Consider the following 72,089-nt stretch of genomic DNA (forward strand, 5'->3'; position numbering starts at 1 on the left):
CATCTCCCATTATGTGACGATGGTTATTGCTGGTGTTAAGGTAAAAAAAAACATTTATCTTTATCTTACAACTTTTAATTATTTTTATTTGCTCATGGTTATTAATGTTGTTTCTCTTATATTTGATTTCTCTATTATGTTTAAAGCTTCAACTTTCAATTTTTTAATAAATTTACAAGCGTAATGATTTTTATTTTATATATATATATTGACTCAGTGTTTGATATACCATAGATTTTATGAGAGGAGAGTGATTTATTGAGTTTACACTTTTAATTGTTATCTTGAGGATGTCATCATACAACTAGTGTTAGTGAGAGTGCACACTTTGAATAAATACATATAGCATAACCTCACAATCCATGTTATCCTAAGTTATTTTTGGCTCCAAATGAATTTCAAATAATACATGTTTTAGTATTGAAAGTTCATCCATCTATATACGATTCATGAACGTGTGTTAATCTATGTATGATTTTATTCATTTTATATAATGAAAGATAAACCCACGTCTTCCTTATGTCTCCTCTATAATATATTTGTATGTAGATTATATTCAACACAATCATGACAATAAATCAATGGAGTTTTTCTTGTGGAACTGAAGTACTAGAGACTTGTGCTTCACTTTATTTTAAGAGTTTTTTTTTACTATCGTTGATTTTGTGGTATGAGTAGTGATCCTTGGGCTTCAATAGTATCTTTTGAATGAGCTACTCTATTTAATAATTGTTTGTATTGTTCAAGATTTAGTGTTTTCACTTGTTTTATTTTTTAGCTTTCAAAGTTATGAGTTATAAAATTATTGTTATTATTTATAAAAAATAACATGTTTTAGAAACTTGAAAACTTAATGTGTGTTTACATTTTAATTTTAATTACTATCTCCATTCTTAATTATAAATTTTCATTTTCTTTTCTACAAATATTAAGAATACTATCTCCATCCTTATTTATAAGTTTTCGTTTTGTTTTCTATGAATATTAAGAAAAGTAGGTATTGAATATAAGATGTCAATTTTTTATGTTCATGTTTCTAAAATACCTTTTATTCATGAATATTTGAATTTGACTTTTTGTTTTCCAACATAAATTAATAGTATTAATAAGGGATGTTTATGAAATAAAATAAAATAAAATAAATACACCTATTAATTAGAAACTTTACATTAAATAAAATAAAAATAAAAGAAATACACCAATTACTTAGTATGTTGACAGATAAAAAATGTGTAAATGAAAACTTACATTTATATTTCACCTAAAACTTGTAACTTTTTTTCTTGATGACACGCTGATCGGTTTCTTTAAATAATTATGGGTATGTTACCACGACCGATTAAAATTAGTCATCCAAACTCTATTAACTATATCAAATTTAAATTTTAAAACAAAATGAATGGAATGTATGTGATTGATTTTCATTTGATTTGAATAACTTACCAACAATTTACTAGAAGCAGCCTAGAAATTTCCTTTATTAGTTAAAACACGCACTTGATTTGAAATTTCCTTTATTAGTTAAAACACGCACTTGATTTGTTAGGGTTGTTGCTAATTCAATTTGTATATGTTGGTATGATGTATGAGTTTGATTATTATTTCTTGTACTCATTTTTAATAATTTTTTTTACTTATAAAAAATTAATTGTTGATAACTCAAAGAATTTGATTAATACCATTTATAATATTAATATAAGAAGCACATTCTTATTAAAAACACTCAACGTAAAATATTAATTGCAAAGTTTTCGTGAATTGAATTTGACGATGGTGAGTTGATAATCTTTTGAGAAATTTTAATAGGATCTGGAAAAATATGGATAAAATACAAGAAAATGACCCATGTAGAAAATATTTTCTTTAGAGATTTTGACCTTCAACTTTATGCGGTTTTTATTCGTAGTCCTTGGTCTAATTTTGACTAAATTTAGCTAATGTTAATTTTGATTTACATAGCAACAATAAAAATAATCTAATTAATTTACATCTTTTTTCAACAAACATTATAGAAACAATAGAAAAGAAACATCTCCTTTTTTCTATATAATATTATATTGCATTAATCCATTTCCATGTCACTCGTTACAAAACCAGAAATAAATAAATAAATAAAAATTTGAAAAACTATAGAACCAAACACATTTCATTTTCCTCTCTCACCGTATTATCAGAACAAGTTGTATAATTGAGAAGAATTAAAATTGAGAAGCAAAGAGAAGAAAACATAATGTTCTGAAAAAGGAGATTGTTTGACTGCATTTGGAGAATGTTCTCTGTTTTACAAATTTATATCAGTTTAAGCACAAACTATCAAAACAAAATTATAACATTTTTAACTGCTTCTAAAGGTATTCTAACATCCCTAACTAACTACAAATTACTTTAATTACATTTAACATACCCCCTGTTTCAAAGTGATTCAATTGATGTTAAACCAAGATTATTCCTCATCTCTTGGAACTTCACTCTCTTCAAGCTTTTAGTTAGGATGTTAGCCTTTTGATCATTGGTACTGCAATGCTCTAGCTTTATCTTGCCTTTCATCACTTGATCTCTTAGGAAATGAAACCTTGTTTCTATGTGCTTACTTCTTCCATGAACACTTGGATGTCTTGCTAGATCATTTGTTGATTTGTAGTCTATATTCAACTTCACTACTTCATTAATTCTCAGTCCCAATTATGTCATTAATTCAGCCAACCATATAGTTTGGTAAGCTCCCATTGATGCAGCCACATATTCAGCTTCACATGTGAACAAGGCTACTATACTTTGCTTCTTTGAACACCATGAGATTGGTGAGTTATTGATCATGAACACATAGCTCGTGGTACTCTTTCTATCATCCTTATCTCCACACCAATCTGCATCAATAAAACCAACACGTTCAGCTTCATCTCCATTCGAATTTGTGGGATACAACAGGCCAAGCTCAATGGTTTCCTTGATGTATCTCAAAATCTTTTTTGCTGCCATGCAGTGTGATATTCTAGGCTTCTCCGTGTATCTACTAATCAGCCCAATACTATATGCAATATATGGCCTTGTGATACACAGTTACCTCAAGGATCCTACAATTTGCTTGAAGATTGTAAGGTCAATAATCTCCTTATTGCCCTCCTTGGACAATACCAGCCCTACTTCTACTGGGGTACTAGTTTCATTGCAATCTAACATTTTAAATCTCTTCAATACATTATTTGCATACTTTTTTTAATGCATAAAAATTCAATTTTCCTAGTTTCAAACTCAATGCCAAAGGAAATATGATAACATGCCTAGATCAGACATCTCAAACTCATTCTCCATTCTGATCTTGAACTTTTGAATTAGTTCTTCATCACTGACAGTCACTAGCAAATCCTCCATATAAAAGCATATCAATAATGTAGGTGTTGCTGCTACCTTTTTCATATACACTACATGATCACTCACACACTTTTCAAACTACTGCTTTATGATAAATATGTCAATCCTCTTGTTTCAAGCCCTAGGGGCTTGCTTTTGGCCATATAAAGCTTTCTTTATCTTGTACACATTGTTTCCTTTGTGTATTTTCACATATCCTGGTGGTTGCTTTACATACACTTCTTCTTTAGTGAGCCACTGAGGAATGTTGATTTGATATCTAACTGATGCATAGACCAACCTTTGCAACTGGCCATTGAGACTACCATAACCACTGTTTCAATTCTAGTTACTGGAGCAAACACCTCATCATAGTCTAGTCCATGTTTCTGCAAGAATCCCTTTGCTACAAGTTTGGCCATGTACCTAACGATCTCTTCATTAGACTTCAATTTTAGTTTATATACCCATTTCATCAATTGATCTGTTATTTACTATAACGATCATTATCTCCTAGGTTTGGTTCTTTTCTATTGCTTTGAGATCTTCCTCCATTGGTAATCTCCATCTAGGACCACTTAATCCCTCTTCATCACTCATTCGTTCTAATTCAGCCAACAAAGCAAAATGAATTCATTCTTCATCTGCATTGATGACTGAGTCAGATGTTACTTCATATGGTTGCAATTTGACTAAAGGCTTCCTAGATCTTTCAAACCTTCTCACAGACTCAAGAATTGGTTGTCTAGTTGTTCATGCAGGCTGGCCTTCATCAGGTTCCACTACTTATGCATTGTTGGTTGGAATGATGAGTTGGTTGCACTACTCGAGATGGCTTCACTCATCATCCACCAATATGTCACTAATTATTACCGCCTTGTTCTTATTTGATTCATACAACTTGTAAGCCCCAGTTGTATCATAACCTAGCAGAACCATTTGGTCAACCCTATCATCAAACTTCATCCTATTTATAGCTAGCACATGCTTGAAACCCAATGAGCCAAACACTCTCAAATGATTCACGAATAGCTTTCTTCCCATCCAAGCTTCTTCAAGTGTCCTAGTTCCCAGTATCTTGGTTGGACACCTATTCAAAATGAATATTGTTGTTGAAACTGTTTCTCCCTAGAATTTGTCAGGCATTTCTCTCCCTTTCAACATTTTTCTTACCATATTAAGAATGGTTATGTTCCTCGTTTCTTCAGCTCCATTATGTTGTGGTGTATATTGTGTAGTCACTTCATGAATCATTCTCTTTTTGTCACAGAATTCATGGGATTGATACTCACCACCTCCATCTGTCCTAATCACTTTATGATTGCAGCCACTTAGTTTATCTGCCATTAGCTTGAATCCTCTAAATACAGCCAACACTTCACTCTTCTTCTTGATTAGATAGATCCATGTTTTTTTTTTTGTAAAATCATCACTGAATCATACAAAGTAGTGATTACCTCCTATTGACACTTCTTCAAAAGAACCACAAACATCAGAAAAGATTACCTCCATCCTAGTTGGCAATTCTAATTTGAATAACTTCCTATGCTTGTGGGCTCGACAACACTCCTCCCATATCTTCATTGGTATTTGAATTTATGGAATTCCTAGCACCACTTTCTTATGTTGCAACACTTGAAGACTTTTGGAATTCAAATGTCCAAACCTCTAATGCCACAACCATTCTTCATTCAAATTTTAGCACCTAGGCACTTGTTCTCAATGATCTGAATATCAATTGCGAAGGTTTTGTTTTTGGATAGTGGTGCCATCAAGCTCTTGCATACTTTTTCATCTCTCGTTGTGCTATTATCTGCAAGTCTGATCTCTCTTCTTACCTTCTCATTGATGCTCACAAACAAGTCTTTATGGTCATTCATATGATCAGGGCAACTTGTGTCAAGATACCACTACTTTGGGCAGTCATCATCTATTTTTGTTGTAGTCATTAATAACACATCATTTGAACCTGGGTCCTCAGCTTCCATTTGAGCTTCATCATCCACCCTTTCTTGTTGAATTTCTTCTTGCTATTCGAATTATTGTCACTATTATCACTTATGTTCTAATTTCTTGAATTACCAGCCCCTTCATTAGAACATAATGTTGAGTTTGCTGCACTTGACCTTGGCTTCGGCCTGCAGGGCCTGCACTTGAGATGTTGAGTTTGCTGCACACATTTCTCTTACTCTCAGTTCACGAGCTTCAAGAAAGCCTTGCAAATCCTCCACCTTTATCTTATCAAGATCCTTTGATTCTTAAATGGCCACCACAATATGATCATACCTTTGTGTTAATGTTCTAAGGATATTTTCAATAACCACCACTTAATTAACGACTCACATTTTGTTCTCATTTGATTAACAACAACTTGCACACGATTGAAGTAATATGCCACAACTTCACCTTCTTCCATCTACAATAGTTTGCATTGCCTTCTTACCATTTGGAGCTTCACTTTCTTGTCCTTTTCCCTATCTGTGAAGTACTTGACCAAGATCTCTCATGCCTCCTTTGATTAGATGCCTTAAACATCCTCTCAAAGTTGTTTGAATCCATAATTTGCTGGATGAAAAACAATGTCTTGCAATCTTTGAAAGTTCTTTAATGTCTTTCCGTTGGATTTGCACCAAGTTATTTATAGCCATCTTGAACAATCTCAAACGCTTCTTGAGCTCCCAGCAACGATCTCATGGATGCAAACCACCTCTCTCAATTCTTCCCATCAAGGATCAGAAATTTGATGGAAATCCTTCTAAGACCCATAGTTTTAAATGCTAATTTATGTATTTTAGTGTATTTTGGTCTCAAACTCTGAGGCTTTTTAGCCAAGTTATTGATATTTTGTGAGCGTAATGCCCAAAAATATCTTTTGATGCCCTGATTAAAATTTTTCGTCGATAAATAAATTAGATTAATTACGGTGAATCTTTTGTTGAAGAATAATTTATTTATGTTACGAAGAATTTAATACCGGACAATTTTGTTAAAAATATCTCGGGTTGCTGAAAATTGTATCTGTCAATTGAGTTGCAACGACAATTGATATTTTTAACAAAAAGTGGTTTGGGAAGTGATGGAATGTCGCCATTGGAATTAAATGAGCTCAAAGGCCAAATTGAAGATTTGTTCGAGAAGAAATTTATTAGGCCAAGTGTATCACCATGGGGAGCTCCGATGTTGCTAGTTGAGAAGAAGGACAGAAGCACGCGCTTAGGTGTGGATTATAGACAGCTTAATAAGGCAACTATTAAGAATCGTTATCCTTTGCCACGCATTGATGATTTGATGGATCAGTTGAGATGAGTCGCGGTATTTTCGAAGATTGACTTGAAGTCGGGTTACATCATATTTGAGTTAGGGAAGAAGATATTCAAAAAACTGCTTTCAGAACCCGTTATGGACATTATGAATATCTATTATGTCGTTTGGAGTTTCCAATGCACCAACAATTTTTAGGGACTACATGAACAGAAATTTTAGTCCATTCCTTGATAAATTTGTTGTGGTGTTCATTGATGGTATATTAATTTATTCAAGAACTGAAGAAGAGCATGGAGAACATTTACGTCAAGTTCTTGAGATTTTGCACGAGAAGCAATTGTATGCCAATCTATCGAAGAGTGAGTTTTGGCTAGAATAAGTGAATTTCTTAGGACATGTGATAACCAAGGAAGGAATCTTTGTGGATCCGGCAAAGATTAAGACAGTTTTTGCTTGGAAATAGCCTCAGACTGTCACTGATATACGAAGTTTCGTAGGACTGGCAGGGTACTACAGGAGGTTTATTGAAGGTTTTGCTAAGATTGTAGCTCCATTGACACAACTTACTAGAAAGGATCAACCGTTCGCATTGACGGAGAAGTGTGAGGAAAATTTTCAATTACTAAAGAGAAAGTTGACAACCTCACCAGTATTGGTATTACCGCAATCAGAAGAACCATATGAAGTTTACTGTGATGCGTCTCACCAAGGTTTGAGATGTGTTATGATGCAACACAAGAAAGTTGTAGCTTACGCCTCAAGGCAATTGAAGATTCATGAAAGAAACTATCCTACTCATGACTTGGAGCTTGTTGTCGTAGTTTTTGCATTGAAGATCTGGAGGCACTATTTATATGGATGCACGTTCACAGTGTTCAGTGACCATAAAAATTTGAAATATTTGTTTGATTAGAAGAAATTAAACATGCGTCAGAGACGATGGATGGAGACTCTCAAGGATTTTGATTTCATACTACAGTACCACCTGGGAAAGGCCAATGTAGTGGCTGATGCATTGAGTAGAAGAAGTGTATCAGTGTCTTCAACAGTGATGGCTAGACAACAAGAGCTGTGGGAAGCTTTTAGAGACCTACACTGGAACGTAGAGTTTGCGCTAGGAATTTTGAAATTTGGAGTGATTAAGATTTCGAGTGGACTACTTGAAGACATTGCGAATTCTCAAGATGACGTCTTAGTTCAAGAGAAGAGGAATCTAATAATGCAAGAGAAGAAAATTGGGTTTAAGATCGGACCAAATAATATTTTGAGATGTAATGGTAGGATTTGTGTACCAGAAATTACAGATATGAGGAAAACAATTTTAGAGGAGGCTCATAAGAGTAAATTGAGTATTCATCCTGGAGCAACAAAGATGTATCAGGATTTGAGGCAGAATTATTGGTGGCCAGGAATGAAGAGACATGTAGTGGAGTATATATCAACTTGTTTGACTTGTTAGAAAGCGAAAGTGGAACATCAGCGACTTGCTGGAATGTTGCAACCTTTAGATATACCTGAATGGAAGTGGGAAAACATTTCCATGGATTTTATAACTGGATTGTCGAAAACAAGGAGAAAAAATGATTCTATTTGGGTGATAGTGGATCGATTAACTAAATCCGCACATTTTTTACCGATAAAGACCACATATAAGGTAGATAAGCTAACTAAGATCTACATTGATGAAATTGTGAGATTACGCGGAGTACCATCGACTATTGTATCAGACCATGATCCAAAATTCACATCACATTTTTTGGGAACATTGCATGAAGCGTTGGGAACAAAACTAAGATTGAGTTTAGCTTACCATCCATAAACGGACGGACAAACTTAGAGGACAAATCAGTCATTGGAAGATCTATTGAGAACATGTGTATTAGATGATAGAGGAGGTTGGGATGATGTACTTCCGTTGGTTGAGTTTACCTACAACAATAGTTTCCACGCAAGTATTGGAATGACACCATATGAGGCTTTATATGGATGCAAGTGTCAAACGCCTCTGTGTTGGTATAAGAACGGTGAAAGCACGATTGTAGGACCAGTGATGGTACAATAGACTACATATAAGGTCAAGAAAATAAAGGAGAAAACGAAGTCTTCACAAGATCGACAGAAGAGTTATATAGACAAGCGTCGCAGACTTCTAGAATTCAAACATGATGACCATGTATTTCTAAGAGTCACACCTACGACTGGAGTTAGTAGAGCCTTGGAATCGAAGAAATTGACTCTGAAATTCATTGGACCATATCAGATTTCTGCACGAATTGGACCTGTTGCTTATCGGATTGCATTGCCTCCGATATTGTCCAATATTCACGACGTTTTTCATGTGTCACAATTAAGAAAATACCTTGCAGATTCGTCTCATGTGATCAAACCAGACACAGTTCAACTGAAAGATAACTTGTCATTCGAAGTACCACCTGTAAGAATTGATGACAGGAAGATTTAGCGATTGAGGACCAAGGATGTTTCATTGGTCAAGGTAATTTGGAACCCAATTAATGGAGACTCGACTTGGGAACTGGAGAACAAGATAAGAGAACAACATCCTGAGTTGTTTATCAACGTGTAGTTTCGAGGACAAAACTAATTTTAAAGGGGTAGTAATGTAAGACCCATATTTTTAAATTCTAATTTATGTATTTTAGTGTATTTTGGTATTGAACTCTGAGGCTTTTTAGCCATGTTATTGATATTTTGTAAGTGTAATGCCCAAAAATATCTTTTGATGCCCTGATTAAAATTATTCGTCGATAAATAAATTAGATTAATTACGGTTAATCTTTTGTCGTAGAATAATTTATTTATGTTACGAAGAATTTAAAACCGGACAGTTTAGTTAAAAATATCTCAGGTTGCTGAAAATTGTATCTTTCAATTGAGTTGCGACGAGAGTTGATATTTTTAATAAAAAGTGGTTTGGGAAGTGATGGGTGAAATGGTAATTTTATGAAATATCTAGATATTTTTAGAAATTTGTTACATATATATATATAAAGGAATAAAGGAAAACTGAAAGAAAACCATCTCCTCCCAGCCTTCGCGAGAACTTCTTCTTCTCTTTGTTTCACGAAAAACCAAAACCACTCAAACACAAATCTTCACTTTTCTTCTAGATCTAAGCCTCGTTTCAAGAAGTGATAGAAGGGAAAGTTGTTCACCTCCACGCTACGGTGCTAGTGAACTAACTTTGGAAGCGACGTCACGAGCAGAGATTTTACCGGAATTAATCGTTGTACCGTAATCGCTCGTTAAAGCTAACGTTAAGGTAAGGGCTCCTTCCAAACTTATAGTTTGCATTTAGGGACTTATTTGTGGTTGGGTGGAAAATAAATGAGTTGGGTTTGAACTGTAGATTTGGGAAAAATGAATTAAATGCTTTTATGGGTGAAATTTTGGAGTTCGGTTTTGGAGATATTGATGAGTGTTTTTGTGGAAAAATAATTTCATTCATTTTATGTGTTGTTGAGGAAATGAAATTTGATGTGTTTGAGGTGTGTTTTGTGAAAATTAGTTTGGCATGAGTTATGTTTGAATTTTGTGGAAATTTGTGGTGATTGATGATTAAACTTGGTGTGGATTTTGAATTGATCAGGTTTAATGTAAATTGTGGATTAAATTTGATGTGCGTGGTGGAAAAACAAATGTTTGAGTATGCTCTGTGTGGAATTTGAAAATCATTAGTGTTAAATGAGTATTAAAAATAGGGAATCTTTTAATAGCTGCATTTACTTAATGAATGTTGTAGAAAGAGTCAGAGTATGCTCATACATTCATAGTACATGGCAACCGGATGGGCCACGACATGATTCCATGTGATTTGTTGGTTCATATTATCGTTGCGGCGATTATCGCGTCGCGTAAGGGTCACAATAGACTGCGCATTTTGTGGTGATTGATGATTAAACTTGGTGTGGATTTTGAATTGATCAGGTTTAATGTAAATTGTGGATTAAATTTGATGTGCGTGGTGGAAAAACAAATGTTTGAGTATGCTCTGTGTGGAATTTGAAAATCATTAGTGTTAAATGAGTATTAAAAATAGGGAATCTTTTAATAGCTGCATTTACTTAATGAATGTTGTAGAAAGAGTCAGAGTATGCTCATACATTCATAGTACATGGCAACCGGATGGGCCACGACATGATTCCATGTGATTTGTTGGTTCATATTATCGTTGCGGCGAGTATAGCGTCGTGTAAGGTTCACAATAGACTGCGCATTTTTGGTAAATCGTGCTGACCCGTGATAGGTGACACCTCAGTAAATAGTACTATTGGCATGTGATAGACAGTACATTTACGATTTACGTTTTTAGTAAATTGTGTTGACCCGTGATAGGTGGCACATCGGTAATTTAGTACTATTGGACTGTGATAGGCGGTACATTTATGATTTACGCCCCTTTGAGGAGAGTTTGGTTTGGAATTTCGAGTCCATGCATTTTGGCATATACACATTGCATTAGCGTGCTTGGCATGCGAGTCATGCTTGATTTAATGTTATGATTACGTGTGTAAACGCAAGTTGTTGTTGTGATTGTGCCCTAATTGGTAAGTGTGATTGTTTGGATTTGTGTGTAAGTGTTGGTTGATTGCGAAACCATTTTAAAAGTTGATTTATGTTGTTTTTGTTGTTTTCTCTTGTTTTGCTGATGTGTATTCGAATACAAGAGGCTTGTAGTCGAATACAGATGTCCTGATTTGGCTATTGACTTATGAAACAACAGTGTATTCGAATACAAGAGGTTTGTAGTCGAATACAGATGTCTTGTTTTCGCTATGGACTTTTGAAATAACACTGTATTCGAATATTGTATTCGAATACAACAGTGCAGTTTTGTTAAAAACTCTATTTTTCAACTTTGATTATGCATGTCTAGCATATGAAAACGCTTTCAAGGTGCATGCTAAGTTGAAAGGTTATTTTATGCATTTGAAATCTAAATGCTATATAATAAATAAGAGCATTAGTGGAAAAAAGTAATTAATGTTGTATTGGTATCGTAAAATGAAAAATAATTTGAGACAAAAATAAATGGCAAATGAGGTATTTAAAATGAGATTGAGGAAAGAATTGTTTCCTCGTAAACTTGACTTGTCAAATGGAATAACAATTTATAAATTTGTGACAACTCTAAAATATTTGGTTAAAACCTAATTTGTAACCTCCATCTGTTCATCGTTCATATGTCTCTTGTATCGGGTCTTTTTTTTAAAGTTATATGAGGCAAAAGCAACAAATATAGTGTCACTCATGATTCAATTATAATGCAAAAGAAAATATTGAAATTTGATTTGAAGAATGAAAATTTAAAAATACGGATTAGGGGTTCAAAATTATCCTATAGACATATATGTTGTCATTATTGTTCCTTAATTACTATGAGAACTTTAATATTTCAAGAATTGTGCTAACTTCAATCATTGTTCAATTGATTTATTGTGCTAAAAAAAATATTGTAACAATCAAATGATGGAAATTAGGAATTATCAAGACCTTATAGTTTAAAAAAAGAAGAGCAAATGGCCTAATAAGAAGTAACTGAAAAGAGGCCAAACTAACGATTTGTTGAATGGAACATCAATAATGGACATCGACATAAATTAAATAAACTAGACTTTTTTTATTGTTTATATTGTAAATGAAAGATAACATAAAAATTATGTCACTAAAAGTTATGAAACACACATTTTTTGTGGCTAGCAATCTCTTATGGAAGAAGAATATGGGAAAATATATCAAATTAAGTTACTCAAATGAATATAAACATCAGTTGCATTTCATCAAATACCACAAAAGCAATTTTGTTATACTCAAATTGGAGAGAAAGTTAGCATAAACAATGGTTCATGTCTTGAAGTTGTGGTATCGTGTCTCCTTGAATCTTGGTTCAACAAAAAAAATATATATATTTGGGACTTATATTAGAGATGGTTAAGGAATAAATTTACATTTAATAAATGATAAATAAATTTTCTTTTGGAAGTTATTTCTTTTTCTTTTTTTAAGTTTATTTGTTTACACTCAAATAAAATGATGTGACGCAAAATTGAATGAAATAGTGAGCAATGAAATGAAGAACATCTCTGTTCGGGGTCTCATATGTAAAAGGAAACCCTACCAACAAACCATACAGATACGACCTGAAGCGTCAGATGGTAATTCATCAGTATTCCAGCATAACGATGCAGAATCAACAAAAAGCACAAGAATGTTATGTTGCATTTGTTAACTCCCATAAACATTTAGTGTTTGCACGCTTAACTTAAGTGAGACCATTATATTAAGAATACAATACCAAAATTGATTGCTACCTCCAATAATGATGCACATACAATAGACAAACTCAGTGCAGTCAGGTAGATACATTTCGTTAGACAATAGAGAGCAGATTTAAGAGTGTTAACTGGAGCAACAAAATCACCTGAAATACATAATTTGGAAAGAAAAAAAAGAAGACATCAAAAATAAAGATGGCACAGTGAAACTCTTAAGCCTTAACCTCCTCAGCAGCTGTCTCAAAAGTCTCCCCTGGGACAAGATCTGGTACTGCATCATCATCGTCCTCTTGTGCTGTGGTAGCATCAGCTCCTGCTTCAGGAGTCTGCTTCTGAAATTGCTCAGCTAGCTTCTTCAGATTTTCCAAGTTATCTGGCCCTAATTTTTCCAGAAAATCAAAGATTAGTATTAGAAAAGAACACAAATAATCTAGCTTTGATAAGATGTAAATCACATACCTAATTGGTGGATGATGCTGGGGAGAATATCCTGCAACTCTGCAAAAAGACAAAAATTATTTCAAGTGAAATGTCAGTCTAGAGTGCAATCAGTTCAAAATCAAATGGAACACTACTGTCAAGTCTGACACTCGAAACGGGGAAAAATGTCACGGTACACTCAATTTTAACCAAAGTTGTCAGTTCAATATGATACATATTAAACAATGATGCTCTTGAAACCTACAATTTCTGAAGATACCCTTGCAGTGTTAAAAGATGTTGGCAGTAATTGATGATAAGGTTCGGTGTATCACACTAGAGTAAATAAATGGCACAAGCTAAGTTCAATAATGTGGCATAAAGATATGAAGAAAAAGATATAGATTCTTACTCTTTGTCTGAGGAGAACCACTAACAACCCAAGTATTGGCACCAATAGATGCTTGTACTGCAATGAATTCATGTTTAACAGTTAGTTAGTCAACTTAAGAACTTAAGATAAAATATATACTCCAAAAGAAACATCAATTAAAATCACCTTTGGGGTTTAAAAACTGAATAACGACATCATCCTTAAAGATGTTGACTTCCTCAATAGCAGGGATAGCATTAACCCCTATTCTCTTCAGGGTGCTTTGAAGTCTTTTGTCATCTGTAGTATTTGTCTTGTGAACAGCCTTCTTCTTTCTAAAATGGGCAGAAAACAAAACATCAATAAAAAAGAAACAGTTTAACAGATGCAATATTCCTATCAGTCAAAAATAATACAGCCACCTCACTCAAACAATAAACCATTATACAATAAAGGAGTCAATTAGTTACATCATAGAGTAATTATTTTTCAAAACAAAACTGAAATTTCCAAGATGAATGGATGGATAGCCAAAGTCATAAGGTTTCAGTTGATTGCATATCCTCCACCTCATTAAAATTTAAAGGGAAATAAATAATAAAATATTGTAGCATCAGAAGCAAAGATAAAGAATTGTAGGCAATATATGACTACTCACTACTAGTAGCACAATAATGTGCAGTTGAATGTAGTATCAAATCTTACTAAGAATATAATTTTCATATGGAAGGAGATTGTGTTTTGATATAATATACCTTCTCACAGTACCCTTTCCACCGGTTCGAACAGAACCGGCCATCTTCATCAACTTTTCTACATTCATCTGTATAGAAGTGAAGAATAAAAAAAATTAAGTTTCACCACAGAAAATAATTAGCTACGCCTTTGTAAAGATGAATAGATGAATGGTGACAATATTAAAGATTAAGACAAAAGGAAGACAATATAAGAAATTTTAATAAAAAGTTGCAGGAACAAAAATGATTTACCAAAATTAGTATAAAAAGGTTATGTTACATATTTCAAGGACACATCATCAAAATCTGTACAAGTAGTCATCAACTCACAAAAACAAAGCTAGAAACCACCAAAATTATAAATGAAATCAAATAACTCATTGACTTAAATTAGAAAGGAAAAACAAATACATATCATATTGACTGAAAGCAAAAATATTTCCTTTACTATGCCGACCTAAAATAGTCATGAGACGCAGGAAAAAAAGAAAAAGAAAGTTTTAAAAACAGGTATCAATATTCTAAAATAGATGTTTAAAAATTGATCCTTCTCATTCATATATATATATATATATATATACACATATATATATATATATAAGTTAAAACCAAACAACTAGAATTAAACCTTGTTTATAAAATCTAACAAAGAAAGAACTAAGTATCTCAGTGTAAACATACATTTCAGGAACTTTAAGCTTACACTCAATTAAAGTTCAACTCAATCGTATGAAAAGAGACACAACAGGCAACCTAGTGCTACAAATATCAATGAGCAAAAGTTTATTCCATCTTGTTACATTGTTACATCATGCATGTAGGAGTAATCATAAAACCAATCTAAATAGGATTAAATATGAAGCCAAACACAACACACATCAGAAATCAATACAGGATTACTTGCACATCATTTAAAAGCTACACAAGTTTCATTTTATAAGGACATTTTTAATTGAGTGAAACAATAATAAGGACATTTTCATTTAAAAGCATACAAAAAATAATAAGGACATTTTATACAGCCACCTCAGTTCAGGTGTCCAATTTTTCTCCGCGTGAAACAACTCAGCAGAACGAAAGTTATTATCATTTATCTCATCATAGAAAGCAATGCATAACAATAACAATACCCTTAAAATGCTAATGCTAAATTTCACACATAACAATTTCCCATTGGATTAGTTAAGTCCAAAATCTCCATTTAATAAATAAAAAATCAACATGCTCTATCTTCAATTATTTCAACTATATAATAAATAAATAATTAAATATCCAAATCTAAGAATCTATAATCAACAACAACAACAACCACAATAATAATAATAGCACTACTTGATGCTGGTAAAGGAAAATGAAAACATTTCCAAAATCCAAAAAAAAAAACGAAAAAATCAAATAAACAAAATAAAACGTGAAATCTAAAATACGAAATTGAAAACATCGAATAAATCGTAACTAGAGTTCAAACAAAGATCAAAATGAATCAAATAACAAATTGAAAACATCAAACACTGATTTGAAATTTGCGAAGAGATAAAATAAAACAGTACCTTTGTTTTAAGCTTAGGTCAAAAATTGAAACAGAATGCAAAGCTGAAGAAAGAAGAACGAAACGGTGCAAATTGATAAGGAATCTCTTTTATATGTAAGAAGAAGACAGTGTTACTTAAAACCCTATAATTTTTTTTGCTTTTTTGTTCATACATGTTTTTGGGTTCAGTGTTTAAGACCCATTAATAATAGCCCAATTTTCATTAGATTGATAAGGAATCTCTTTTATACACCCCACCTCTTGTTTTTACACTCCCTCTCCCTTTCTGTTTTTAAGTGTAAAGGTATCAAAAAGTAAATAAAATTTTATTTAATAAGAAGATCTCCGAAAAAGTGATATACTTAATTAAAATGTTTCATATTATAATATTTTTAAATATAAAAATGATAAAATTTTATTTAAAATTATTATTGTCGCAATAAATATTAAAATAATTAAATTAATTATAAATTAAAAAAATAAAACTTACAAATTTAAATATATTAATTTAATAAATTATTTTTTATTCTAAAGCGTTTAAAAGTAGTTTTTCATAAATATTTTAGTAATAATTTTACTAAAATACTATTATAAACTCTAAACGACTTTATATTAAAAAAATTATTTTGATTGGCTAGTTCCTTTTCCAATGGTTTCAAGGGGTGAGACATTAATTAAGTCTCTCATTGTGAACCCTCTTATTATGTATATGATAGTTATTTTAAAATCTTAATTAGTAGGAACTTGTCACATGTATGATAGTTCAATTTCACAAATGACAATTTATCACATGTATGATAGTTATTTTTAAATATTTATCTAAATATTTCAATTCTTGTTGTTTTTAGCTTGGTTGCGAGATAAACTAGGTTGCGCAATCCAAAAACTTTTAAAGACCCATGACTTATATCCCTATGTAACGTAGTCTACAAAATCCTATCAAAAGTTCTAGCGACTTATGTCTTTTCTTCAAAACTACATTACTCAAGTGTAGATAACTTTCGTTCTCAAACGCTCAATCTTAGGTAATGTTATTGCATCCTTTGAGATTACTCACACAATGAAGAACAAATTTGTTAGAACTAAAGGTAAGGTGGCCTTAAAGTTTGATATTAGCTAGGCCTTTGACATGATGGATTGGTCATATCTTTGATAAATAATGAAGAACATGGTTTTGAAGAGACTTGGATAAACTGGATCATGCTAGGTGTGACATTGGTATCTTACTTTGTCCGCTTAAATGGTGTGATGTTGTTGGGCTTATTATCCCTAAGCGAGGTTTGTGTCAATGCAACCATCTATCTCCATATCTTCATATCATATGCTCGCAAGGCTTATCATCTTTTATCAAAAGAGTTGAAACTATATGTCATATCCATGGCTCATGGGTATGTAGAGGAACACCTCTTATGAGCCACTTATTTTTTGCTAATGACTCTTTCTTGTTTTTCAGGGCTACTAAATCTGAAATAACAAAGGTGTTGGTTATTCTCTCATCATATGAAGCCTATTTGGGATGAATAATGAACCTTACGAAATCTAAAGTTGCCTTCAGTGGAAACGTGTTTCAACACACCTACACAAGTCTTGCACAAATGCTCGATGTCAGTCAACAATTAAGAGTTGATTCTTATATTGGCTTGCCTTCAATAATTTGTAGAAGCAAAAAGAGTGTGTTCTCCATCATCAAGAATAGAGTTTGGCGTTCAATCTTGGATTTCCAAGTCACTTTCAAAATCCAACAAAGAAGTCCTTATCAAAGTTGTGGCTCAAACAATTTATTTGCATTGTATGAGTGTTTTTATAATTCTACCACTCTTATCAGATGAAATAGAAAAAAATATGATGAACTCATATTGGTGGGAACCAAGAGGAACGGTAGAAGGTATTATTTTGCTATGATGGGAGAGAATGCCAATTCATAATGCAAAGGGTGGTCTAGAATTTTGTGATCTTCTTGGGAAGCAAGGATGAAATTTCATGTTCAACACATCTACTATCACTTACAAGATCCTCAAGGCTAAATATTTCTCGCGAGGGACTTCTTGGATGCGACTTTGGATCATAATCCAAGCTTCATTTGGCGTAATATCATGACTTCAAAGAAATTTTACATAAATGGTATAGATGTAGGTTAGGAGATGGATCCCTTACCAATGCATGGACTGAGCCTTGGATCCAAAAGTACCAAAATTCCAAGTTGTGCACACCTTTGATTGATAGGTATACCTCTCTAAAAGTTTGTGATCTCATTTCAACAAAAGCAAGACTTTGGAATAAAGCCATTCTCTTGGCGGTCTTTAATAGTCAAGACATTCAAGCCATCATGAGAACCTTCTATTACCATTCTCCCACCAAGATCAAGAATTTGAAATGGAAATTGTCAAGGTATGTACCCAGTCAAATTCGCGTATAATCTTTATATGAAGCACAAACATGTGGTTGCAGATTTGACAGTGGCCATGGAACAAAACCAACTATGGAACCTTCCCATTCCACCAAAAGTAAATAATTTTCTAGGGATATTTTGTCTCAATGTGCTACCAACGAGAAGTAGGCTCGCTCCCTACCTGCAGTGTCAATATCCCCTCACTTGTGTACGCTGCAACATGTTTGTTGAAACACCTTGGCATTTACTAGCTTCCTGCTCAACTTCTAGCATAATATGGCAGCTCCTCGATTGGTGGTCCTAAATTGAATTGTTGTTGCCTCAGTTTAGCTCGACATGTCTACTTTCCTTTGTCGTTCTGCAATATATGTCAACCGATAATCAATCCAGTTTTTCTATGAACTTGTGGAATTTATTATAACAACCCTACTCCATAAATAAATTGAATTTTTTTTTTTCTAATTAACTATTTCAATAACTTACTTGAAATATGTGTGTATTTTAAAAAAAATTCTTTGAACTATTTAAGAGGTTTAATTTAGTGAGTTATATTTAAAAGAGTAATAAAATTAGAATTTTAAGCAAAATTATCATTTAGACCAAATTCTACCTAACTCACTCACCTAAATTAGAAAGAAAGAAAGAAAGAAACACACACACACTTAAAACCAAGTCAGATTTTTCTCCATTTTCCTTTATTCCACTTACTCTTATAACACATAATCATCCATCACATTTGCTTCATCATACAACAAACTCATTCCTTATCTTCAGCATCATTCTCACTCCATTTCTCATCACATTTCAATCATTTTCACTCTTCAAAACATGAAATAATTTCACTTGTTATCATTCCTTCATCAAGACAACTCCAACATTCACCCAAACCACTTCACATTCCTACATAAAAATGCATGCAACATCTCAAGTGCAACCATCTTTTTGCAATTTTGATAATTTAGAGAGTAGAAGGAAGATTCCTTGAACTCTACCAAAATAGAGTTTTTTAAAGCAATCCAAAAATACTATACTTAAGAAAATTAGGGAGTTTTCATTTTCCCTTAATTTTTTGCATGCATGAGTGTTGGGTATTTTGGTTAGGAATAAGTTAAATGAATGAAATTTAGATTTTTGAAAAGATGTGTTAGAAACCTTTTTTCTTCGATGCGTCATGATAGATTAAATTGTGATTTGTTGATTGATTATGATTTCTATTATTCAACTTCCTATTAGTGTTTATATGCTTGAATTAATGCTTGCATGAGTGTTTTATTACTTGATACATGGATGATTTTGAGTTACTATGATTAATGATGGGTGCTTCAAGACTGATTGTGAAAATAGAGGGATAACTTCAGAATTTGTAGAAATTCGTTAAGCAAATTCAGCCTTGGGACCAACATGGTTGCTTCAAACTTGAATTCGCTAAGCAAATTTAACATATTTTGAAAAAATTAACCCATGTACTGGATTTAATGAGCCAATATCCAATTCGCTTAGTGAAATTGACATATTGTAAATTGTTGCTTTTAGTTTTTTTGATTGTTTAGTTTGTGGTATTTTTTAATATTGATTCGAATTGTATTGTTAATGGTTGATTAATTGATAAACTTCATGTTGCGATATGCATTGATTTAATTGAAAAAAATACTATACTTTTCTTATGTTCAAATTTTATTTCGCAATTATATGTTTTAAACTAAATGACCGAAAATGATACAGTGAAATATCATGATGTTTCTGTAACGAAATATTTATAAGGGAAAAACAATTGGAGTGCTTATTGCGACCATGGCCAAGACTTACCTTACAAAATAATCACAATTATCTTGGTGGCTCATATTGAGATAATTGAGATAGAGTGTCCATTTTATATTGAAAAATTGGCCAAAAAGAATAACAAGTTTCAAACGCAACTTTATCTTAAAGATTTTATATAAAATGAAATTTGTACTTTTTCTATTATTGATGTTTTACAAAGATACTTTTCTAACTATCCTTCCCTTTATTTTGGAACTCGCTAAGATTATTACGTTATCTTTATTTGTATGTAAATAGTGAAGAAGATTTGAGTTTTGGACTCATAGCAGGTATATGATGTCAATGTTTAGTAGTTATTGTATTCGTATTATGAAGTTTAGTTATTTTTTCAAGTTTTAGATTTGACTTATAACATTGTAATTTTAGAAACTTATGACTTATTTTGTGAAGTTAGACTGTAATGATATTAATTTGTGAAATACTACATTATATTTTAAATAAGTATAAATTTATGGAAGACAAAACATGAGTGCATATCGTAAGAATTAGTCAATTTATTCATTGAAACTATAAATTGTCAATCTTAGACTCTCAGTAGATGATTAGGTATCATATTACCCAGTTCTTCGATGTTGATAAATTATGTAATATATATATATATATATATATATATATATATTGAAACAATGTCAGTATTGTTAGTAGCTTGTTATTATTATGTTGAGTGTGGGGGTCGAATCATTGATCTCTTTGTCACTCCACTCCACACCAGTCATTTTTTTTTCTTTCAAAGTCTACTTTGTAACGCACTGACTTCCAAAGAAATAGGGCCCTAGTAATCTATAGTTTAGCCGAAAAGTAATAACTTTTTCTTAATTAAAGAAATTAAATGATAAAGATAACAAAGTAATAGTCTAATTTCCAAGAATATAATAGTAGCAGCAGCAACAACAACAAAATAAAATTTTTTAATTTAGGAAAAATTATAAACTTAATAGGAATAATAGCTAATACCTTTTTTGGTTTTCCATAAGTTTTCTACATTATAGGTAATCAATCTTATTCAAAGTGCATTAGGAACTAAATGTGTCACCTGTCTTACTTGGAGTTCAAACCTTAGTTCACCATGTTGGAGGACTCTAACCACTTGATTTAGTTATAATGAAAATAAATAAGCGAGAAATTAAATCTACCAATTTCTCGTATATTCCCTTTAAAACCCTAATTCTCTAAAATCTTTATGGTGCTATTTGTTCTTCCATTGTGTCATCGTAGATCTTACATTATTCATTGAAAACAATTCAACCAGAGGTCAAGTAATCATAAACTTCAATATTTTCCCCTTTCTTGCACCATCTTCTTCAATCTCTTATCCCAATATTTATCTGATCATTTGAATCATACAACCATTTGAATCATCTCTCAACCTTCTCAAGTAGCAAAAATGATCGGTAAGTACAATTTTTTTCCTTTGAAATCTAAGTTTATTGTCTACAATGTGCCTTTTATTACTAATTGACACAAAATACAACTAATTTTTAGTAGCTATTGTATCATCTCTGATACATATTATTAAGACATATTGAGATCCAAGTGTATAAAAAAAAATCTCAAAAAAGGTTCAAAGACTCTTCTACAATTTATAGTAAGAATTTATAAAGAAATATACGTATTCAAATTTTGTGAAACAGTGTAGAGATTTGATCTCAAAGTTTTTCATCTCTAACAATTCAAAATTGATATTAAAAAACTAAATTTATAAAACTAGATGTAATGCAATCAAAAACGTCTTTTAATTTTTTTTCATAATTTTCTTATTGTTAATTAGATTTTAGATTGGGTAAATTATGTGTATAAGGTTTAAGTGTGAATGATTAGTTATACATTACTACAATATTTATTAGCTAGTGCAACACCCTGAAGAGGAAAAAAAAACTTTGATCTCAAAGAATAACATACAATACTTTTTTATATTATGTTGACTTAACCAATATTAGAGATTTATCGATCACAATAAGTAAAAAGTGTTGCGTATAATTTTTAGTGTAATGACTCATTAAATTTTGTCACTATCTACTTAGAAATGTTCAGTAAACACATAAGTTGTTGAAATGGCTTAAATGCTTCGCGATCTTAAACGCTTTCTCACTGAAATGGTTTCACGATCAAACCTCTGCTATGATCATCACTTTCTGCGTTCAAACCTATTCTATGATCATCACTTTCTTTGATCTTCGCGTTCAAACCTCAGAATCGATTTTGCGATATTATGATATTTGCAACCTCAAAAATAATTTTGCAGTCTCTTCTCTTTCACCAATCTCTAGTATATCTTTGTCGCTCTTTTGACTTCTCTGTTTGCTAAATTGAAGGATTTTTCTAATCCTTTGATTATTTTGCTCGATTGAAGGAATTTTATCTTTGTTGAATTGAAATTCTCTTCACTAATTTTCGTTGAATTTTGCTCTTTTGAAATCTCTCACTTAGGGATTTTATATTCCAATATATGAATGTTGTAGTACCATGTTGCGTATTCATCATTCTTTCAATAGATTGACTTAATTTATGTCAAGTCTATCAAGTGATTTTATCCTTCAACCGATATTAGAGATTATAAATTGTGATCGACAAATCTTCTCCGTCTTCATCTTTTCGTAGTTGCTAAATTTGCATTTCATCAATTTATTTTTACAATCTACAATTGTTTGTTTACAATTTGATATTTTTTGATTTGATTTTATGTTTATATTAACATTGCTTACTTCTTACTAAAACAACAATTTTATGAATGATTTGCAATTTTACGAAGCATTTGTTGGAACGACATGTAGCTTCTTTCAGGTTTATTCATTATTTTTTATTTCATTGATCATTTGCAATTTGGTTTAAGAGGGTTATATCCTCTTTTTTTTTTTTTTTTTTTATTCCCCAAGTACCCTACTTTGAAACAATATTCATGGAATGCCCTACTTTTTCGTTCCTTCAGGAAGTCGTTCCCTGGGGAAGCGATCTCTTGAAGAGGAAATTTTTTAATGCTAACAGGGGGGTCGTTTCCTAGGGAAGCAACCTCCCACTGGGTTTGTTTTTTTTTTTTTTTGTTATAACTATTAAACTAACTTTAAAATATAACAAAAAAAAAAAACAAATCCAGTGGGAGGTCGCTTCCCCAGGAAACGACCCCCTGTTAGCATTAAAAAATTTCCTCTTCAAGAGGTCGCTTCCCCAGGGAACGACTTCCTGAAGGAATGAAAAAGTAGGGCATTCCGGGAATATTGTTTCAGAGTAGGGTATTTGGGGAATAAAAAAAAAAAAGAGGATATAACCATCTTTTTCCCTTCAATTGGATCACATATTTTCTAGTTCACTTTCGAATTTTTGGATTTGATGTTATGAATGTTTAGGATTTAAAGTTTCAAGTTTGATTTGATATTCTTTGTATTTGTTATCATTTCCAACATTTTGATTGTTGTTTTATCTTCAACTACCCTTTTGATCTATCTTTTATTATGTTGAATCAAGATTTTATGTTGTTGATTTGAATATTCTAGTGAGTATCAATGTATTTAACTTTTTTGTTTATATGTCTTATGTTTGATATCTTTTTAATTAATTCCTGCAACTAATTGATATGGTGGAAACCCAACATACAAATATTTGAGAACAAGTTGCTCAAATATAATGGTGATGGTGTATCTGCACTCAAGGAAAATCGTTTCAAACTCTAATTGTTTGAAACACTATTTCTCAACTATTTTACTCACACTATTTGCTCAAGCTTATTAAATTCATTTTATTTTTAAATTTCTTAGTGTGGAAGCGTTTAGAAATAAGTGAATTAGATTTGGTTGTATTATGTACTTTAGTATAATTTTAATGTGATGTAATTGTGAACCTATGTTTTTGTAATTTGTACAACACACCTACAACTGCTTAGTTACATAAAATATGACAAGTATAGGTAAACAGGTACATACCAGTAAATCATTGGTGCAATGCAGCAAATATTGATCCTATTGGTTACATAAAATATTAAAATGTCTATGAATTTGACAATGACTGAATAAGATTAAAAATATAAAACAAAGTTCCTGGTTCATTTCTATTTATGTTCTCCATCTTTTAGTTTCAAAAAGTTTTTCAAGTTCGTATTTTAATTTTATTTAATAATAATTAAATGTCAGAGACTCATAATGAACTAATTAAAATTTTAGATAACATTAAACAATAATTTTAATTAACGTTGTCATATTTCTTTGTACTTTGACATTTTATCACTTTCTTATTTTTATTTTTCTTTGTTTTTTTCTTGTGACTTTATGTCCCAAACATGCATGAATTCAAATGGCATTGACAAACACAAAAGGAACCACATTCCAACCAAAGATATTTGGACTAATTTATAATTTTACAACCACTGATTTATTAAAGTACATAGAAGAACTCTTCCAACTAAGTTGCACTTTAGACAATAAAGATAAATATAGTTCCAACTATTAGGGACTAGATTCCAAAATATCAAAGAAACCATGGTTTTAACTTGGTTGGTTATGCCACAGTGCACTACCAATGGACAACACTATTTCTGAACCTGTACCATCTTATTATTATACATTGTGTAATATGTGACACATTGCTTGAAGTGCTAGTAAATTATTTTGTTTTAATTTTTTGCACTCAATTATAAAACTTAGTTTTATTGTGATTGTTCTGCCTACTAGAGTATCAAGTTGATCAAAATGACACATTGAATCCTAGTTTCCTTCATTAATGATAGTTTTACCGACATGCTTATATTTATAATCTAATTTATAAAAAATACAACTTAATTAGTTTTTTCATTATGAACTTATAGTGCATTCTCAACAATATTTCCCTTTATTTGGAATATTGGGAACATGAATATACATGGTACAACAATAGGGCTTTATGGCATCGATTGATCCATGTAATTGAACCCACCTAGAGATAAAAGAGCAAATTTTTGTTGTTATTATTATTGTTGTATAACCATAGGATCTTGGATTGTAAAACAATCATGTAGTATCTTTTAATACCATTGTGGTAGTTGCAAAGTTTACTTGTGTTTCTCCTTGACTTTTCTTACATCTCTTGTGAATTGGTCATAATTACCTTCTAAAAACATAGAAATCTTTATCTTTTTTTTTTCTTCTTACACTTTGTATTTAATTTGATGTTTTCATTATTTGAGTCTTGGCACCAAGAACGTGATGAACTAGGTAAAAAGGTAGACTCTCTTAAGGATGAAGATTCTGCCCAAGCATAAATATTGATTAAGCTTTCTGAGGAGTGTTTGGAGCTCACCAATGAAAACATTTTTATTCATGTCCATCATTTTAACTCTCCTTATTTGTTCCATTTTATATTGTTTGTTCAACATGACTACTTGTTTGCTTTGGGAAAATATTTTTTATTTTCACTTTTAATTACAAAAATGTCATCTTGTTTTCTAATATTTGTATGAGAAACAATTAAATAAACTAAAAACCTTGTGATAATTTTGTAATTAAGAAATGAAGAAATGAAATTAGTAGTTAGGAGGTCAAGTGGAGTCCAAAATGGAAGATGAATCCCTTTAATTGTAAAAGACATAGAGAAATTCACAGTGCACTTAACACCATATACTATCTCAAAATCTTAAGGCAATTATTGAGTAGAACTCGCATGGTTACCCAATATTGTTGAATAGCGGATATGGTGGTACTATAGTGAATATAACTTAGCGAAAGTGGAACAAAATACTAGTATTGTATGATATGCTATTTCGTTTTAAAAATTGTCAAATAGTGACTATAACACTATTGCATAGTATAATTTGCTACCTCCATTTTGCTAACATGACTCACCTTTATGAATTATTTGTTTTATTGCTTGATTAATCTCCCTCTTCATATGAATTACGCAAAAGTCATTATGCTCCAATAACTTTTTGAGTTTTGATATTTTCAACAATTTTGAAATGTTTTTTAAGGCAGAAAATTAGAGAGCAACAACATCACATGGTAGAATTGACATCTCAACCATGTTGGCATCCAAAAATACCACTTATTCATATGCAACGCCCTAATAAGTTCATTGTATAAAATAAAAAATAAATAAATAAATTTGAGGGACTAAGTGCTGTGAAAAAGTGATTATGTACAAAAACACTTTTGAGAAAAAGGCATTTTGTAAAAAAAAAAATAAAGATGGAAAAGACGCCACCACACACACCTGATTTCATAAATGATCATCTTGTTAGATAATGTTATTATATATTAGTAGTAAGGGTATTTTAGATATTTCTATTCTTTTATATATATACTCATTGTAACCCTATTAACTTACGTTTGCTTCATTCTATGTTATGAAATTCTAGAGTGGTTGTCTCTCTTTTTTCTCTTTTCATTGTTAACATGGTATCAAAGAGCTTTGGTTGATTTTGGGATCTACTATAAAGAAGAGAGAGACTATTTTGATAGGAAAGACAACTACCAAAAGAGAAAAGAGAAGAGTAACCATATTCTCGATTTTGTTAAATCAGTCTCACAAAAACATCGATTGTGCATTCGTTAACCGTTGGATCGAACTGATTTTTGGATAGCAGGTTCATAACATCCAGGTCTTCGTCTTCAACAGTCGGATCGCCGAAACGACGTCTGGAGGGGGAGAAATCATGCTCGCACAACACCAGATTATCCCTAATTTATTTTGTCTTAGTGATTGTGTTTGTCGTATTTTCCTGTCATTATTTGTTATGGCTGGTGCTAAGGATGATTCTCTTCAAGCACATTGTCCGAAATTGGGGAGAGCACATAAGAAGAATTTTAAGGGGCCATCGTCCAATGTTGTTGCTTCTGCTCCTCCTACCATTGACTCTAGTTTTGGTTTTGTATACTCATCTAAGACTGCCTCTCAAATATCTGATATTGCAGAACAACTTCAAAAACTTCTTGCCACTCAATCACATGCCATGTTTTCCACCTCCTTTAAAGGTTTGAACTCCTCTGGTATGTCAGGTATATCTCTTTCCATATGGATTCTTGATTCGGGAGCATCTCATCATATGACATACGGTGATAAATTATTTGTGTCTGTGAAACCTGTCTCGTCTGTGTCGGTTATGACTGCTGATGGCACTCATATGCCACTAGCAGGCGTTGGCTCTGTCTCCACACCTAACATGTCTCTTTCTGATGTTTATTATATTCCTAATCTTACTTTGAGTCTTGCTTCTGTTAGTCAAATATGTGATCTCGGTTATTCGGTTATGTTTTCTTCCACTTCTTGTTGTGTGCAGGATCCACATTCTGGGAGGCTGATTGGGACAGGTCATAGACAAGGGGGGCTTTATGTTTTGGATGACATGCGACTCCCAAATAATGCAGCCTCAACAACTACTGCTGACTTATTATCTAGTATTCGCTTGAATTTCTTATCTTCTAGTTTTTATTTATTGCATTCTCGCCTTGGACATGTTTCTGCTTCTAGATTAAAATATTTGGCTTCTACTGGAGCCTTAGGAAAGTTACAAACCCGTGATATCTCAGATTGTTGTGGTTGTAAACTTGCTAAACTTCCAGTTTTACCGTTTAGTAAAAGTGTTTTCGTTTCATATGCGCCCTTTGATTTAGTTCACTCTGATGTTTGGGGTCCATCATCGATTCTCACCAAAGGTGGATCTAGATATTATGTTTCGTTTATTGATGATTACACTCGTTATTGTTGGGTTTATCTTATGAAAAATCGGTCTGAATTTTTTGACATTTATCATATGTTTCGTGCAATGGTCAAAACTCAACATAATTCTGTTATAAAGTGCTTTCGTTGTGATTTAGGTGGTGAATATACCTCTAATAAATTTTCTGAATTACTTGCTTATGATGGCACCCTCCACCAAACATCTTGTACTGATACTCCTCAGCAAAATGGAGTTGCTGAAAGGAAACATCGTCATATTATAGAGACTGCTTGTTCCCTTTTGTTGTCCGCTTCAGTTCCTAGTGAGTTTTGGGGAGAAACAGTTCTTACTGTTGTTCATGCTATTAATATAATTCCATCCTCTATCATATCAGGTTTGTCTCCCTTTGAAAAATTGTATGCTTCTACCCCTGATTACTATTCTTTGAAAGTTTTTGGTTCTACTTGTTTTGTTCTTCGCCCTTAAGTAGAGCGTAGTAAGTTGTCTTCTTGTTCAGCCATGTGAGTTTTTCTTGGTTATGGGGATGGTCAAAAGAGTTATCGTTGTTATGATCCTCATGCAAGAAAACTTTATGTATCGCGTAATTTTGTTTTTCTTGAGCACAACCATTTTTACTCTATTTCCTCTGATTCTTAGATTACTAAGAGTTCTGAACTAACCCATATTGATCCGTTTGGTTCTAATGATTATGCTTCTAGTGATTGTAATGTTGAGAATTGCATGACAAATACTAATACTCCACATGATGACAACCCTCTTGTTCCCCCGACGATCCAACCACCCCATGCGATTGTTGATCCTCCTCGTTACCCCTCTCGTCAACGTAAGTCTACTCAGTTACCTGATTTTGTCTATTTCACTTACTCAACTTCGTTTGTTTCTTTCTTAATCTCTATTCACAGTTTGTCGGAGCCCTCTTCCTATAAAGAGGTTGTTCTTGATCCTCTTTGGTAGCAGGCTATGGCGGAAGAACTATTTGCATTGCACAAAACCAATACTTGGGAATTAGTACCTCTTCCTCCTGGAAAACGTGCTATTGGGTCTCGTTGGGTATACAAGATCAAAACTAAGTCTGATGGGTCAGTTGAGCGCTACAAAACACGTCTTGTTGCTAAGGGTTTCTCTCAACAATATGGTATGGATTATGAAGAAACTTTTGCTCCTGTAGGCAAGATGGCCACTATTCGTACTCTTATTGTAGTTGCATCTATTCGTCAATGGCATATTTTCCAAATGGATGTCAAAAATGCTTTTTTAAATGGTGAGCTTCATGAAGAAGTCTATATGGTCCCTCCACAAGGAGTTTCTCATAATCAAGGGGAAATATGTAAGTTAAAAAAGACTCTATATGGTCTTAAACAGGCTCCTCGAGCTTGGTTTGAGAAATTCTCTACTGTGATCACTTCTCTTGGTTCCCGCTCTAGTGAACATGATTCTGCATTCTTTATAAGGTCAACCACTTGTGGTCACATTGTACTTTCTCTATATGTTGATGATATGATTATTACAGGTGATGATGTTAGTGGAATCAATGAGTTGAAATTGGAGTTAGCCATACAGTTTGAGATGAAGGACTTGAGAACTCTTCGCTATTTCTTTGGGATTGAAGTTGTCTACTCTCCTAGAGGCTACCTTCTTTCTCAATCCAAATACATTGCCAACATTCTTGATCAGACTCGTCTTTCTGATACTAGAGCAATAAATACTCCTTTTGAGTTGAATGTGAAATATGCTCCATTGGATGGTCTTCCTTTACTAGATTCCACTTTGTATCGTACTTTGGTTGACAGCTTAGTGTATCTTACGATTACCAGACCTGACATTGCTTATGTTGTTCATGTTGTTAGTCAGTTTGTTGTCTCTCCCACTACAGTACATTGGGCAACAGTTATTCAGATTCTTCGTTATCTTTGAGGAACTCAATTTTAAAGCCTTCTCTTTCCATCGTCATCCTCATTAGAGTTACGAGCTTATTCTGATGCTGATTGGGCTGATGACACCACAGATCGTAAGTCCACCACATGGTTTTGTATCTTTCTTGGAGACTCTCTTATTTCTAGGAAGAGTAAGAAACAAGACATTGTCTCTCGCTCCTCTATAGAAGCTGAGTATCGTGCTATGACATCCACTACCGCTGAAATAATTTGGTTGCGTTGGTTTTTGTCTGGTATGGGTATCTCTCTTTCTGAACCAACTCCGATGCACTGCGATAACAAGAGTGCTATTCAAATTGCTCACAACTCAGTCTTTCATGAATGCACCAAACACATTGAGATTGATTGTCATTTTACTCGTCATCATCTTCAACATGGAACTATTACTCTACCGTTTGTCTCTTCTTCTTTACAGATTGTTGATTTATTCACAAAGATGCATTCCATTAAACGTTTCTGTTTTTTAGTTGACAAACTCTCGATGTTCCATGTTAATGCTGAGTTTGAGGGGAGGTGTTAGATAATGTTATTATATATTAGTAGTAAGAGTATTTTAGACATTTCTATTCTTTTATATATATATATATATACTCATTGTAACCCTATTAACTTAAATTTGGTTCATTCTATGTTATGAAACCCTAGAGTGGTTGTCTCTCTTCTTTCTCTTTTCATTGTTAACACACCTGTAGACATCTTATTATAAAAAAGACACAACAAAAAAAGATTTTGAAAAAAGAATAGCATCATTTCAGATCTTTTTACTTCAACTAAGCTTCATACTTGTATGATGAAGAGCTTGGCAAACATCCTTAAAGGATAAAATTCCAGAATCAGTCAAATTCCAAACCATTTTGAAATATAAAATAAAATATATTAAATTAGCATAAATAATCGCAAGTCATCCGACTTATATTTATAATTGTTTTTAATAAAAAAAAGTCTAACATTTCTGTTTGGGGTTCTCATAGATTCCCTTTATTGGAAATAATTCTATTTGAGACGTGTCGAGTACTAAATATAGATATCTCTTTCAACAAAAATTCGAATTCAGATTCACTATACTGTAAAAGTCAAGTTCGTTTACTAAATCAAATCCTCGTAGATAAATATAGTATTTATTTATGAATTTTATATAATCTATACATATCTAAAACAAATCTATTTGACACTAATAACTTTCCATTCACTTTATTGTTAGTAGATAATTTAAATTTTAAATACTTCATTTTTTTCTTTTATTCCGCACTTAAAGATATCTATTCCAACTCTGTTCTGTAATTGATACCGTTAATAAAATTATAATTAATTTTAAAACTTTATATACATATATTTATTTATTTTATTTTATATTTTTTATTTGTTACAAATTTTAATTTGCTCTCTAAATATTTTGTTTAATCTAATAAATATATATAAATGGGTGGAGTAGGATAAGGGGAAACCCAACTCCAACTCAAGACAAAAATGAAAACCCAAAATGACAACACATTAAGGCCCCCATTATCTACTTTCAATGTAAATCTATGAATTCTAGTGAATGAAAATCTAAAAAAAAAAAAAAAAAAAAAAAAAAAATTGCATTAGTGTAATTTTCTTTTTTTTTTAATCACAATGTAAAAAACGTCACGTTTTAAAAATAGCCACATAGAATAGAATGTGGAAAAAACTGAACTATTATGCTCCACCAACAAACTGAAAAACAAGATAGAGAAAGAAAGTACACACAACCATGTCAACTACTATTAATGCTTCAACTCCTGCTCCTGCTAGAAGGTATTAATAATAATAATAATAATAATAATAATAATAATAATAATAATAATAATAATAATAATAATAATATTATTATTATTATTAATAGAATATTTTGTTCATAACATTACTTTGTTATGCATATTGCTTATTTTCAGAGTTTTGCATCTATTTCATACATGCAATTTCTTATTGTAATTTTTCTTGCTTATATACTCTTGAATCTGTATTTGGTTTTGGATATATGTTTTCTTTTTATGATTTTTTTTTGGTATAGTTTGAGCTACTGTTTATTTATTTATTTATTTTTAAATTATCTCATCTTATTTTTTGTCAGCTTTTGACTTCATAGCTGTGGGTTGACTAAGTTTGTTTGTAAATTATTAATGATTGTTTGATAATTTTGACAAATAAAAGACACAAAAGATGAGATCTGCTGAGGTTATTTGATTTTTCCCATGTTGTTGATTTTATGGTTATTGTTGTCTGATTGCAAATTATATGGATCTCGTTTGATGTTTTTTTTTGGAACAGCAATAAGTAGAACAAATATTGCTTTCACTCCTTTTATTACTTTTCACATAATTTATTTTTGTATTATTTTATAAAAAACCATTGGTAGATTTTTTTGGAGTAAATTAGCGTGTTTGAAATTGTAAGTGTCGATCATTTGCAAAATAACAATTTAGTCTCTTAAATTGAACAACAACAACGGATTTAGTCCTTTTTCCAAATTTAGTATCACAATCTTAAAACTTCAATATAAGTTTTATTTGTTTTGATGATTGTTTACAAAAGAGATGGTTGGTTTACCCTATATGTTCTTGGTTTTCTCTTTTTTCCCCGGAGTTTCTATTTCCTATGACTTTCAGATTTATCATTTATGAGCCAAACTTCAAATTCATCCTCAATGAGTTTAGTTATATAATTTGAGGATTTCTACCTGATTTCTCAACCAGGTTTGTTTGGACACTAAATTTATCAGTCCTTCAAATTTGCTAAATAGCAATTTAGTCCCTGAAACTGAATAATATCAATCAATTTAGTCATTTTTCAAATTTAGTACCACGATTTTAAAAGTTCTGTGCTTGCTTTGATGCAGTAAGAGACTATTCAAGTGAATATGTCTGTCTTTTATTGATATTGTAAGCATCGGCCAAAATACTAAAATACGTTACATGAACATCTCATATTCCACGTTCACCTCACTGGGAACTAATTTGCCAATGAAATTTAGATCCTCTTAGGGACAAATTTGTTAATAATTGCAATTGTGCAATGACTAATTAGTGACAAATTAGCACTTAAGAAACCTAAATTTCATAGACAAATTAGTCTCTAATGTGGGATCAAGGTGGAAGGGCTGCTTATTTAGTTATCGTGCCACGTCATAAATAATAGTTATCAGGAAAACTATTTTGATTGACACTTTATAATTTCAGGGATATATTTGCCAATTCACAAAAATCATAGACTACTTTGACTCATGCTTACAATTTCGAGGACCAATTTACTTATTCACTCATTTTCTAACATCCGTCCCCTAACTCCGATTAAATTGTGACAGGCCATCATCTTGGTCTAGGGTGGTTTATAAAAGTAAATAATATATTGTGGTGAATGTGTTGTTATTTTCTTTTTTTATATTCTTCTTGTATGATATAATGCTACCATTCATCCTTAGGATCTTGATGTCTTGGTCATAATAAAATTAGCCAATTTCTAATGTAGTTAGGTGTGCTGAATCTGCTGATCTTGCAACAAGGTATGTTTGAATGGTTAATGACAATGCAAGCTAAGAGTGATTAATCATTCTTATTCTTTTCATGTATGCTATGTTTATTTCATTTTATTATCAGTTGCACATTTCATTTTATTGCTTGCCCTATATATAAAAAGTTTATTTTGGTTATTAAGTAATGCGTTACTGATATATGGTTTTTAAAGGGCTCTGGTAATCCGATGTTCGACTGAGATTCAGTTATTTGACTTAAACTTCTCTATTATCTCATTTCCTCAGGTTATCAGGCAAAGTGGCAATGGTAACTGGTGGAGCCTCAGGAATCGGAGAAAGCATTGTTCGCCTATTCTACTCGCACGGCGCTAAAGTTTGTATAGCCGATATCCAGGACGACCTTGGACAAAACCTCTGCAATTCCTTTGGCGATCTGGAAAATGTTTATTTCATCCATTGTGATGTTGCGTTAGAGAATGATGTTTCCAACGCAGTATGCATCACAGTTGGTAAATTTGGCACTCTTGACATCATGGTCAACAATGCAGGAATATCTGGTTCGCCTTGTCCTGATATCCGCAATGTAGACATGGCCGAATTCGACAAAGTGTTTGACATAAATGTAAAGGGTGTTTTCCATGGAATGAAACATGCTGCTCAAATTTTGATCCCAAAGAAAAGTGGCTCAATAATTTCTATAGCAAGTGTAGCAAGTAACATAGGTGGTATTGGACCACATGCTTACACAGGTTCCAAACATGCTGTGTGGGGACTAACAAAGAATGTTGCAGCTGAATTAGGAAACTATGGAATAAGAGTTAACTGTGTTTCACCATATGGTGTTGCAACTCGTTTGTCTTTGGCTCATTTGCCTGAGGAGGAGAGAACCGAGGATGCGATGGAAGGTTTTCGGTCTTTTATTGGGAAAAATGCTAACTTGCAGGGTGTGGAGTTAACTGCTAATGATGTTGCTAATGCTGTGCTCTTTCTTGCTAGTGATGATGCAAAGTATATAAGTGGAGAGAATTTGATGGTTGATGGAGGGTTCACTAAATCAAATCACTCACTCAAAGTTTTTAGATGATTTTAGTGGTTTTCACTACTTGTTAATTTATTAAGCAGGCTTTATAACATTGCAAGCATAGATTATCTAATGACAGATTTTCAAATAACAAATTCCCTACAGCTTGTTCTGAAGTGATTAAGTAAGAATGTGAGTTTGTCTTTGAAGTGATTAAGAAAGTTTCTACCTTGAATTTTAGGTAAATTTAGATCAAGATGCATTTTAAATTTTAGTAAATTTTGGGTTGGAACGTTTTGGTAAATTTTGTGGCCATGAAGGGTTGGCCTAGTGGTTTGGATTGAAACATTGAACGTGTATTAAAAAGGAGGTCAGAAATCGGCAATCGCATTTTATTTCTGCTACTAACATTTCTTCTTCTCGAACAAACTAACCGCCAAATTTGTCTATAAAAAAATGAATTTTTGTCTCTAATGCAACCATGGCAGGAAGGGACCTAGATCCCTTAGTCCTTCTTTCTTGGTCAACTCTATTAGCTTAGGCTATTGCAAATTTACAGCACATGATTGTCCAACCTTATATGATTTAATCATGAAAAGGAGCACATATTCCAAATTTATTGTCACAATACTCTTCATTAATAAAATCCCACCCCCAACCTTGCAAACAACTCAATCGGTGAACTGAGAGACACCGAAGAATACTAACAAGAAGGTTTAACATTCAAACCCTAGATATAACATGATAATTTTATAACATATTACTACTTCATACATTTCACATATTTTATCTTCTCATTTTGTAGTCATATTCTAGCACTCTTTCAAAGAAGCAATCAATATCATTGAACCCATCATAACAAGAGAGTGTAAATGCAATATTTTTTGTCAGTCTAGATATATTAGAGAATGTAAAGGATTTTTTAAAATAACTTCATTAACTTCCTGCTCACAGTTGCTGTGACCTGCCTCCTTATGTTGATGTAGAGGCAAATAACACAAGAAAGGATGGTTGCACTGCTACTTATTTCTTTGACATTTCGTTGTTAACAACTAAAGTTTAATTTTTCACAAAAATGTTTAAGCGTGTGTTTGCATTCACGGTGGAATGTTGCATAACCATGCGTTTAGTAGAATTTACAGTTTCAAGTTCGTATAAATCATGGCTAGTATTTTGGAACATTGAGAAAAAATGTTCCACCGCCAAACCAAACATATGCTAAATAAATTGTATATGGTACTCTTCTCTTCACTTCACTTCACTTCACTTCAAAGACGTGCAAACATAGTTTCCTCTCACTGGTTAAAACACCAACAAAATATTCAAGGCATATATATTTCACTCCCATTGTAAAGCACCAATAAGATATGCCTTGCATTTATAGTTGTTACATATTTGTGCTCTAAAATATAACTGGTTCAATCTTCAGAATAACACTAAGACATGTCACATGGACCGAGGCCAAGTTTAAAAACTTAGGCCAAAATAAATATCAGCTTAAATGGTTTGTGAAGGAAAAATGTGTACAATATGTACGGTTGTTAATCGTCAATTGTAGAAAATAACAATTTGTTCAAATTCTACTACACAATAATATTATAACTCTACAATAGCCACTATTTGACAACAACGATGATATGTCAATGTACAAGCAAAAGACCATTTCATTTTCACACAGAAAATTACACACCAAAACAATTTGAATTTGAATGGCTATTTGTCCTGTAATTGGTTTGTGAACACAACAAGGAATAGTTTGTGCCATGTATGATTCAATTTCTCTAACCATAAAACAAATATAATTTTACAACAAAGCTAAAGGTTTTACAGATGAACAAAAACAAAACAATTGATGACGAGTAGATTTTACAACATTGAAGTGAATGAAGTAGAATCAACCGACTGGATTAGTTATCGCAGCATCGTCAACAGAAGCCAGTATCAGCTGCGGTTGAAGAGCTCTTCTTTCTTGTGCAGCTTTTTTGCGTTCACGCCTCATTCTGAAGTACTCTATCTTCCTTGCTCTATAGCTATCGGGGTTCTGAGGCTGTACTTCTTGCGGGTAAACACTGATCTGTAATATTATTACATTTTTAATAGCTCGTTAATTTGTACTATAGGATTACAGGACACATACATCAAGCTGCGAACTGTTACCTTTTTCTTGTCAGGTCCATATTTTTCAAATTTTACAACTCCATCAATCAGGGAGAAAATGGTATGGTCCTTACCGATTCCCACATTCTTTCCTGTATGAAACTTCATGTTTTGCAAAGAAAAATAATTAGAAATAAAATAAACAGTAAGTTTCATGATAGGACATAAGAACATCATGAGATGCACGTAGCCAACTTTATCAATTGCAAAAAAACTTTAGTTGTTACGTGTCAGGAAACAGCAAGCCAATATCGATTCGACAATCTCTAAAAAATTGGTTTGACAAGGCACTAATTGACTTTCATCGTGATTTTAAGTTGTGGTCCGCAGTACAACCTTAAACACAGGTTTTTGAACTCTCACCAACCACAGTGCAGCTACAATAATGGCAACAATAACCACATTTAATTTTATGCAACATCAAGGATCGCCACTAACTGTGACTGCAATTTAAAACATTGACCGCATTACTTCCATAGTAGTATACTAGCATTTATCACTCTCAATATAGAACAAACATGAAGAAATTCTTTCAGTCAATAAAGTATGCAATAAAAGTTGTGAAATAGCTTACAGCTTTATGATACTGATCAAGATTCAAAAGAATGGATATCAATGCTAGAATTGTCAATTACAGAATGCAACTCAACTATTCAAAAGACCTTATTTATTCTTAAGTTATCTTCGTATGGATTTCTAGCCTATACATTGCAAAAGTACACACACTACATCCGTTCTGATTGACCTAAATTTCTTACAAAACAATTATGAAAAAATAAACATTAAAATAATCATACGACAACTATGAGTTTTTTAAATAGCAATGCCCCATATAAGTTGAATTTAGCGAAGCTCTGTCGTTTAACTCGACTGAAACATCCATAAGCTTAAAAAAAGGTTGTCAGTGACAGAAGAGTTATAAACATATTTTAGTTGAAAAGTTACCATAATAAAAGCTAAACCAAATTGTTCTTAACCACAACAATAACAATTAAGCCTTATCTCACTAGGCGGCTCGACTACATGGATCCAAATTGTATCTAAGTTATGCCAATTTTTTATTCCCAGACAGTAGAATTGATTTAAAACAAGCTACACCAACCAATTCAGAGAACCTTAATCTGCGGCAATGTACAAATTGTGAAGCTCCATTCACCATTGAAAACTCATATCATAAGGCCACATTAAACCATAAACCTCCAATCTATAAGAGAAAATGTGCGCATCACTAAACTTCTCCACTACACCCGCACCGTTTCTCTCAATTTCCCCGCAACAGTTTCTCTAAAATTCATTTCTTCTCCATTATTTTTTCTTCCGTTTAACTTCCAATGGCTTCAAACTCTAATTATCTTTAATTTATAGAAGTATTTGAAATTTTGAAGGGTGATTTAAAGTTCTAATTATCTTACTCGTGCTGTTTTATATGCATATATATGAATTTATAAGCATATATATGAGTTTTATGAATATTGTATAATCTTACTATTCCCCTATTTGCGATTTTACTTCCCCTTTCTGATTATGCCTAAAATCTCGATTTTAACTATCTTGCTTATAACTGCATCATGAAATTGACGGTATAAAGTGGAAAAATAGTAGATTCTCTTTGGATGCCCTGCAAATGTCAGTGTAAAACTGCAAAATCTTGTTGTGCCGAAAGCGTACTTAAGGGCAAGTACACCTCCACAATATTAATAAAATTTAGAACCTAATATATGTCCCAAATATCGTACAGAAAGATTGCAGCAATAATTACTAGACTAATCGAGCTTCATTATTATTTATACAATCGAAATTATAATTGAGACTTTAGAAACCAGAGAGCAACTTAAGATTCAACTTTTGAAAATTGTAAAACATCCAATATGCCAATTACAAATGGAAAAAACTTAGGTGCATTTCTTAGGTGTTTCTCGTGCTATTCTTAACTTAAAATATGCATAACCACCCGTAATTTCCACAAATCTATACTTTTTTTAAAGTTTGTTACAACAACAAAAAATGTATTTTAAGTTAAAGAACAATACAAAAAACACCTCAAATACACCTAAGTTTAGTCCATTACAAGTATACTTCTAAATTAACCTATAATTTATGTTTTTGTATAATAATTGAACACAAACTACAAACATTTCTTTTTTCTTCCAATTCACCCCAAATATATGGCCATAATTTCACAAATCCATATAACACTTCATAATGATTAAATTGAATTAATTCAAATACCAAAACATTTTTCCCCTAAAATTCAAAATGGAAGAGAGAAGAGTGAGAGATTCACCTTAGTTCCACGCTGGCGAACGATAATGGAACCAGGTTTAGCGACTTGGTCGCCGTAAATTTTGACTCCAAGACGCTTTCCCGCAGAATCACGGCCGTTTTTGGTACTTCCGGCTCCCTTCTTATGAGCATTCCGGATAATGAGCGCTGATCTCTGAATCCGAGGGAGAGTTACTGACGTGGCAGGACGAAGAGAGGAAGAGCCTGTTAAAAAGGAAGAAGAAGTTGAAGATGAAGATGAAGAAGATAATGAAAGGGTTTTGAATGCTGTTGCTATGTTGAAACCCATGCACACAGCCATGGTAACTGTTTTGTTGGAGAAGTTCGTGAAATGAGAGATAAAGGCCACACGAGTGAGGATGTGAAGGAAAGTGATGATATGATATGATAACGAGGAGGAGAAGGATAAGGGGAAAAGAAAAATAAAATTGGAATAAATAAAATAATTCACTTAACTTATATTCAATAGTTTTTTGTCTGTGTGTGTAGAAATAATTGTTAATACTATCATAAACTCTCGTACAGAATTTGAGTTTGAACTCAAAATATGATAATATGTTAAATTTAGTAATTTCGATAATTATTAGTTAAATTATAATTTAAAAATAATTTATATTTGTCTGTAATATTTTTTTACACATGTTTTAATTAAATCAAAGTCAATATGCTTTTCATTTCTTCTCTTTATTAATATTCTTTTGAAATATTTTTGTACACTAAAAAATATTTGAGTTCACCAAATGTCACATTATTATCTGTTATACCTTTAAAACTTTGACAATAGTAAAACTGGGTGAGAAATGGAGAGGATTCAACTTATCAAATTATTTTAAGTAGGATTTTGTGGAGATATTTTATAAACTAAAATAAGAAAATGATAGTGTGGGGTGATTTTATTGAATGCATATTTTAAAAAAAAATTACATTGTTACTACATATAAATTCATCTTTAAGAGAATTTATATATTTTCAATATTTTTTATAGAATGGAGATTTGTTAGACTCTAGAAATAACTTCAACTTAAATTATTACATTTAATATTTCTTTGTAGATGTAATGGTATGAGCCTAAAAGACCCAACCCAAAGATAATATGGATCAACTATAGAGGAAGTCCAATACGAATGGAGCAAGCATGTCCAATATCGAGGTCCAATTAAACAGATTCGACGTGAGGACCTTGGCAATAAAAGATGGCACAACGTGGAAACCACCCATATTATCATCCTTAGAAGGTGCACGTGCCAAAAGAGAAATAATCTAAGAAGTAATGATATACTCCTAACGTCCCATGCGATACAAAGTGCACGTCTGATTAGATAAGCTCTAACACTTGTTATGTAGTAATACCATGCTAACAACAACTCCTTTATGACCTCAACAATCATCTTAATAATAGTTGCAACTGAACGAAAAAATTTAGAAGTTGCTCATAAGAATCAATCAAAACCAAACAAATTGTATTTCCCCCTATTTTCTCAACTCTTGCTCTCAATTGGAGAGTGTTGCTACTGTGATCCTTGCATCTTCATTTAGGAGAGTAGAAAGTGCAAGCCACCAAGGAAGAAAAAAGATTGTAGTTCTCTCACCCTATTTTAGGAGCACAAAATTATTTTGAGGTCAGGGGTAGTTGTTTCTCACCTAACGAGTTTAGACAAAAGAGGTGTCCCATGACCCATATGCCTCATGCATTAACACTGTTTTTTTTTTTTTTTTTTTTATATAAATTCTAGGAATTGAGTTTTGGAATAATACCAATTGCAGTTTGTTCGTACATGAGTTAAATATTTTCAATAAAAATATAAAAAATTGTAGAACATATTTGGCTGCCTCGTTCATATTGTTTTAAGAGATGTATCGAAAAATATGATCTTTGTCGATGTGCTGAAATTCGAATCTGTTTGAGTTTCTACAAATAAATTGGCATTTTGTTTGAATACGGGATCATTTTTCTGTTGTCTATAAGTATGTTAGAGTCTAGTCTATTTAATTTGATAAGTTTTAGCTGAGTTTTGAATTTTCAAATATGACAAACGCATCGCACAATGCATGTTGTATATCTTAGGAATGATGACCGAAATCAGTTTGTTTTCTTCCGATATATTTTTCATTTAGCTAAATACCACATGAGTTCTTTAACTTAATTTTAGTTAATGTTTTAGTCCTTTACCTTTTTTTTTTTTTTTTTTTTTTTTTTTCCGATTTGGTCATTTATTTTAATTTTAAGTGACAATTTGATCTTTTATGTTTTAAAATGTCAACAATGTTATCATTTTTATTGTGAAAATTAAAAAAATTCATTAAAATTTTCAACTAAAACCCATAAAACCAATTATATTCTTCAATATAATACAAATTTCATCAAATTCGTAACTCAAATATTCAAATAAATTCATATTTTCATTCTTTATTTGATGTTGTTAGAGTTGAAAATATGAATTTATTTAAAGATTTAGTTATGAATTTGATGAAATTTGCATTATTTGAGGATAATAATTAATTATATTGGTTTTGTTTGAAATTTTTGATGAATTTTTGCAAAAAAAAAAAAAAAAAGAAGGATAACATTGTTGATATTTTAAAACATAAAAGATCAAATTGTTACTTAAAATTAAAATAAACAAGCAAATCGAAAAAAAAAAAAAATAAAGGATTAAAACATTAACTAAAATTAAGTTAAAGAACCACGTGTGATATTTAACTTTTTCATTTTATTTGTTACGATATATGTTTCAAATAATTGCTTAGATGACTAATATTCACGAGTGCAATATTGGGGTGCTTGAATATATTTCTAAGTATTGTATACATAAAATATCATTGATAAGTGTGTTAATTTCTTCATTCAATGACTGAAGGCACTCATTGATGTTGTCACGACCCGAAAATCAAATGTCCTGACCGGCGCACAATCTATACTTCTAGCATGACAAGTCTAACAACTAACTTAACAATTAAACAACTAAATCGTTCTCTACCATATATATATATATATATTTTTCCTCGAAATTTCGACAGAGTATCCTCTGTAAATTCAACATTTTCAAATTTATAGAATCCTTATTTAACTTTCAATTCAGTCACAATTCAAATAACATAACCTAATTTCTTAATACACTTCCCAAAAAAATAGACTTTCTAGATTCCAAAATAGCTGCAATTTACATCAGACTCAACAAACGTTACAAAAAATGGTCCTCGATCAAAGAGGCCTACCAAAAAGAAATATGTTGACACTTTAATCTAATAACAAATTTCTACTTGCCTGCGAATCTGAAAAAAATAAACAATATAAAGGGGTAAGTCACAAAGACTTAGTGAGGAGACAACAACCACCATCAATTAGAAGGGAAACACAAAAATGCATGAATAACTGCTTTACAATCGGGCGACAATTATGTTAAACAATATTACTTAAAAATCTAGAAAATTCTAAATTTAAATATATACATATATAGTCATTAAACTTATCATTTAACCGTTCGAACAGAAATATTATAAATCCAGTTAATAATGAAGCGAAATCAAAATGAACAACATTAAAATCACCATAAAAAATCAAACAAGTAACAATACAAATTTTTTAGAACCAAGAAGCGGCTTCATCTCATTGATAGCTCTTTCCTCCTAAGGGTTGCCTTTCCCTTAGGGGTGGCTCCATCTAACGAATAACTCTCTCCTCTCAATCCCGCAGCGCATCATCACATATCAATTGGGGAGCTTACATCTCGTTGATAGCTCTCTCCTCCTACAAATGACATTTCTCATAGGAGCGGCTCCATCTAATTTGGGTGACTCTCCCTAATCAAAACGAGGTAACTAGGTGCACCTAACACAATTAACGATTTAATAATTATAACAACGATTTTTCAAAACACGTATTTAAAATCATTTCATCGTAATTCATAGAAAACATATTCAATCGCATAACAATTCAATATTTAAATACTTTAACTCATAAATAAATCAAACTAATAACATATTATATAACAACGACCATTAAATTAAATAATTGACGAAATCGAGATAAATTTCAAAGGTTGTGTTCCCCAAATTTTTCAATAAATACTTTAATATGGAAACAAGTAATATAATAATAATAGCATTATAAAAAAATATGACGATGATCGTCGTCAACTCACAACTATGAAGAATCGTCTAAGTTTGCTCTTCAACAACTCTCAGAGTAGCCGGCAGGGTCTCAGCTGACAAATCTGAGTATAAAAAATATTTCCAAGACTTTAGAAAAAATTATTCTAAAGTTTAGTTAACTCTAGGAAACCATAAAAATCATTTAAATATACTCTAAGCACAAAATAAGATTTTTAAACAAAACTACATTTTTCTATGAATTCATACTAGGATTAGAGTTGTGCATTATCCTGTCGAGAGGGAGAGAGAGAAGAGATGGAAAAAATGAATTAGAAAAAAAATGAGGTGAGGTGGAAAAGGAAGTTTGGTTTTTTATTTAATTATTATTTTTTTTTTTTATTAACACATGCGCGTCAATCTCCTCATGTTATAAAAATTCGTCCTCAAATTCATTTGACTTTTTATTTATTTAATAAATACTACTAACCTTGAGTTTCAACATAAGTGTGGGTACTTTGCACGGATGACTTCTTCGGGTTCCCAAGTAGTTTCTTCACCGGATGGACCACGCCAAAGGACTTTTACTGAAACGATATCTTTTGAGCGTAAACGTCTCAATTGGCGATCTAATATAGCTACTGGATGCTCAATGTATGATAGACTCTCATCTAATTGTACGTCTTCATGATTAATCACATGAGAAGGATCATGAAGATACTTCCAAAGCATCGAAATATGAAAAACTGGATGAACTCCCGAGAGATCCGGTGGAAGTGCCAAGCGATACACTACTGGTTCGACTCTTTCTAAAATTTCAAATGATCCAATGAATCTTGGACTTAGCTTCCCCTTCTTACCAAATCGCAAAACTCCTTTCATTGATGAGACTCGTAGGAATACATGTTCTCCCACTGAAAACTCTAAGGGACGACGTCTCTTATCATAATAAGATTTTTGTCTACTCTGAGCTGTCACTAAGCAATCCCGAATCAATTTAACTTTTTCACTAGCATCTTGAACCAATTCTGGACCGACTAGTTTAGCTTCACCAACTTCAAACCACCCTATCGGAGACCTACACCGTCTTCCGTAAAAAGCCTCAAACGGAGCCATATGAATACTAGATTTATAACTATTATTGTATGCAAATTCCATCAAGGGCAAATGTTGATCCCAACTACCCCAAGATCCAGAACACAAGCACGAAACATATCTTCCAATATTTGTATAGTCCTTTCAGACTGACCATCTGTTTGAGGATGAAAAGTTGTGCTAAGCTTAAAACGAGTTCCTAATGAAGTTTGGAACGACTTCCAAAATTGAGCAGTAAATTGAGCCCCACAGTCAGAAATAATAGACATCAGTACACCATGCAAAGAGACAATTTCATCCAAATAAATTTCATCGGTGTCGATTTGGTTAACTGATCTATAATCACTCACATTGACTCATAACCCTTTTGGGTTCGTTGTAATCCTGTGACAAAATCCATAGCGATGCCTTCCCATTTCCACCCAGGTATTTCATCAAGTTGAAGTAACCCCGCATGCTTTTGGTGCTCAGCTTTTACTTGTTGATACATTAAACACTTAGAGACAAAATCTACTACGTCTCTCTTCATCCCTTCCCACCAATACAATTCGTTCAAGTCTTGATACATCTTATTAGAACCTGAGTGAATATTATAAGAAGAATGATGAGCATCCTCTAAAATTTTCCTCCGAAAGCCACCAACATTTGGAACACACAACCAAGACTTCAACCTCAACACACCATCTTAATCAACTGAAAACCTAAAATTTTACCATTCTGAACATTATTTACCATATTCACTAAGTATGGGTCTTGACTTTGAGCTTCATTGATATCATCAACTATAGTTAGACGAATTTGTGTGTGCGCTAAAAATAACCTCGAATGACCAAGTTCAAATTGAATTCCACTTTCAACTACTTCTTGAAATTCTTTAACTATTGGTCTTTTTTACTTATGCTATATGAGAGAGACTGCCCATGAATTTCCTACTCAAAGCATCTGCAACAACATTTGCCTTCCTTGGATGGTATAAGATTATGCAATCATAATCTTTGAAGAGTTCCATCCATCTTCTTTGTCTTAAATTTAAGTCTCGCTGCTGAAAGATATACTTAAGCCTTTTATGGTCGGTATAAATCTCACAAGTTTCACCATATAGATAGTGCCTCCAAATCTTAAGAGAAAAAATAACTACAGCCATTTCCAAATCATGTGTGGGATATTTCACCTCATGCCTCTTGAGTTGTCTAGATGCATAGGCAATAACCTTACCTTGTTGCATAAGTACACAACCGAGACCAACTCTAAAAGCATCACAATAAACTGCATAACTTTCACCACCTATAGGTAATGCCAAAATAGGTGCTGACGTCAAGTTCTCCTTCAATTTTTGAAAGCTTTTCTCACATGCATCAGTCCATCGGAACTCAACTTTCTTCTGGGTCAACTTAGTCAACGAAGATGCAATCTTTGAGAAATCCTTCACAAAACATCGATAATAACCGACTAAACTAAGAAAACTCCGAATCTCCTTCACTGTGGTAGGTCTGGGCCAATTCTGGACTAATTCCACCTTATTTGGATCAGCACTTATTCCATTCTTAGACACAACATGACCTAAAAATGCCACACTATCCAGCCAAAACTGACTTTTTTAGAATTTGGCATATAATTTTTTATCTCTTAAGGTTTGCAAAACCAACCTTAAATGTCGCTCGTGTTATTCTTTACTCTTGGAATAACCAAGGATATCATCAATAAACACAATCACGAATTGATCCAAGAATGGTTTAAAAACGCGATTCATCAAATCCATAAAAGCTGCTGGGGCATTAGTAAGCCCAAATGACATAACCAGAAATTCATAATGCCCATAACGCGTATGGAAAGTTGTCTTCGTTATGTCTTCCTTTTTAATCTTTAATTGATGATACCCCGACCGTAAATCAATCTTTGAAAAACATTGAGCTCCTTGAAGTTGGTCAAACAACTCATCAATGCGTGGCAAAAGGTATTTATTCTTTAAATTTACTTTATTTAAGTTCCTATAGTCTACACACAACCGCATGGATCCATCTTTCTTCTTTACAAATAATACCGGTGCTCCCCAAGGAGAAGAACTTGGACGAATAAAACCCTTATCAAGAAGATCTTGAAGTTGCTCCCTTAACTCCTTAAGTTTTGTCGGGGCCATACGATAAGGAGGTATGGATATAGGATGAGTGTTTGGAACTAAGTCTATAGAGAATTAAATCTCCCTATCAAGTGGTAACCGAGGAAGTTCTTCAGGAAAAACATCTAGAAATTCACATGCTATTGGAATTTTTTCCAATTTCTCTTCAGTCACTTGTGTATCCCTTACCATGGCTAAGTAAGCTTGACAACCTCTTCTCATTAACTTGTTAGCTATCAAGGCTGAGATTTGGTTATGTGGTACCCAACAACGTGCTCCTTGAAACGAGAAGACTGATTGTCCTGGTATCTCAAATTTCACCACTTTTTTATGACAATCCAAAGTGGCATGATGCAAAGCCAACCAATCCATACCCAACATTACATCAAAATCTACCAAGTCAATAACTATTAAATCTATCGGCAACGCCTTGCCATCAATAGTTATATCACAAGAACGATACACCGACTTAGCAAGAAAATTCTCTCCAACAGGTGTATCTACAACTAAAGGCTCTTCTAAAGAAGATGGACATTTACCAAGTCGAGTAGCAAACCATGAGGATACAAAAGAATGTGTAGCTCCATGATAAAAAAAAAAATGAGCATCTCTAGAACAAATAGAAAGTATACTTGTAACTATTGCATTGGATGTCTGAGCATCCCGACGAGTCAAAGCAAACAAATGAGCATGACCTCGTCCTGCTGGTACCTGACCTCTACCACCAAATCCTCTACCTCCCTGCTGAGATGTTCCTGAACCTTTGACATAAGAATTTTCACTTTGACACACAGGTGTAGAATGAGCCTGAGAAGATGCCAAAGCTATTGGTGCTAATGCATAACTAGAGGATGGACGTGTCGTGTCTACAGGACAATTCCTCATGATGTGACCTACTTGGCCACATTGATAGCACATCTTAGCATTACCATATTTGGAGAAATTCTCAAAGTGAAACCTACCACAAATAGAACATCGTGTAGTTGAAACACAAGAATGTCTCTAAGGGAAAGCGGATTGTGACGCTGCTCCAGAATCTGATCTACGACTCTGCACTGTCCCAGAAGACTGCCCACTATGACCACCTCTTTGAGACATGAGTTTTTGTTGCCCCTGATAACCAAACATAGATCCACCACCGCGATTGAATAGTGACTATAAGATCCTTCAACCATTTGTTTTTTGTGTGAATCTTGTCTATTGCCTCCTTTTTCCTTTTGTCGTTGCTCGATCTGAAGGGCCAAACTCAACACCTCAGCAAAAGTAGAACAATTAGACCCAACCACAGATCTAAATAAGTAATCCTTCAATCCTCTGATGAACCTCTTAACACGCATCTCCTTAGTGATAGGATAAGGAGCATATCTAGAGAGTTGTGTAAAATGAGCACTATACTCTGAAACTGTCATACCATCCATTTGCTCCAATCACTCAAATTCATGAGCTAATCCATCTCTAACACTCTTCAGAAGAAAATGAGCCATGAACAACTGAGAGAACTCTCTCCATGCTAACGGAGGTGACCCCACTTGTCTACCACGTGACACTATATCAAACCAATCACTCACGTGCCACACCTATTAGCTGAAATGATGTCAATTCTACTCCTCTTACATCAGAACAACCCAATGCTCTCCAAAACCGATCTTGACTCTCAATGAATTGTTGTGGATCCCCAGTTTCACTAGAGCCAGAAAAAGTAGGGGGTTTAAGCTTCATGAAGTCTGGTAAAGTAACCTCAATACCCCTCATTGCAACAGTCGTCTGATGCTGAACTTGTCTAACCTCTTGTTGACCATTGACATTTTCATGCCTTTGATCATCCTCCTGTTGTTATCAGATGACAACCCCAACAAGTTGTTGCACAACCTGTTGTAATCCCTGCAGACCAGCATCAAACTCTTCCATCGCTGGATTTCCGTGCCTCCTCCTAGGTACCTCAACATCAACATTCAAACCACGTCCGCCAACATTGGCTCTACGCCTATTTCGAGCATGAACTGAAACACGACCTCGTTGACGAGCGCCTTGAGCTTGGGCAATTGACTCATCAACAATTTCCCTTATAGTAGGATTCCTAGTCTTAGGTGGCATTCTCACCTATTCAAAGAACATTGATCCAAAAATTGAATAAGACGACAAGAAATTGTGGAGAGGTAGTGATGATGAAATTAAACATAGATTCAGACATCAGATGAGACTCTCACAGAGTGCTAATAGCCCTTACAAGTAAGTTGTGCCCGGGTACACAATTTAGTGACAAGAATGTATTATCACCCTATGTTTGCAGCTATTAGAACCTACCACCGGACACTGATACCAACTTTTTCACGACCTGAAAATTAAATGTCGTGACCGGCGCACAAGCTATACTCCTAGCCTGACAAGCCTAACAAGTAACTTAACAATTAAACAACTAAATCGTTCTCTACAATTAAAAACATATATATCATCTCCCTAAATCGTTCTCTCCTTACGAACCATCATCTCCCTAATGCGAACCATCCTTTACTGTGCGTCCTCTTCTCGCTGTTCCCTGTCATTTCTATTGGGGGAAGTCGTAAACTTAGTGGAGTGATTGTTGTCTCAGGTACTATATTTATTAATTTGTTGTTGTCACTAAAACTGATAAATTGTTACCGGATAAATTATATAAAATGTTACCTGATAGTAGATGGCATGCCAATAAATATGTTATGTTTTGAAATCAGACTTCAATAGAATGTAATAAGACTTGTATGCATAACCTTGGACCTTGGTTTTCATTTTCTAATATTAGATTATATATACTATAGATTAGTATAATATTATCAGTAGCTTATCATTTGTGTAACACTACATTCATATTGGTCATATAAAATGGACTGAAAATGAATGTATGCCAATCAGTTGTCAAAAGAGTATGAAAATGGAGTGAAGGAGTTTGTTGAGTTTGCAGTAAAGAATGCAAAAGACCCAAATCAAATCATTTGTCCTTGTTTAAAATGTTGTGTTGGAAAAGGCGTTAGAGCAGATCAATTGAAAGGACATTTAGTATGACATGATATTGATCAAAGCTATACATGTTGGATAAGACATGGTGAGAAAAAAAAGGAACACTAATTTCTAGAATAGTGCGACATATGCTTCAAATGATTTCGAAATAGATACATATGAGCGGGACCGAGTTGAGCATATTGCAAAAGCAGTTGAAGAAGATCTTCAGGATTGTCCTAAATTTTTTGAGAGTTTGTTGAGTGATGCAAAGAAACCATTATATAATAGTTGTAATAAATTCAAAAAACTGTCGACGATATTAAAGTTGTACAACTTAAAAGCGATTAATGGATGGTTTGATAAAAGATTCACATAATTATTAACACTCCTAAAAGATATGTTGCCAAATGATAATGAACTTCACAGTCAAACCTATGAGGCTAAACGAATTTTGAGCTCTATTGGCATGAGTTACGAAATGATTCATGTGTGTCCTAACGATTGCATTTTATTTCGAAACGAATATGAATAATAAAGGTGTGTCCAAAATGCAATGTCTCTCTATATAAGAAGAAATAATTTACTCTAGCGAAAGTCGTGTGGTATTTTCCTATAACACCAAGACTTAGGCGCATCTATCGCAATGAAGAAGATTCAAAATATTTGACATGACATGCATATGAAAGAATTAGAGATGTAAAGTTTCGACGCCCTGCAGATTCTCCACAATGAGCAAAAATTGATCACGAGTATCCTGATTTTGGGAGAGAGTCAAGAAATCTACGAATTGCACTTTCTACTAATAGAATGAATACACATGGTCATCAAAACATCTCAAACAACACGTGGCCTATGATTTTGTAGATTTATAACCTATCTCCATGGTTATGTATGAAGCGTAAGTTTATGATGTTGTCTTTGTTAATTTCTGAACCCGAACAACCAGGGAATGATATCGACGTATACTTGACTCCTTTAATTGAGGATTTAAAAAATACGTGGGAGACATGTGTGGAAGTTTATGATGGGTATAAGAAAGAATGTTTCAATTTGAAGGCTATGTTGTTCGGCACAATTAATAATTTTCCAACATATGGTAATTTATAAAGATATAGCATTAAAGGTCAGTGTACATGTCCTATATGTGAAGAGAGTACAAATTGGATGCAATTGAAACATTGTAAGAAGAACATATTTCTTGAATATCGTAGATTTTTACCTTTTAGTCATCAGTATCGTGGATGGAGAAATGCATTCAATGAAAAATCAGAGGAAGGCACTGCTCCTTTAGCACCGACTGGATAGCAAATATTTGAAAAAGTACAAGGTTTGACCAATAAATTTGACAAACCTTTTGTGGGAGAGCTTGTCAAATCTAGGTGGAAGAAAAAGTCAATTTTCTTTGAATTGCCATATTGGAAGTCATCTATACAATATAATAAAGCAAACATATATTTTGGCAAGTTTACACGTGTGAGTTAAATAGACTGTTGAAAAAAAAAATTAAACTTTCGTTATTTGACGTGAAGGAGTTCGTTGAGAATTTAGTGGCCAATTAAAAAAAATAAGAATAATGAATTAAAAATAAAATACAATCAACTACACTCAGATAGTTTTTTTTTTTTTAAGTAATGGTTAATAGAATAACCACCTCATTGTTCAGTTTTCTTTAAAAGAAAAAAATAAATCTTCCATTACATCACGATTTGACATGTCCGTTGAGAATTTAGTGGCTAATTAAAAAAAAAAAAAAAGAATGAATGCAACCACCGCTTTAAATTAATTTAATTAAAAAATCTATACAATATAATAAAACAAACATAATACTTTGGCAAATTTAACACGTGTCAGTGAAATAAAGTGTTAGATAAATATAAAATTTCTATTAATAGAAATAACCATCATTGTGTAAATTTTTTTAAAAGAAAAATTAAAACTCCCATTACAACACGATTTTGATATGATGCGTTCGTTGAGAATTTAGTGGCCAATTAAAAAATAAAAAGAATGAATTAAAAGTAAAATACAATCAATTACATTTGAGAAATTTTTTTTGAAAGTAATGGTTAATAGAAATAACCACATCATCGTGCATATTTTATTTTTAAGAAAAAAATAAAACTTTTATTCCATCACAATTTGAGTCCGTTGAGAATTGAGTGGGCCAATTAAAAAATAAGACGAATGAATTAAAAATAAAATATAATCAATTACACGACTTGACAGTATTTTTCGTAAGTAATGGTTTAAACACTATTTTAGTAACCATCCCTTCAAATTAATTTAATTAAAAAATTTATTTTAGGTTACGGGAATTATTTTAGTGTATTCAGATTTTTTTTCTTCATAATTCGGCTTCCTATCGTCTCTCTTCAATAATCTCCTATTTTTGGTGTCTTCTTATAAATATCATTCATATTATCATGTATACACAGTTCTCTTTTCAGTTTTTTATACCAAACATTCTTTATTCATCTATGTGTTTATATTTCTCCGATCGATGTATGAAAAAAAACTAGATTTTGCTGTTTCAATTTCTCCAAAGAAGGAGTCATGGAAGTTAGTTGTTAGAACTGTGGGACTAATAAAATTCGTGAGGGAGCTGTGTACAATTTCATTCTCTTGGTGTTGCGTCTAACTCTTGAGTATATGGAATGGAGATGTGTACAATTTCGTTTGCATACAATACACATGAAGTATTTGATTTAATTCCCAAACATACAATACACATGAAGTATTTGATTGATCTAATGATTTGAATTGAGAAACATTTCAGGCAAACAAGTAAACACTATACACTTGGAACAAAAGCTTGGAACTCAAGGAATCAACCAAATTTGGAGGATGTGCTTGAGAAAGATGCAAATATGTATAGTGTGATTAGTTGTCATAGTAGTTATTTTAGTAGACTAATCACTATGATTTCATACTTAAGTATTTGCCAAAGAAAGTAAATCAATCAACTGATAAGTCAATTGATGAATCAATTGGGCAATCGATTGTCTGACTCAGAACAAAAGTTTTCACTAAGTAAATCGATTGGGAAATCAATTACTTAAAGGCTTTTTAGTGAAACCTGAGTTCTGGGCTTAATCCAATCAATTGGACAATCGATTGGGACATCAATTGAGTAATCGATTTTGTGATTCACAGAACCAACCACTTACTGAATCAATCGATTGGCAAATCGATTGTGAATTTTTTTTTTCATCAGGAATAAGTTATGTGATCAACCAAATCGATTGGACAATCAACTGAATTAAGTTTCTTAAACAATAAGTTTTGTGACAATCGATTAGGTAATCGATTGAAGTTAATCATTTATCAGAAAAAACATTGAATAATCGATTGACACATTGATTTTGACCAAATAGCTGAGGTTCTGTAACAAGCACAATCGATTGGCAAATCGATTGAAGTAAATGTCTGAGTCACTGTGACCAGCACAATCGGTTGACGAATCTATTGAAGCTAAATGTTTGAGTTACAAGAAGAATTCAGCTCATTGCCAAATCGATTAGGACTATGAATATACGTCGATATTGAAGCTAAATGTTTGAGTTACAGGAAGAATTCAACTCATTGCCAAATCGATTAGGACTATGAACATACACCGACAGAGCAATCGATTGTTTTGATCTCGTTGTTTGAACAAAACACCTTTAATCGATTACTCAATCGATTCTGATATATTCTTAGTATCAGTTTCTGATTTATGCATTAAAAGAATCGATTGGCAAATCGATTCATGCTTATATTTTCAAGATTCAAGAAAAACAAGAATGCGATAATCGATTGGGCAATCGATTAAGCTAGTTTTAAACCATTATAAAATCGATTGAGCAATCGATTGACCTGATGTTTTTTTGAATATATATAAGTTGATTCAATCACTTTTTATAATAATTGTTACACATTTTCTAACAACCAATACACTACACTTGAAACAATTATTTTCATCACACAAAATACTCATTTGGCAAATTCTTTTGTGTGAAATTCATATTGTGATTGAGTCATCATCATTTGTCCGCTTTTATTCTTTTCTGTAAAAACAATCTGTAAAGAAAGTTCTGGAAATCCAGTGGTGTAAACTGGTGACTATCTTGGTTGGTGCGTGTGTTCATCAAGAAGAAGTCTCATCTTGATCTCGTGAGAGTTTGGCGAGTAACTCCAGGGATGAGGTGGCATTGTAATCGAAGCGAGTGAGTTGGATAAATAGGCCATGTGTGAGCTGGACAATCTGTAAAACGTACTCAAGTCAATTCTATTGGAAAGGCTGAAATCTGGTTTAGATTTCAGGACTGGATGTAGGCTATCAAACTTATAGCCGAACCAGTATAAATCTTGGTGGACGTTTTTCTTATCCTTTCTCTTTATTTTGATATTGCTTGAATGCTTATTCCTGAATGTTTGTATTGGTGAATTTCTGTCATGATTAATATTCTGAATAAGCATTGTATCTGTACTCTTATATTGATAATTCGTGCAACTGTGAATCTTTGTTCCTGAACAAATTCCGCAACTGATTATTGTTAATCTGATTAGTAATCTTGTAAGATTAGTAAATACATTTCTCATATATTTTTTTTTAACAAATAGAGGCCATAATTTTCCAACAACATACTATGTTGAATAATAAAAATAAGAATTAATTATTAAGTTACTTACTCATCTTTACATTTACTAATTTACTTAATTTATATATGTCAATGTTCATTAATAAATTTTTTTGAAAGAAAAAAGATTATTTGGAGAATTAAAAAATAAGGCATCATCGTTAAGATTAAAGAGCGAGTCATGCTTTTGATCAGTGACATTGACAATGTAAAAAAGGATTTTTTTTTTTAATTTAGTTTACGATTAGATTTTTATTTTTTATTTTTTATATATTTAATGTCAATGTCAATAAAATTTATGAGAATTGATATATATATATGTAAATTAATATAACTATTTATTTATCAGGATCGTAAGTTATTTCCGTGCGACGCATGTGTTACACACTAGTTATATATAAGACATTTTCTCGATGTGATGCATATTGAAAAAAAAAGTATTTGATAGTGTTATTGATATGTTACTCAATGTTCCAGGAAAGTCTAAGGATGACATCAATGCAAGATTGGACTTGGTCGATATGGTAATAAGAAATGAATTTGGTCCCGTAAAGAAAGGAAATCGCACATCCAGCCGCTCATACTCTATCTAGAAAGGAAAAAAATATTTTATGTAAATTTCTACACGAAGTTAAAGTTCTAGAAGGATATTCTTCAAACATTAAAAATTTAGTTTGTATGAAAGACCTCAAATTAAAAGGTTTGAAGACTCATGATTGCCATGTTCAAATGGAGCATTTGCTACCAATAAGTATATGTTCTTGATGACTCTTCATCATATGCATATTTTTCATTGTTTTTAGTCTTATTTATCTTTTATTCATTAGTTATTTTAAGGAGTTATTTGATATGTTTTGTTAATTTTATTTCTTTTCTTTAATGAAATATATATGTTCTTATTTCCTTGATTAAGTAGAGATTTTTCGGAGTTTTGCGTTGTTACTTTGTTTTATTGCAATGCTGATTTTTGGTGAGAAATCAACATGACCTATGTAGAGTATTTCAGCCATATCTGAAGTTTTAGATATCCAATTGGAGTTAAACCAAATGAAAATGACAGCTATAATCCATAGCTACAACTTTCATGAAGACACCAAAACCAAATTCAGACTCAAAAGAGGAGAAACATGCACTAAACTCCAGATAGAAGATAATGCACACTCCAAGCGCGCCCCAAGCGCATTTCACGCTGATGTTACTGTCGATCCGCGCCACGGGTGCGCCCAAAGCGCATTTTGCACTGATGTTACTGTCCATTTGTGCCTCAAGTGTGCCTCAAGCGCGCAACACGCATCATAACACATTAAAACTCATTTTTCTCACTTTTTAGGGATCTTTTTGACTAATGGGAAGTGGGGAGACTTGTGCCCTAGCACAAAAACTCAAAGACGACCGTTTCTAACACCATTGGAGCAATTTTATCAAGAATCATTCATGAATAATTCTTGTAATTCTTCTTTAATCCTTATCTTTTGTATCTCTGTAATGAGTAACTAAACCCTATTTGTTAGGGATGAGTGTAACAAGATGAAACCCTTATTTTTCTAATTTGATTTCTAGTTATATGAATGAGTTTATTGAATTATTTTTCTCATCTCTGTGCTTAATGCTTTTTATTGTTTGATCAACATTAAAATGTTCTACGATTTGTATTTTGAAATGGAAGTGGACTTTACGAATGCTTGAGATGAGAAATTCATGAATTTGTAGTCTAGGGATATATACAAGTCATGAAACCAATTAAATTAGTTGCAAAGGCAATAGTTTAACAAGAGAATTCCTATACGATAATGCTTAATTCTAATCTTAAATCTACTAAGGAATTAGGGGTTATATTTGAATTAAAGGTTCTGTCACTAAGACATTAGGGAGGTTCTGTCACTAAGACATTAGGACAAGAATAGTAAAGAGAATTCGGTAATAATTCAATAAATGAATTCAATAACTAGGATCAAATTAGACACCAAGGTTGGATTCGAAGTGAAACTCATCCCTAACATTTTCCTCGTTATAAAGGATCAAATTTATCACTGTTGTTAGTTTTAAATATTATTTTAATCAACTTGAGAACCTTTTGTTCAATTGTAGTAATTAAATATAATTCAATAGTAAAACGCAATCCTTGAGTTCGACACTCGGTACTACCATTTTATTATTACTTGCAACGATTCAGTACACTTGCTGAAACAATATCAGTTCCATTTTACCTAAAAAAGTTCTACAAGCCACAAGTTAATTATGCTTCTTCTTTAGGGAAATTTGTAGTAAATTGATCGATTCTCAGAAATTACCGATTTTGCAAAGGGAAATTGTTGTTAGTTTCGGTGAGCTTGAAATGTATTTCCCACCCTCGTGTTTTAATATAATGGTTCACCTTACTGTTCATCTTGTTAAGGAGACACAACTTTATGGGACAACTTATATGAGATGGATGTATCGGATAAAACGATATATGAAAATATTAAAAGGGTACATAAAAAGTAGAAGTCGACCAAAAGGTTGTATTGCTGAACTGTACATTGTCGATGAAGCTGCTGAATTCTGTATTGAATATCTATCCAATGTTGAATCCATAGGGCTTCCCATGTCTCACCATTCGGGAAGAATAATAGAAGAAATGATAATTAGAAAGAGAGTAATGACTATATCAAGGATAAAATGGGAGCATGCACAATTGTATGTTCTACACAATGATGACAAGGTTCAACCGTATGTTACAATACACATGGATCAGTTATCTAGTTTGAACATGAATAGGATGAAAAATTGGATAACACGATAGCACAATCGAAGTTTTATAACATGGCTAAAAAATTACATTAACTCAAAGTTTGATATAGACCCCGCTTCAATTTCAGAGAGATTGAGGTGGCTAGCAAATGACACGAGTTTACATGTATTTTCTTACACCGGTTATGTAATTAATGTCTACACATTATATACCATAAAACAAGATGATCAAACCACTATGCAAAATAGCAGAGTCACTCTCGTAGCTGAAGCGATGCATATCTCAAGTGCAAAAGACAAAAACCCAATATATGCAAATCTGTCATATTTTGGGGTTATCGAGCACATATGGGAGTTAGTTTACACAATGTTTCGTGTTCCCATCTTCTATTGCAAGTGGGTCGATAATAATAACGACGTTCAGATTGATTAGTAAGAGTTCTTGTTTATCGATTTTAATAGGGTGGGATACAAAGATGATGAGCCTTTTATTTTAGCGTCGCAAGCTCAACAAGTATTTTATGTCACTGATCCTGCTGATGATAAACGGTCCATTGTTATATCGACCAATAAAATAAGTGATGATAACAATAACGATGAAGATGTTGGTAATAATATTTTCTTTTCGATATCACAACCACGTGAAATTGATTCAACTAATGATGGTTTATATCTTAGAGATGATCATGATGAGGGAATTTGGATTAATCCATTGTTTTGTATCGTTAAGGGACACACAAATATGAATCCACTAGGAAAAGAAGAAGTGAATCATAAGGTGTTTAAGTGTTTTATACAAGCCATGCAATTTAAACTCATCATATAATTTATACAAAGTTCATGTAACTTGAACTGTCAGAACTAGGTTTATGTAATTTATACTTATCAATCTGTTTGACCTGCCAAAAATAAGCATTTAGCATTTAGCTTGAACTGTACTTAATTTTCTGCTTATACTGATTTTCTGCCATAACTAAGTCTTGAATTGATTATACTGATTTTCTGCCAGAACTAAGTCCATGTAATTTATACTTATATTGAACTTGAACTGTACTTGATTTTCTGCTTGTAACGATCTTATGATTGATTGAGAATTTAGCATTTAACTTGAACTGAACTTGAACTTGAACTGAATTTGTATAAGCCATGTTTGGCTGAGCATTTTCCTTGAACTTGAACTGATCCCAATCTAAACAGATCATGTAATTTAGCATTTAACTTGAATTGAATTTGAAATTTAGCATTTAACATTTAGTGTTTAACTTGAACTTATCATGTAAAATTGATATATATGTATTTAACTAATCATTTGAAAAAAATACAAATATAGGTATTTAACTATTTATTTATCATTTAACTTGAACTAATCATGTAAAATTGATACATAGGTATTTAAATTATTTGGAGAGAAAAAAAATCCGTATCAATTTACAGCGCTTTTTCAATAAGCGATGTAAAAGGTTTTTAAAAACTAAATTACAAAACATTTACATCGCTTTTTTTATAAGCGCTGTAAAATACTCATATAGCGCTTTTTATACAGTCTTTCTATAAACGCTGTAAAAGGATCATATGACACTTTTTATATAGTCTTTTAAAGCGCTTTTTGAAAAAGAGTTGTAAAAGAGTCTTTTTAAACTATTAAGTAAACTGATAGTGCAAAACCTCTTCATTACCATCTTCACTACGTACTCTCCATACGAACTGGCAGTGCAAAACCTCTTCATTACTCTCTATACAAACCCTACAGACCCTTTTCTCCATAGTGCCAACCCTCTTCAGTACTCTCCTTATGAACCCTTATCTCCCTAGTGCGAACCTTCCTCTACTGTGTGCCATTTTCTCATTGTTCCCTGTCATTTCTACTGGGCGAAGTCGTAACGTTAGTACAATGATTGTTGTCTCAAGTACTGTATTTATTAATTTGTTGTTGTCACTAAACTCTTGGATTTAATTTTCGATAATGCAAGACTTCAATAGGATGCAATACTAGTAGCGATTGTTTTGTTGAAATTTGATGTTATAATGCTACTTAGACTTGTCATCTATTAAAGCGCCATAACTAACTTCCAGAACTGTCGGAACTAAGCATTCAACATTTAACATTTAACTTGAACTGTACTTGATTTGAACTTATACTGAACTGAACTTATACTTGATTTTTTGCTGGTAATGATCTTATGAATTTGCCTTTATAGTTATATTGTGTGAAATGTGTAGATAAATGGATTTCAATGATGATTGTGCTCTTCAAAATGAGGAAGTTGTCTCTAATCATAGTTATGAAAATGAAGTTAAGCATGGGGCGACTATTATGCAAAAGATGATCAAAGCAAGAAGTAATGAAATTAAATTTGAGGTATAATATACTTTGTTTAGAATTTATTTTTTATCTTTTTTGAAAGCATGCACTTACTCTATGAGTTTATTAGGTAGGATGGAATCAAAGTGGACAGTTTCATGATGGTAAGTTATATTGGTGCAGTTGTTCGTCAGAATATCCCAATTACAATTGATGGTTGAAGAGATAAAGCTTTGAAGAATGCTAAAATGTCATGCGAAATGATATACAAGTAACTTTTTTACTCCACTTTTTTGTTACTTAGAATTTTTTTCATTGAAATACTTTTACTCAAACTCTTTCTTTATTTGGTTTACAATCAGCTTTTAACATTGATGATGTGCAGAAAAATTATGTACTTAGAGTTGCTGGAAAATTACATAGAAGGTTTAGATCTCACTTGTCAAATTGCAACTTAAGAGATGATGATGGAAATTTGAATGTTGAAGCTCCGAAAATATACAAACACTTCATATCAAATGAAGAGTGGAGCGCTTTTGTAACTAAATGTGCATACCCCACTTAGCATGTGTGTTTTACTCATATTCATAGCTTAATTTTTTACACGACCGTTATTTTTTTTATACAGGGTATAAGTACGGCAAATCGTGAGAGAGCATTAAATCCCTTGCATCCATACAAAAATCGCGTATGGGGTATGCACGTTTAGAGCAAAAAACTGGAAGTAGACATCACTTTTATACAATGTGGTAGATTATCAACTATAGTTTCTAACTAATATTTTGTTTATGTCTTAACGAATAGCTTCAAGAGACAAAATCATATCAATCATTAGGTCGCCATATTTTGTGGAAGGAGGCTCGTTTGAATAAGGATGGACTAGTTGATAATGAAAATGTTCAACAAGTGATAGAATAATATGTAAGTATATTATCACTTTAATTTTTTTTATTATTATTGTCTTTTAAAAATGATAATGACTTATCTTTTTAATACTACATGTATTTTAGGAGAATCTAGAACAATGTTCATCTCAAGAGGAGATTCAACAACTTAGTTGTAGGGACACACTTGGTAAGGTTTTTAATGTTCCTGAATATTCTGGCTGTGTGAGAGGTAAAGGATTTGGTGTAACTCCAAAAAGCTATGTTTCTTATGATAAGAGCTCAAATCCATCTAATGAGCAAGTACTAGATGCGTTGAAAATCCTAATAGAGCAAGTTGCATATTTCGTAAAAGCGATAAGGAAAAGCAACTTTCAGAGTGTCAAAATTATATACAACTAGAGAGTGAAAGTGCTAGTTGTAACATTGATCGTAAATGTCTTCAAGAGGTAATTAATTACTTAATGAAATAAGAAATTCATTCAATCTAATTGTTTCACATACTTATGTATTAGCCATTGATTTAGGGTGTCTCGTCTTGTGTGCTATATTTATCCTCTCATACTTATCGCATGGTTCAAAAAGGAACATTGTACAATACTTTGGGAGAAATATTACACCATAATCTGATCTCTGTCGGCTATGTTAAAGTTTCACCCGTGATTGCTTTAGAACCAATTGCACCATTGCCTATACCTGACAACGATGGAGATATGAATTTGTTGGGAGAAGCAATAGGTAGTTACGTGGCATGGCCCAAAAATCTTGTTGGCATAGATACAATATGTTTAATTGCTATATATGTTTAATTGTATGATTATGATTGATTGATTTTCTGCTGGTTAAGTATTACAATTTAAATGAATGCTGATTTTTCTGCTGTTAACTTTAATTTCATATTTATTTAGATTCTTACAAATTCTAAAGGGAATGATAAGAAGATTCCTCACAACGAGTCAATTACTTCACCAGAAAAGGTTTGACATATACATATGTATACGAAATGATTAGCTCACTATAATAACTAACAAACTGATCAACCTCATTTTTTCAGATTCAAGCAAAACCTACATAAAAGGTTAAGAAAGTTGAGTCAAAAAATAAATCTGCTGCACCCCAAATGCAGGTTCGTGGTAAAATATTTATTTAATCACTAATTTAGATTCCTACAAATTCTAACAAATTGAACTACATTTTTTCAAATTCAAGATAAAGCTAAAAATAAATCTGTCAAAAATAAAAAATTGGTTCGTGGAAAATCAGCTGCTTCTCCTAAAATTAGTCATCCACGTCTTTCTCGATTTAGGTCGTGTCTGGACATAACAGCAAAAATGCATATGTAGAGCACTGATGCACATATCATACAAATGGAGAATTGTATTTTTGGAGAAGATTATGAAGAATTACTTAATATAGAGCACATATATGCACTTCTGGATCATGATGAGCTGGGTGCTACTGTCATCAGCATATACATTAGGTAATGTAAAATACTTTATTTAAGATAAAAATTTCTTTTAATTGCATCACTGTCACATTTATTGGTAGCTAATCTAATTTTATATTTTCATTGAAGGTATTTGTATGAAAAGTTGGTGTGCATGCGCCAATTGACAGATAAATTTTCATTCTTATCTCCCCATAAGCTATCCATGTTTCAACTTGATCCAGTTTGAGTAAAAAAATATGTTGTTGCTCTACTTTTGGAAAATACAGAAAACGATAAGTTGTTCCTTGTACCATATAATTCAGGGTAATTAGATATTCTTTATCGATATCTTGTTTAATTTGTGTTACTTTATCAATTGTAAACAAATTTGCCAACCAAATTTTCGTTGTTGTAGGCAACATTGGATGTAGTTTGCCATCAATGCCACCTCTAAAATTATATACTATTTACATTTACTATACGATCATTATAATAATCACTCAGATATAACGAATATCTTCGATACATAAGTAATATTCATTTATTTCTTATCAATAATATATTTGGTCATTGAATAATAATCACATTTTATTTGATAGTGCTTTACCAGTTTTCCGCACTCAAAACAGTGTTACAATGTCGAAGCGTAAGTCAAACAACATCACATGGATTCCAATAAAGGTTTAAATTTTTTGTTATAGAACTTAATTAATGCATAACTATATATTGGCGTACATGTTTTATTTTATAGTGCTCTCGCCATACTAAAAATATAGACTGCATATACTATATATTGTGATTCATGAAGGAGATTGTTGATATGAATCAAAATATAATATCAGAAATGGTGCGTTATTTTCATTATATTTTGATTTTCATGTATAAACTATCTATATATTTGATTCTAACTTATTTATGTTCAAAATTATACCACATAATACTTTGACAACTCCAAGTCAACTTACTCTGAAAGTGATCTAACTGAAATAAAGGAAGACTGATGTCAGTATGTGCTCGGACTAAGAGTTATATAATTTTTTAATAGGTGAGTTTCACATTGTAAACTATTATTTTATATTTTTGTGTGAACTGATCATTATTCTAATTAATTAATTTTATTTTTTGTTACAATAGGGTAGAGTAAGAAATTGCTGGAAAATGGCATGATGTTGCTGGAAATTGCAACTGTCAATATGTACTTGATATTGTGAATATATAGTACTTGATGTTGCTGTCAATATGTTGCTATTGGCATGATATTGTTGCTGTGAATTTATAGTACTTGATGTTGATAATATATAGTACTTGATGTTGTTGTGAATATATAGTACTTGATATTGGCATAATATTGTTGATCATCTTGAAAAAACAAAATGTATAGTAGATGTTGATGTCAATATATAATATAGCGTTTGAATGAAAAAATTGGAATTGTGTCAATATGTGCTTGATGTGCATGATTTTGGAAATTTTTTTTTGAAAGACTGTGCTTTTTGAAAAAAAAATGCTATTAAAGACCTGCTTTCAGCCTTATAAAGTGCTTTTTTAAAGTTTTACAACACTTTTTTAAGCCTTTTACAACATTTTTTACAATTCAGCATTTTACATTGCTTTTTTAGAATAGGTGTACAATGTTTTTTTTCTTTCGAAAAAGCGCTACAAAAGATCTACCTATGACAACACTTCTTTAAAAAAGCGCTATAAAAATAGTCTAAGAAGCGTTGGTCTCTCTATAAAACAGCTATTTGAGGTTATACGTTGATCTTTGTTCCTTTACTGTATGCACTATTTGAGGTTATGATGACTAACCCTTTATGTGGCTATGCATATTCCATTGAGTATGTATAAATGACGAGATTGTAGGTGTGGATTACTTGGGTGCCGACGAGTGAACGTGATAACTCGTTGCTTTAGATAGGAGATTTATTTTACATAAATAAGTTTTCATTACATTTTGACGTAATCATTTAAAGAGAAGCTCTGATTTATTGGGACATTAGAGAACGTTTCGTTTACATCTTTTTGTTGTTTTGTCTTATTTTTTACTTTTGATTTCTACAAGTTGAGTGTGGCGACTATATTCTCCATTTAGATAAAATTTATTTGGACTAAATTTTACTTTGTGTTATTTTCTTATTTATTTACCTTGTTCAAATGCCAAACGAGGAAGAGAGTATCACAATTGACACCCTCAATAAGGCATTTGTAAAACTTTCATTGGCCTCAAGAATCCCATAACATAGAGGTTACTAAAAGTAGAGCTTCTTCAAAGCTATCCTTGGGAGAAACAAGTTAGCACATCAACACTTCAAACATCCATAATGGTGGTCTAAGACATCAAATGTCTCTATCTCGAAGACATCTTAATCGGGACATAACTTGCCCCCACATGCGTTCTTTATCACCTCATTAGAGAAACATAGAAAGACTTATACATTGTGACCCCTCACTGTCATGATACCCCTTCTGAAACGATCAAATAATGGAGGAGACCATGAACGAAATAAAAACCTAGATTAGAGCACTCAAGATGAAGGCGACATTGATAGAAGAAGATCAAAAGCGACCTCGCACCTCATCATTGGAGGATAAAAGCTACAACAAAGGTGCTAACTCAGATGCAAGAAGTGATGTTGCCTCATAGGGAGCACCTGAAAGACTAAACCTAAAGAAGACGTTACCCAACTCCTTTTCACGAACTAAATCAACAAGTAAATGATACCAAGGCGTTTCCTCCTTCCTACGATAGAGAAAGATGAACTCACACACTTGACCTCTTCAAATGCTTGAATAAAACTTTAGTGGGTATCCGATGCCTTCAAATGCAAGATCTTTCATGTGGAAAGTTGCCTCTTGATCTGAACTGGTGATGACAATGTCATCCACATAAACAATGAGTATCACAATTCCTTTTGATGTTTTTGTGTGTAAATAGAGATGGATCATAGTTGCTTTGGATGAAGGAAAATCCAAGAAGTGTTGTTCTAAACTTCTCAAACCACACTCTTGGTGCATGTTTTAATCTATACAAAAAACGTTCTAGTTTACGAACATTATTAGGTAAAATGAAGGTCATACCCCTTGGAAGATTAATGTAAACTTCCTTCTTGAGGTCACCATGAAGAAAGGCGTTCTTCACATCTAGCTAGTGTATTTTCCAAGATTTAGATGCAACAATGGCTAGAATGGTGCACACTATAGTCATTTTGACCACGGGTGTAAATGTCTCATCATAATCAAGGCCAAATTCTTGCTTATTTCCATGAACCACTAACCGAGCCTTGTAGCAATCTATGGATTCATTTTAACGAAGCTTTATAGTGAATATAAATTTGCTGCCAAGAGGTTTAACAAATGAGGGACAAGGAACAAAATCCCATGTTTCATTCTCTTCTAGTGCTAGAAGTTCAACCTCTATAGCATCTTGCCAACATTTATGCTCTATACCCTATTTATATGAGGAAGGGATAGTAACCGAAGCTAAAGTTGTTGTCAAAGATAAAGGAGAAGATGGATCAAACTTTTTTGGAGGATTACGAGTGCGAGTACTATAGTGTAAAGCTGTTGGCTCTTGTTGAAGTACTGGATCAACAACCAGAGAATGAGGAGGAGGGTGTCGTGGAGGTTTTGGACATCTTTGGTACACCAAAATGGGCTTAGGTGACGGTTCTTCAACAAAATTGTTAGAAAATAGGGGCAAAACAAATGTGGATGTAGGAGAATAAATATCTTAGTTAGTAGAAAAAAATGCAACTTGAAAAATAACATTTCTAGAAACTCGAATCCTATTGGTAGCTTGAGTAACCAAGAAAAACACATTTAACAGATTGAGCTGTGAGCTTGGTATGTTCTTGGGGCTAAAAATGAACATAACATACACAACCAAAGGTACAAAGATTGCTATAAGATGGTTGTTGTTCATACAACCTTTAAAATGGGTTTATTGTTTAAGGCTTGGGAGGGAAACCAATTAATAAGATGGACAATGGTGGAGAGAGCTTCACACCAAAATCGAGAGGGTACAAGAGAGTCCAACATGAGAGTACATGCAACATCAAAGAGATAACGGTTTTTTCTTTCTGCTACCCTGTTTTGTTGGGGTGCAAAAGGGCATGACCTTTGTAATATAATGTCATTTGCATGTAAGAACTCCTGCAATTAAAAAGATGTATATTCCCCCCATTGTAAAAACAAAAAAAAAAATTAGTTGTAGATGAAAGTTAAGTCTGAACGTAGGCATACAAAAATTTAAAGGCAAAAAATGCTTCAGCCTTAGAGCGCAAAAAATAAAATTAGGTAAAACAACTAAAGTCATCAATAAAAGTGATAAAGTACTTATAACGAGTATGAGATATAACATGTGCTATTCCCCACAAATCACTATGAATCATGTCAAAAGGTTGATTTTCATTTGTTTGATGAATTGGAAATGGTAGAATTTTACTTTTACCAAGTTTACAAGAAATGCAATCAAATTGAATAGTTTTATTGCCAATAACTGCATATTTTTTCAAGTCATAAAATACATTTGAGTTTCGGTGACCAAGACGCTTATGCCATATTTGGAAATCAACAATTGCATAATTACATGAAATAAAAGGCATAAAAGAACATGAGGACATCAAGGAATAAAAAAGAAAAAGACATCCATCTTTAGGTCCCGTCGTGATCATCTTCCCTAATTGTTGATCTTGCATAAGACAACCAAATTTTGAGAATTCAACTCTACAATCATTGTCAACTAATTGAGCAACTGAAACAAGATTACTAGTAAGACCGAGGGAAACATAAACATTGGTGATAAATGAAAAAATATCACCAATTGATGTAATGGGCAAACTGTTTCCATCAACAGTTTGTATTTGGAGATTACTAGAGTTACTTGTAACATTGGTAATGGAAGCAACATTTTCGGTCATATGATTAGATGCCCCTGAGTCAAAATATCAAAGAGAATCAGGGGAAGTAACATTACTTGAAAGACCCAAAGCAAAAAAAGACTGAAATGATCATTTTTTGAACCATTTCAAGGGTTAAGGATGAAAATTGTGGAATGCGAATTCTAGTTCATAGAAATAGGAGCTGTAGAAGGACCAACAAATGCAGTGAATGCTGTTGCAATTTTCTTCAGTGGTCTGGTTAGACATTCTTTAATGATATGACCATCCTTTTTGCAGTAATTACAAAACTTTTTAGGACAATTGGAAGCAAAATGTTTATGTCCTTTGCAAAAGAAACATTGGATAATACTCATGTCTCACCCATGAGGTCGGAGATGGAGAACGATATTAGGATCAACAGAACCTATGATCCATGCCATGACTTGTGCATCTTTGACTTCCCATTTAACATAAGCATCCTTCTATGTCTTCTCAGGGACATAATCGGTTCCATTGACATGGCCCCAAAGCTCTTTTCCTTTGAGAAAAATATGGAGCTGAAACGCCCATGTAGGGTAGTTTTTTTATCATTACGATGGACAAAAAGAATATCATGCTTGTCGGTGAACATGGTGCTGAGGAAACAAACGAAGAAAACTTAGGAAGCGTCAACGGTAAAATAAGGAATGCAAAAACAACAGTGAAACTATGACCATTGTCTGCGAGAAACTAAGATTTCAAGAAGAAATAGAGCAGAAACAACAAGAAAACTATGATTGGCGTTGGTAAGGAACTATAATGTCAAAAAGAAATAAAGAAATAAATAAAAACTGAGGAACTCAAGATTTGATCACAGAAAAACAAAGAAATTTGATTTGGATCACAACCTAGTCTAATACCATGTTAGACTCATAATTTCAGATTGGTAAAATATGTCATTTCTATTGGAGAATTCTGCTTTTAATAATGTTGTTACATAATGATACAAGTCTTACTATAAAGGCTATTCTACAGCTGGACTAATTAATTATGAGAATAATTACATAATTACAAATATCCTCAAATCTGCACAGTTAATGATTATGAAAATTTCCAATTCCATTGACATCACATTAATTTTGTGCGACGAAAGTAGTAGCCATATGTCCCATAGCTTGAGCCCTCCCTAGTTCATCGATCCCACAAGTAGTAGCACTAGCACCGAGAGAACGTCTTAGAGGCATTATTTCCTTCAACACTTAATCTAGTGAGTGCTAGACATCTATCTCGAAATGAAGAAAATATCGTCCTTACTCAACATAAGTAAGAGGCAACTCATGGCATTATTTCCTACAACACTTAATCTAGTGAGTGCTAGACATCTATCTCGAAATGAAGAAAATATTGTCCTTACTCAACATAAGTAAGAGGCAACTCATGGTAGTGGAAATGGATGAATGGTGGTACTTATCTCCTAGATACCAGATTCTATTTTTAGGGAAGATAAAAACTCGCTAATTCTTAATTGGAAGGAATGAGGGGTGACCAAAATTGTGAATAATAGTGCCGGTAACTAGGGTCGAACTGTTATAAGGTCTTCTCGAAGCACATGGGAGACAATATGGAGACTTACTTGGGCGACATGGTCATCAAGAACCAAGAAAAGGAATCCCATGTCAAAGATCTATGGATAATGTTCGAGCACATCAGAAGGTACAATATGAGACTAAATCCAAAGAAGTGCACATTCGAAATTCAAAGAAACAAATTTTTGAGATTCATGATTACTGAAAGGAGGATAGAAATAAATCCTAATAAATACAATTAAATCCTTGGGATGCAAAGTCTGACATCCATAAAATTAGTGCAAACATCTCTCTCAAGATTTTTGTCCAAAATCGGCAAACAAGTAATTACCCTTCTACCAGGTCCTCAAGAAACTAGAATGTTTCTGGTCGACCCCGCAGTGCGAAAAGGAATTTAAAGAATGGAAAATATTCTTAACTTTACCTCCAATTATTAGAGAAAAAGGCGAGTATCAAGAAAATTAGGAAACCTTAATTCTATCTCAGAAAGGTTAAACATCTTATTGAAAAGTTCATACAAATCAGAATCAACCAACCATATTCTTAGAGTGAAAATACAAAAGCTGACAAGCTGGCAAAATTTTCCACCATAAAATCTTCAAGTCAACATAAATCCATCGTGTTCCAGACTTTATAGGTACCTATCGGAGGCATGTGTCGTCACCGGACAGTCCAACGTGGATGAATGAACTTAAAGCTTACTTCTCCAGTGAAATAACAACTTTATCTATCGAGCCTCAGAAGAATTATTGTAAATACAATTTTCACACATTCTATACTCATCATTCGAATTCACTCTCACCCAAACCTTAGTTGAAAGCTTTCATATGATATTAGGATCAGAAGTAATTTCAGCAGCTATGGCAGATCGATATCGTGCAACAAATGAATTTAAAATCATTGACGAATTCATAGAGTCTAATAAAACATGGCTAATAACTTACATGAAGTATAAAAATCAGCGTGACATAATTGTTGAAAACATTAGGAGCATAAATGTGTTCTGCAACATCATGATTTTCACAAGGTTTTTTTTTTCTTTTTTAAACAAGCCATTTCCATGAAACACTTAAAATAAATAAATCAACAATAAAGTTTACAATGTAAACATAATCTTTTCAATTAAAACATCTTTACGTCAAATATAATTTAACAATAAGTTAAATACAACAACCACGGTTATTGATACTAATTACCCGATTACTCCTAAGCTGATTGTTACACACTTAAACGAGATGACAAAAGTGGTGGTCGGAAAGAGCTAAAAATAGCCTGTGAAAGAAAGTAAAAAGTGACCGTTTCTCATTATACAAAGCCACAATTGACTAAACTAATGCCAAAAAGTGATTCAGTAGCCAATTTTGTGTGAAAAATATGTAGGCTGCTGAAGAGACTAAATTCAAGAAGGAGGAGGGATTCATGTTTATTAGATAATATTATTATATATTAGTAGTAAGGGTATTTTAGATATTTTCTATTTTCCTCTATATATACTCATTGTAACCCTATTAACTTCAGTTTTGGTTTATTATATGATATGAAATCCTAGAGTGGTTGTTTTCTCTTCTTCCTCTTTCTTCCTCTTTTCATTGTTAACATGGTATCAAAGAGCTTTGGTTGATTTTGGGATCTACCGTAGAGAAGAGAGAGACTATTTTGATAGGAAAGACAACCACCAAAAGAGAAAAGAGAAGAGTAACCCTATTCCCGATTTTGTTAAATCAGTTTCAGAAAACATCGATTGCGCATTCGTTAACCGTTGGATCGGGCTGATTTTTGGACAGCAGGTTCGCAACATATAGGTCTTCGTCTTCAACGGTCGGATCGACGAAACGACCTCTGGAGAGGGATAAATCGTGCTCGCACAGCACCAGGTTATCCTTAATTTATTTTCTCTCAGTGATTGTGTTTGTCGTATTTTTCTGTCATTATTTGTTATGGCTGGTGTTAAGGATGATTCTCTTCAAGCTGTTAGTGGTTACCTCAATGGACAAAATTACTCTTATTGGAGTTATGTGATGAAAATTTTTTTGATTGGAAAAGATATGTGGGGTTTTGTTGATGGAACTTTTGTTAAGCCTACAGATAAAAAGGATGAAACTCAATATGCAAAAGATCTGAAAACATGGAATGTTAGTAATTCAAAAATTATTACTTGGATTAATAATTCTGTTGAGTTGTCTATAGGAGTACAACTAGCAAAATATGATACTGCTAAAGAGATTTGGGATCACTTGAAACGTTTGTATGTTCAGTCTAACTTTGCAAAACGTTATCAGTTAGAAAGTGATATTAGAGCCCTTAAGCAGAGCAGTATGACCATTCAGGAATTCTATTCGGCAATGACTAATCTGTGGGATCAATTGGCTCTTATGGAATCACCTGAGTTGAAAGCTGTCAAAGCATACATTGATCAAAGAGAGGAGCAACGTCTGGTTTGGTTTCTAATGGCTCTTCGTGATGATTTTGAGGGCCTTCGTGGGGGTATTTTGCATCGTTCCCCCCTTCCTAATGTTGAATCAGTAGTTAGTGAATTGTTGGCAGAAGAAATCAGACTTAAGACTCATTCTGGTATGTTAAATAAGGAAATTCTCTCAGCTCCTCCATCTGTTTTTGTTGCTCCTGTTCAAAAAAAAACATCTCAAGGGAGAGTTGGGCTTGGTAATGATGAATGTGCATTCTGCAAAGAAAAAGGTCATTGGAAAGCACGTTGTCCGAAATTGGGGAGAACACATAAGAAGAATTTTAGGGGGCCATCGTCCAATGTTGTTGCTTCTGCTCCTCCTACCATTGACTCTAGTTCTGGTTCTGTATACTCATCTGAGAGTGCTTCCCAAATATCTGATATTGCAGAACAACTTCAAAGACTTCTTGCCACTCAATCACATGCCATGTCTGCCACCTCTTCTAAAGGTTTGAACTCCTCTGGTATGTCAGGTATATCTCCTTCCATATGGATTCTTGATTCTGGAGCATCTCATCATATGACATACGATGATAAATCTTTTGTGTCTGTGAAACCTGCCTCGTCTGTGTCGGTTATAACTCCTATGCCACTAGCAGGCATTGGTTCTGTCTCCACACCTAACTTGTCTCTTTCTAATGTTTATTATATTCCTAATCTTACTTTGAGTCTTGCTTCTGTTAGTCAAATATGTGATTTCGGTTATTCGGTTACGTTTTCTTCCACTTCTTGTTGTGTGCAGGATCCACATTCTGGGAGGCTGATTGGGACAGGCCATAGACAGGGGGGACTTTACGTTTTGGATGAACTACGACTCCCAGATACTGCAGCCTCAACAACTACTGCTGACTTATTATCTAGTTTTCGCTTGAATTCATTATCTTCTAGTTTTTATTTATGGCATTCTCGCCTTGGACATGTTTCTGCTTCTAGATTAAAATATTTGGCTTCTACTGGAGCCTTAGGAAAGTTAAAACCCTGTGATATCTCAGATTGTTGTGGTTGTAAACTTGCTAAATTTCCAGCTTTACCGTTTAGTAAAAGTGTTTCCGTTTCATATGCGCCTTTTGATTTAGTTCACTCTGATGTTTGGGGTCCATCACCGGTGCTCACCAAAGGTGGATCTAGATATTATGTTTCGTTTATTGATGATTACACTCGTTATTGTTGGGTTTATCTTATGAAAAATCGGTCTGAATTTTTTGACATTTATCATATATTTCGTGCAATGGTCAAAACTCAACATAATTCTGTTATAAAGTGTTTTCGTTGTGATTTAGGTGGTGAATATACCTCTAATAAATTTTCTGAATTACTTGCTTATGATGGCACTCGCCACCAAACATCTTGTACTGATACTCCTCAACAAAATGGAGTTGCTGAAAGGAAACATCGTCACATTATAGAGACTGCTCGTTCCCTTTTGTTGTCCGCTTCAGTTCCTAGTGAGTTTTGGGGAGAAGCAGTTCTTACTGCTGTTCATGCTATTAATAGAATTCCATCCTCTATCATATCAGGTTTGTCTCCCTTTGAAAAATTATATGCTTCTACCCCTGATTACTATTCTTTGAAAGTTTTTGGTTCTACTTGTTTTGTTCTTCGCCCTCAAGTAGAGCGCAGTAAGTTGTCTTCTCGTTCAGCCATGTGTGTTTTTCTTGGTTATGGGGATGGTCAAAAGGGTTATCGTTGTTATGATCCTCATGCAAGAAAACTTTATGTATCTCGTAATGTTGTTTTTCTTGAGCACATTCCTTTTTACTCTGTTTCCTCTGATTCGCAGATTACTAAGAGTTCTGAACTAACCCATATTGATCCGTTTGGTCCTAATGATAGCGCTTCTAGTGATTGTAATGTTGAGAATTGCAGGACAAATACTACTACTCCACATGATGACATCCCTCTTGTCCCCCCGGCTGTCCAACCACCTCCTGCGATTGTTGATCCTCCTCGTTACCCTTCTCGTCAACGTAAGTCTACTCAGTTACCTGATTTTGTCTATTCAACTTACTCAGCTTCGTTTGCTTCTTTCTTAACCTCTATTCACAGTTTGTCTGAGCCCTCTTCCTATAAAGAGGCTGTTCTTGATCCTCTTTGGCAGCAGGCTATGGCAGAAGAACTATCTGCATTGCACAAAACCAACACTTGGGAATTAGTACCTCTTCCTCCTGGAAAACGTGCTATTGGGTCTCGTTGGGTATACAAGATCAAAACTAAGTCTGATGGGTCAGTTGAGCGCT

At 32.8% G+C, this 72,089-nt stretch overlaps 4 protein-coding genes, 1 long non-coding RNA gene and 1 other non-coding gene across 6 annotated transcripts in view; 2 read left to right on the forward strand and 4 right to left on the reverse strand.

Annotated features, from left to right (window-relative positions):
• Positions 1-878, forward strand: part of LOC113786758 (uncharacterized) — a 1,201-nt gene extending 323 nt beyond the window's left edge. The window contains exons 2-3 of the long non-coding RNA XR_003473068.2: positions 1-40; positions 550-878. The exon at positions 1-40 is cut by the window's left edge and continues 52 nt beyond it. This is a non-coding gene — a long non-coding RNA (uncharacterized lncRNA). The remainder of the gene's footprint in view (positions 41-549) is intronic.
• Positions 879-12,823: 11,945 nt separating this feature from the next.
• On the reverse strand, positions 12,824-16,128 carry LOC101514690 (nascent polypeptide-associated complex subunit beta-like). The gene is made up of 6 exons (XM_004499769.4): positions 15,989-16,128; positions 14,457-14,524; positions 13,888-14,036; positions 13,741-13,797; positions 13,368-13,406; positions 12,824-13,287 (listed from the first exon to the last, which is right to left on the reverse strand). The coding sequence occupies exons 2-6, from the start codon at positions 14,522-14,524 to the stop codon at positions 13,121-13,123; spliced, it is 480 nt and encodes a 159-aa protein (XP_004499826.1). The 5' UTR covers positions 15,989-16,128; the 3' UTR covers positions 12,824-13,120.
• LOC113786793 (small nucleolar RNA Z159/U59) lies at positions 15,460-15,547 on the reverse strand. The gene has a single exon (XR_003473106.1). It is a non-coding gene; the product is annotated as a small nucleolar RNA Z159/U59 (small nucleolar RNA).
• Positions 16,129-31,368: 15,240 nt separating the features above from the next.
• Positions 31,369-34,484, forward strand: LOC101515018 ((+)-borneol dehydrogenase 2). The gene is made up of 2 exons (XM_004499770.4): positions 31,369-31,528; positions 33,528-34,484. The coding sequence occupies exons 1-2, from the start codon at positions 31,485-31,487 to the stop codon at positions 34,324-34,326; spliced, it is 843 nt and encodes a 280-aa protein (XP_004499827.1). The 5' UTR covers positions 31,369-31,484; the 3' UTR covers positions 34,327-34,484.
• Positions 34,485-35,909: 1,425 nt separating this feature from the next.
• Positions 35,910-39,128, reverse strand: LOC101515341 (large ribosomal subunit protein bL27c). Its single transcript, XM_004499771.4, has 3 exons — positions 38,705-39,128; positions 36,421-36,522; positions 35,910-36,337 (listed from the first exon to the last, which is right to left on the reverse strand). The coding sequence occupies exons 1-3, from the start codon at positions 39,002-39,004 to the stop codon at positions 36,158-36,160; spliced, it is 582 nt and encodes a 193-aa protein (XP_004499828.1). The 5' UTR covers positions 39,005-39,128; the 3' UTR covers positions 35,910-36,157.
• Positions 39,129-46,078: 6,950 nt separating this feature from the next.
• LOC140920367 (uncharacterized) lies at positions 46,079-46,888 on the reverse strand. Its single transcript, XM_073368629.1, has one exon. It carries the CDS (start codon positions 46,886-46,888, stop codon positions 46,079-46,081), a length of 810 nt encoding a protein of 269 aa, XP_073224730.1.
• Positions 46,889-72,089: the final 25,201 nt, after the last annotated feature.

This window comes from Cicer arietinum, chromosome 5 (genome assembly GCF_000331145.2).
Source record: "Cicer arietinum cultivar CDC Frontier isolate Library 1 chromosome 5, Cicar.CDCFrontier_v2.0, whole genome shotgun sequence".
NCBI classification, from domain to species: domain Eukaryota; kingdom Viridiplantae; phylum Streptophyta; class Magnoliopsida; order Fabales; family Fabaceae; genus Cicer; species Cicer arietinum.

Bases quoted from the DNA above. Each gene is read 5' to 3' on its own strand.
- LOC101514690 (XM_004499769.4), bottom strand. From the start codon at position 14,524: ATGAATGTAGAAAAGTTGATGAAGATGGCCGGTTCTGTTCGAACCGGT. The intron at 14,037-14,456 runs GTATATTATATC...TGCCCATTTTAG, and splicing joins GGAAAGGGTACTGTGAGAAG to AAAGAAGAAGGCTGTTCACA. The intron at 13,798-13,887 runs GTGATTTTAATT...AATTCATTGCAG, and splicing joins TCAGTTTTTAAACCCCAAAG to TACAAGCATCTATTGGTGCC.
- LOC101515341 (XM_004499771.4), bottom strand. From the start codon at position 39,004: ATGGCTGTGTGCATGGGTTTCAACATAGCAACAGCATTCAAAACCCTT. The intron at 36,523-38,704 runs GTGAATCTCTCA...CAAAACATGAAG, and splicing joins TTCGCCAGCGTGGAACTAAG to TTTCATACAGGAAAGAATGT. The intron at 36,338-36,420 runs GTAACAGTTCGC...ATAATATTACAG, and splicing joins ATGGACCTGACAAGAAAAAG to ATCAGTGTTTACCCGCAAGA.
- LOC140920367 (XM_073368629.1), bottom strand. From the start codon at position 46,888: ATGAGGAATTGTCCTGTAGACACGACACGTCCATCCTCTAGTTATGCA.
- LOC101515018 (XM_004499770.4), top strand. From the start codon at position 31,485: ATGTCAACTACTATTAATGCTTCAACTCCTGCTCCTGCTAGAAG. The intron at 31,529-33,527 runs GTATTAATAATA...TCATTTCCTCAG, and splicing joins ACTCCTGCTCCTGCTAGAAG to GTTATCAGGCAAAGTGGCAA.